The sequence below is a fragment of the Hydractinia symbiolongicarpus genome, chromosome 8 (assembly GCF_029227915.1).
Source record: "Hydractinia symbiolongicarpus strain clone_291-10 chromosome 8, HSymV2.1, whole genome shotgun sequence".
NCBI lineage: Eukaryota > Metazoa > Cnidaria > Hydrozoa > Anthoathecata > Hydractiniidae > Hydractinia > Hydractinia symbiolongicarpus.
Genome location: NC_079882.1, coordinates 5,452,026 through 5,523,758, shown reverse-complemented (window position 1 = coordinate 5,523,758; position 71,733 = coordinate 5,452,026). Strand labels below are relative to the sequence as shown.

Genomic DNA, 71,733 nt, shown 5'->3' with positions numbered 1-71,733 from the left:
CTTCCAGAGGCGACAGAATAAATACAGAATAAAGACTGAAGATTCCGAATCACTGTAAGCTGGCCATGAGATGAAATTTACTTTTTCTTTTTTCAATGTAATCTTCAAATCACGAATACATATTTTTTCAACATTTATGCCACACGAAAATAAAATAATTAAGTAAATATAAAAAGGGGAAAAGCGGGGATTTTGAGAACGACAATAGTTTCCGACATACGTCATATTCTAAAAGTCTCATTATGAAAAACCTAAACCAATGAGTTTGCTTGTATCCCAGTGCGCCTATTACCAGAAATAAGATTTCGCAAATGATTTAATGTGTTTTCAACTGAGTGCATTTCAATCCATCATTTTACTTTGTTTTACTTTCAATTAGAATATTTTTATACATCCTAACCTGTTTTAAAATATATGTTTTCAAACGCAGACAATACTTGCGTCGCTTCAATGCAAGTCTGCAAAAGAACGTTAAAAGATAAATGGATAAGAGAAAACCAGCTGTTCCCATATTTATTGTTTTGTACAGAGCAATTAGTAGACAGGAGCGTAAATGGGTAGATGAATGATATTTGGGACAAAAGTAAAAATAATAGCCAAATATAAATCGAACTAACTTGACATTCGGCTCTTTTTATGCAGAGAAAAAAATGCTATTAAATCATGTTTCTACTATCGTTCTGATAAACCCTTTTAATGTTACCTAACCTTTTTTGTATAGAAGGTGAATGGGAGTATAAATTCTGACTAATATGTTTCAGGATTGAGAGGCTGCGGAGGTGGCCACTTAAAATTTAGAATTCAATACCTAGAATTTCTAGAAAGAAATTTTTGAATTGTACGATTTGCATGTATATTTTAGAAAAACAAATTGTCGAAACATGAAGTACCTGTATGGAAAACAAAATTCGATTTTGACAAGTTCAAATCTGTTTGTGTTTATTTTCTTTGTTATAAATTATTTACCCACAAGAAAGGGAATCGACAATCAAAAAAAAAATAAACACATTTTTTATACCTTGTCGGTCAGTCAGCACCACTAGCAATGAAAAAAACAACAACAATGAAGAAAGATAACAACAACAAAAACAACAAAAACAACAAAAACAACAACAACAACAACAACAATAAAAACAATAAAAACAACAAAAACAACAAAAACAACAACAACAATAAAAACAACAAAAACAACAAAATCAACAACAAAAACAAAAACAACAACAACAGAAACAAAAACATCGAAAACAACAATAATGATAACAAAAACAAAAACAGCGAAGAAAAAACAATGAACAACAAAATGAAACAACAACAAAAACAAACCTAACCTTAAAATAAGTTACATCAGCATGTCCCGCAATCTTTCTTATTTTACCAGCATAGAAAATGGGGGATATGTTTTTTATGTGTTCTTATGTTAGCATTTCACAGCTAGGAGTAGCCAATCTTAAAGAACGCTATGTTTTTCCACCTTGTCAAAATATTTATTCAAAAGGATCATACAGCCTACAAATGGTATTTTTGTTTACATAATTTGATGTTTGTTTTGGACGTGCTTTATATTGTCACGTTTTTCTGGACGTGGTCCTATGTATAGCAATAAAATTTGCTCAATACAAATAATACTGTATTAAAAAAGAATACAAAGCGTGATTGTAAAGCACTTTCTTTTTTCTGTTTTCCACATAGCACTTCCTTGCGAAACAATTTGAAAGAAAATTATTCAAAGAAAACTATGCCATTGTTCTAAACTCTTAGCTGAAATTTGAAAGGATTGCAAAATAAAGAATGAGTGTTGTGTGATTCATACTTCTGTAAGTGTGGTTTATCTGATTTAGGGATTGGTTTTACTAGAATTATTGTCAGTTATATTTAACAGTCATTTAGTATTGACTATTCAACTGTCTTTGTTTATCTAATGTCTACGCAGATTCAATAGCTGTTTAGGTTAATAAGGCGATTTAAATTCTAACGGATTTGTAACGGATCTAAATTCCCTGTTTGTTTTTCTTTCACTAACCATTCTTATTTGGGGACAGTTCCAGCACCAACAAAATTGTGTGCTTCGAGCAAAAATAAAAAGAAACACCACAATAATATTTTGAGCCATTTTCCTTATATAAAACACCTTTTATGGGTGTCAACAAGGAGACCTGGCGTTACAAACTGGTTGTCTGGCTGTTTAATTGTACAATCTCTTTTCAAATTGTACAGATTCTTTTCAGCGTTTTATATTCATGTAAACCAAAATGTGAGTGCGTGAATATGGTGTTGCATGGCGCGAATCTGTTCCCTTTAAAGGATCCACAAAAAACCTTTCCTTTGAATGGTGTTTTGCACTACACAAGCAAAAACACTTTATTGTGTTTGCGAGATTATTAGGAGATTTTGCATTATAGTAAGCTCTTTTAAACATGCGCATCACGTGACTGCAACAGAACATACAAACAGCCGTACAAGACAATAACTAACAAAGACTAATTGAGAAACACGTAGTATTGTTGCTTTTTGTCTGCATCATATAATCAGTGTTCCTTTAACCTTTCTCCTATTTATTATTGACAGTTTTCCTTTGTTTAAATAAATGTTAAGAATTTTTTGACTGCATCCATATAGGAAAGTTTATGACAGTATTCTGTAGCTAATAAAGTGACATTTTATCTTTTAGCGACATTCCGTCATGTAATGATATTCCGTCATTTAGTGACATTTTGTATTGACGTGAGCACATACAGTTGTTTTGTGTTCGTGTATAAAATTTTTTTGTGCTTTTTCACTTACACATATATGTTGTACAAGAAGTTTTTATTTTTCCGATACGAATGCTCCAGATCGCTTTTTGGTAGCTAACGAAACAAAATTTATCTATCTGGTTAAAATAAAATTAGGGTGTATTATAGTTCATACAACATAAAAAAATGATAAAATCTATTAAAAGTTATCATGCATTACCACAGATTTCTCCTGTTCAGAGGATTTCTAAAACATGACTGCAACTCGTGTGGATGGCTAGGCTAGAGAATAGGAAGCTCTTTTCTTCTGTATAACACAAAGCCGTATCTAGGGTAATAGATCTTTGAAAGAATGAATAAATAATTTTTGGTTTGTTTTTAAACTGCATGATTGATCTTTTAAGGTTTTTTCCCCAATGATGTATTCTAGACGTATCGTTCGTCACGCAATGTTAATTAATGGGCCAAATAACAACACAGTATAATTCTTGTGATTTTGTATTGTTTTACAAAAAAAAACAGTACAAGTAAAAAAATTCGTAATATATTGTAAAAATAAAAAAAGTTTAATAAACAAATTGCTAGCATACAGAAAATGTCATGCTAAGAAATAATTGTAATGCTATGACCAATATGAAACTTCAATACACTAAGCGCATGTTTTTTTTTACAAAATCGTAACCTTTTTTATGTGGTTTGAGTGCATAAGACGAAGAGAAATATTTTCAGTGGTATATTGTGCTTTTTTGTACCTTTTTTGTTTGGGAAGGTTTGACAAGACAAGTCAAAAATCTCAAAAACAGAAGAATGCAACTATCACAATACATCAACAAGAAAAACCGACGGAGAATACTATGATTAAAGAACTACTTGAGACTGCAATGTGACACGTGCATTCCTGTTTTGTAAGCCTGTAAACAGGAACAGTGTTCTTTCAGAAAAACCGAAAGTAAACACATGCATATATTCAGTCCACTACAAGTTCTTATTTATCTCTTTTTTTCCTGTTAGATTTATTAATTTTATTACTATTTCAGCTCCCTTTATCACAAACCTTTTCGGTTTTTCTTTCTATATAATCTTTTCTCTCAAACTTTTTTCCTTCGAGCAAACTTTTCACTCCTTTGCGTGGTAGGAATTAATTCCGCTCTTCTATATTTAAAAAGAAAACAACATATTCTTATCATCCAAACAGGGAGTGACAAAACTTACATAATTTTATTTCTGTCAAGTTGCGTATAATAACAACTATCGTCGAATTACACAGTTAAATACTATGTTGGTCTTAATTATGCTATGTCGGGACCAGCCCGTTTTACGCCGACTGATTTGACGTCGGTTTGACGGTAAACTCTTACTGATACACACAACCTCATTCCCAGGGCTTGTAAGGTGTTTTTCCTAATATGAAAAAGTAGTAAGTCCTGGGAAAGAGGTTGGAAAGTGAATATTTACCGTATGACGAAGGCGTAATACGGGACAAAAAATATTTTATCATTTATTTGACATTCCGTAGTAGAAATACAACCATTTGATTCTTAAAATCGGTTGGTTCGACAGGTTTATGTGTTCATCAGATATACATCTTTTTCTTTTTCTGGTAAACCTTTATAAAATTTTTTATTCGCAAACCATTTAGTCTGATTTCCAGATCTTTTTAACTTTGGCACGCAATGTTTTAACGAAGGAAGTCATCTTATTGCGATCGCATTTTGACAAAATACATAACTGTTGGGCTTGAAAGCATACTAGTCCATCTTGCTCATCCTCCGCGATTGATAAACATATTTTAGTGTTGTCCCTGCATTTTGTTTTACACTCAATTGAGATTGGAGCCTGTGATGATATCCTTGCGAGAAAAATTAAAATACATATGTTTGCAAGAAACGTTTTGTTATCCATTGTAACGTCTTGAAAGTTGAAATGCTATCTACTTGATAGAAACTGACGTCTTTGGCGTGTGTTGATTTCGTGTTTGATGAGAAATTTTGCATGTCAATCGAATATATGCACGCAAATATTTATTTTTTATCGACGGTATACATAAATAATCTTTTGTATTGCTTATCAGCTTCTTGTCAGCTATGCAGAAATTATCTCTCTCTTATTAATTATACGCTGATTAAAATACACTTGACAGATGTCAATTTTAAATTAATTTTTAATCTGATTTTAGTTTTTTAGTTCATCATTTTCCCACGTTTTTGTGTCGTGAAGTTTGAAGTTTACTATTTTGCCATTACTGTGAAAAACTATATGGGTTTATCATATACGATGGAGCACAGTGGCTCGTGCAACACACTTTCTGAAAGGGCTGCCATATAGACCTGCCTATTGCGCTCCACCCCCATGCTCCTTCAAGCAGTTGTGACTCTCAATCAAATAAACACGTATGTCGATATGTTTTGTGCTTATTAAATTTTTAAAAGTCAATCATCGTTATTTTTATTGTTACACAAACCGCTATAATATTTTAGCACGAAGTATAGTCACGCAAACTGCAGATATTTTTATGAGAAACCATATCAACGATATTTTCTGTGGTGACAGCATAATTTTCCCCGCTCTGTCCAGCCCTGGATAATTTCCCCCTGGACAATTCCCACCTGAATAACTCTCCCTGGATGATTGCCCCCTCAATAGCTCCCGCCTAGGACAATCTCTCCCCCTAAATAACCCCCCTGATTTCCACTAATTACATGCATATTTTTATTTTACAACTAGGTGCTAAAGCATCAAAATAATTAACAAACTTTCGGTACTGAACTTTTCAGCTTCAGAAAATGGAACTTATACCATTACTAAATTTTTTTGCTGTTCTTTGAACACGATAATTGTCATTTCGAACGATTGAATCTCAATTTAAACAAGAAGCCCTGGGGGCTCTAAGAACTTCCGCTCGCTACCAAAATATTTGATGACAACCTGCTAATTCGTTGTTATCGTGCCAAACATTCGAAGAGGTTTGGTGCTTGAAGCTCTGAAGATAAAACACACAAGTGACATTACACCTTACAACAAACGCAAACAAAACGAAACGTGTCATAATAAACTCACACTTTAAAAGAAATTGCGAACAAAAATTATAGCCTATCATTCATGGTTGAAAGTCTTCGATTGAAACGTTTATGGTCTTAAACGGCATTTAGTTGACAAAAAAACAAAATTTTGATGCCACCATCATGTTCAGCATCCTTTTTTTATTAACTGTGCCAAATTTTGTCGAAAATAAAGCAGTTTTAATTTTTGGACCAATTTTTGCCTAAAATGAGATTTAGGTGGCCAAAAATTTGAAATTTTGATGTCACCATCATGTTCAGCATACTTTTTTTGTTAACTGTGCCAAATTTTGTGGAAAATAAAGTAGTTTTAATTTTTGGACCAATTTTGGCCTAAAATGACATTTAAGGTGGCCAAAAATAGAAATTTTGATGTCACCATCATGTTCAGTATACTTTTTTTGTTAACTGTGCCAAGTATTGTGGAAAATAAAATAGTTTTAATTTTTGAACCAATTTTGGCGTAAAATGACATTTAGGTAACAAAAAATCAGAGGAACGTGAAATCCCAGGGTCGATTTTTTCTCAAAAAATGCTCCAAAAGAAAAAACGACGGTTTTAAAGAATTTCCTACGCCTTCGGGCGCGGAAATTCAATTAATTTGAAATCGAATCGAACCGCAAAATTAAAGATCCGTGTCTTAACAGTAAAAATTAGAAACCCAATAAGAAACTTTCAGTACGGAAAACACAAAAAAATCTAATTAAGAAACATGAAGTACTAGGTTTTTTCACTGGTTTCATATAAAAGTTTTATTCCCTTCATAACTTGTGTTTTAATATTAATCAACTCTGGATAACTACCACTGAGGACAATTCCTCTTCAAAAATTGTTGTCTACCCCACTCAGATAATTCTCGTCTAGGATACTTTGCTCTGGATAAGCATTCCATTATGTTTTCATTTCTCAAGGAGTTCGTTGTTTGTGTTCAACTTTAGATAACATTGATTGACGTGTTTGCGACAGATTAAAGATTTCTTATCTTCATGCGAGGATAGTAGTAGTGATAAAGAAGATAAGTGCTGAAATGAACAACAACAAAACAACTAATTATCTCGGACGTCAAGCAGCTTATTTGGGTAATTTTTAACTACTAAGATCTTTCCAATACTTTTTGATCATAAATTGGAATAATGGTGAAAGTTACACACGTTTTTTTTAAAAGAATCATTTTATAAGAAACATGAGGCTCACTGGTGAGCACCAGCGCGCCTAGAGTAGGTTCTTAAAAAAAGTCAACCATAGTTTACAAGAAACAATTTGTTCTAAAACGTCATTTAACCTAATGTTTAACGTCAATTTGCGTACTACCCTGATAGATGTGCTAACAGATAAATGTTCCCCTCCTCAGTGGATAGGCAACAAGCCCGCAACTATGGAGCCTGGAGACAAACTTTAGAAACATCCTTATTCAAAGTTTTGTGTTGTTTATAAAAAAACATGCATAGCAAAATCTTCAAAAATTGAATTTAGCTTAAATGTGTTATGTATTTAAATTATTTACTACAACTTATATTCAAATAAAAATAGGCAAAATTTGGTACGTAAAAAGCTTCTTTAAAATATTGAACCTTGATTCATATTTTATCATAGAGACTTATTTTTGTATTGGCATAAAAAAATATTTTTAATATTTCCAAGTGTCAGCTAAAGATTAATATTCACCTATGTATACACACCATCCGGATAAACTATCTGAGTTCATCACTAACATATAGCCGCACGTAGCGTAGTGGGTTCGTCTGCGGCTCCCAATTCTGGGGACCACGGATCGAATCCCGGTTACTGCCAGGCAGTATGTTAGTGATGAACAAAGTAGTTCTTCTATAATATGACTTACACGCATTATACTCGCCCGTCATGATCAGAGGTCTGATCGGGGTGAAACATTCTCTGTTGAGAATGAAATACGGATGTGCTGTGACATATATTCACCTATGTATATACATTTTGCTCTGAAAAACGCTGAAATTCGTATATAAACGCTTTTTGGCCATGCCATTTTGGAGTCAAATCAAAGGTTGTTTCGGGTTGACGGCCTTTTGTTCCTGACTGGTTGCTTAACAAAATTTGACTGTGTACTGGAATAGTAAACACTACCCTGCCACTTTTAATCATGATTTTTATGATGCATCCTCACAAAATATCGATACCTTCACGATATTTTGAATTTCAAGACAATTACTTCCAACAAAACAGCTATCAATCAGCACAAAAAAAGATTGATGGGTGCAGAAGGAAGTGTTCAGGGAATGGATAAGAGGTTGAGAAAGTTAATTTAATAATTGACCCAATTTGAGGTGTAGTGATTGATTTTAGAAAATGCGCAATTGAGAAAAGAGGCAAATAGTCAATGGAAACTAAATACCTATTTATTTCAGCTAGTTTTATCCATCTGATGAAAATATCTAAAATATTTATTGTTAGTTACAATTTTTTTTGTTTTTTCACAAATAAAAAAATCTTACTAAAGAGAAAATGTTTTTATGAAAAAAAGGTTCTCTTGAAAAACAGGTTTAGTTTAGTCATTTGATATATTGACGTCAATAAACAATATTTGATCACAAAACTAACTATCGACGCAAAGCTATTTGCCTTGACTAACTTGTTTATGGTAAGAGATATGATGAGGAAATGCGAAAGTCCTAAAAGTTCGTCTTTATCATATGCGAAAATTGGCGAAATATTGAGGAGAAAAGTGATAGCAACATGTATTCTAGCCAAGTTTTTCATGGTGTTCATCAGTTGAGTTGCGGCTGAGATGTTAAACGGTTTATCTCGGGTGCCTTCTTGAAAAATAGAAGCTGAAGGTTTGCATTTCTTTAATGTATAAATATTCCTTATCATTAACAAACCTGCTATTTTAAAATCGAGTTTTATAAAATGATACTGCGAAATATTAAAATTGAAATATTTGTATTATTTTTCTGTTTTTAGTCAACTTATTTATAGTAACATAGTTTTTATTGTAGTTTGTTGAGGCAGTCAATACTTAAAACGTACTTCAATGAAATGAGTTTCTCGCTCCAATTTTTAAAAATTACATATGCGCCCCGGGATTTTCTCCAAATAAAACCATGAAGGCATTTTAAGAAATGTATGTCTCTCGTTTTTATTTTTATTTTTATAAATGTTTTTGGTTGTCCATGTTAAGTCCTTCATAATTTACCTACGTAATGTAAACCCAGTTAAGAATAATATTGATTAAAAGCTCAAACATACACATTCTTGGTCAACAGAAGTTTGTCATTTTGGGAAATTGTTTTCGTCTTTTGTCTTAGTTTGTGTACCTTTGCACAATTTAAATTTTATCTGAAACCAATATATTTTTGACATAACTTATCAAACTTATCTTTTTATTAGTGCTGATAAGAAGTGGTTTATCTACAGTAGGCTAAACACCATTTTTTAATAGGCGTACGAACGAAAACAAACGAAAATGCAAAAGATGGTTTTCCATTTTTGTGATGTTGCTCAAGACAACCCGTAATAAGGAGCATCCCTACGGTAAATTGCCATCTTTAAATGAAGAATTCCTGATAATCAACCACAAGTTTACAAATAAAGCGCAGTCACTTTCTATTTTAAACGGGGTAAGAAGAAATTTGTGTCTTTAATTTTCATCTTTATCTTACAAAACTGAAAAACCAGAATCTGATAATTGGTAGAAAATTGGGCAAGTTCACAGTTTTTAGAGTTCCATCCTATCCATCTAATTTTTAAATTGTAAATTGTGGAGCTCTTCCATCAGTGCTTAACGTCAAGTTACAATCTTTTTACATGCACCACCTGCCGTACAACAATTACTATACGCTTTTTGTTTTATAAGAACATGATTTATAAGAACAACAGGCTGGGGTTTGAAAACAATAGGTCTATTGTTTAGAACAATAGAGAAATAAAAATAATGATCAGAATCATTAGCCTGGTTGAATTTTGATATTCTTATAAAAACAAAAGTGTGTAAACGCCCACTTCTAAAAATAGTATCTTATTCTAAAGTAAAAACTTGGAGTATATCTAAAATTAAGGAGCGTGAGGCCCATGGGCGCTTAATTTAAGGATATAAACAAAAAACTCAAAACCAATAAAAACTGTAGTTAGTAACTGCTTATATTTCTCAATATTGTACAATTTTTCAATAAAATTATCCTGCGAAAAGTGTTTGTGCGTAGTTTTCTTGAATAACAACCTAATTTCAGAAAAGTACCCAACATAGCCTTTTAAAGCGCCTCCTTAGAATAAACACCTCTTCCAAAAAAACGTTCGAGGGTAAAATCTTTTTCAAGAAACACTCAGGGCAATTATTCGATCATTTACGGAATTTGGGTTTGTTTGCGCAAAAGACTTACCGGCTCATTTACACGTCTAACTAATCGTTAGAATCAAGGTCATGGCAACACAGAAAGAATTTTGTTCAATGACAACAAATAAACTAAAAAAACTAATTCTTGTGTGATATTTCTCGTCCTAGCGTCGAAGTTTCCAGACAGTTGAGCGAAAGCGACAAATTTTCTAAGAAAAGAATTTCTACATTGCGCTGTATTTAACATTTGCGGAAAAACTCCTTAAATTGTCATTATGAAGTCTGACATTTTTGTCTTTTATTACCCACAATGGATAAGATAACAAACAAACAACAATATCTTGCCGACTTTTCTTTTTTTTGCAATTTTCATTTTTTGTCCATTTTTCAATTCAGTAACTATGAAAATATACCGGTAGTAAAAGAATACAAAAAAACAGCCAGAAGAAGAAAATAGCTAAGAAGAAAAGAACAAAGCAAAAAAGTTCAAGACAAAAGCAGAGAAAACGAAGTTTCAAACTTCAAACTTTTATAATCATTTTCGATCTGCAAATTAGAAAAAGTGACTAATCAGTTATCTCTCTGCTACAGTTTGGTATTCTGTATACTACATGAAGACATAGAAAATGTTAGTTCGTAATTTTAATATCAACTCTGTTCGGAAATTGTATTAGCAACCATCGTGGATAATGGGTTGAAATACTTGTTTTGATATTAATGTTGTTCTTTGGTGTTTGCGCGAAGAAAAAAGTCATTAGAAATATTGTATAAAGTTTAGCATACCGGTCATCGCTGCCGTGCAACACAGAAAAGAAAGTGTGAACTATGACTTAGTTTTCTTTGTAACCTTCCAAACACTACTGACAATAGAGGGTCATTGTATAGCCGCCAAGAAATTCTTTCGAGCAGTTTTAAAGAAAACATTTTCTGTTACGCAGGTAATTTTTTAAGGGAGGTACTTAACATAAAAGAACAGATAAGGACAGAACTCAGAATGTTCTAATAAAGTATGCTTTTTTATCACGTAAGAAGTTAGATACGAAACGCGATGAGTTAGATTAGAAATTATACCTCCCATATAGACCGCGGGTCAAGAAGCTAATTACAATCTTAAATTTTACTTAAGTACAAAACCCACAGTTTTGACAAAAATATCACTTTTTTACTTTCTTATCGTTCACTTCAAAAACATGTTTTTAGAGATTCACCAATACAAGTAACAACATATATCCATCGACGGCGTGTTGTTGGAAGCAATCAAAATAAAAATTAACTTTATTAGCGCAAAAGTTGTCGGAAATTGCCTGTACTGAAACTCACGCTGCATATTCTGCTTTTGTTCATGCTGACATTTCAGCTTTACTTAAACCACTTGACGAAGCCATAAACAGTTTTATCAAAGTACTTCTGCAGGGATACATCTTCAATGATACAGAACGATTGCTGTTTTCATTTTCGGCGAAACTACGTGGTTAAGGTATCATCATTTCATCAAAAAATCTCAGATGTTGAATACCAAAACTTCAAAACATTTACCAAAGATATAACAGAAAATGTGATAAATAAGAAACACATTGTGGAGACAAAAAAGATCTGCAGTAAAATCAAGATTAAGAGCTGCTAAATAGAAACAACATGTAACTGTCCTGGATGAATTAAAAAACACCATGTCATCAAAAACACTCCTCTTGTTTCTTTCATGTTTTGGTGGAATGAGTCGAGGGTGTAGTCGTTTTTTTTTACACGCACGTGATCATGCATCCGAGAAACGTTAAGTTAGCAAAAAGTTTAGTGAGGGGGCTTATCAAAGCAAGGTTGAACTTTTTACTGCTCAGATCATGTCTGCTTTGTATACGTGGTTAAAGAACTTTAGTGTCACTGACTTGAACCTTACAGTGCAAGAAGGCAATATTTTTTTAAAGGCTTATACGAAATTATATTATGATAGCACCGGCGGCTTTTTGGTATACAAACCGAGCCGTCCATTTATGTCCCCTGAAATATATAATATCTGGTCCGTCAACCGAGAAACGGCACCGATGTTGAGTATTTTTTAAATATATTGCAATGGCTTCATTAATTTGAAGTCAAACTATAGTAACATTGTCATACTAAAAAAATTTTTGCGTATAGAAAAAGCCTATTTAGTTGAGAGAAATGCAAAATAACAAAGATATTTTGTCAACAAGCGACTACTATGATCGAAAGTGGTTATAACAATTATAATCAAATACGGATATATTTCCTGTATTTGTAAAGAAAAAAAATTACTCTCTTTTTTTAAAATATATCAGGAAAAAATTTATAATGCTTTTTTCCAGTTTTTCGCGTGCAATTCACTCCAATCAAACACAAAACAAATTTACTAACGAGCGCAATATGGCCTCAAAGAAGGTATTTTGTTTGGATTTCATACAAATTAGATTAATTAAATGATTTTAGAGGTATACTATGTATACCTTTCTGTCTACAGTTTCTTCTTAATTTAGCGCAAAATTAGGTATGTCTTTTTTGCTTCAAGGTACGCTTTTAAAAGATAAAGCATTCCACCTGATATTCTCCAATTAGGTTATCGTTTATCAGCTTGGATATCATTTCTTTCATACAAAGCCAGTAAGAGGAGTATTGATATTTGTTGCTCACATCATTGCCGCATGAAGTAACTTGGTTTATCTCAGAGAGCTTTTCAACCTCTTCTTCAGATTCTTGTGGCCTCTGAGCCGTTAAGGCCACACTCTGGAAGAACAGCTGTGATAGGAGGAGCTGGAAATGCATTGTGCCAGGGTGTCTGTTTATTTTATTCCAGTTAGTCAAATAAAGAAACACAGACAACATAAAATATATCTAAATGCTTTTCACTGGACAAACTCGCGTAGTGCTTATTTTTAGAAGATCTAAATTCGCTTATTTTAAATTCGCGCACTCAAATTAGATGTATTCGATCGAACTTATATTCGTTTAACTCGTGGGAGCTAAAAATCATTTGATTATTCACAGAAAAGGTATTGAGGGAGTGTATAAGAATAACTTTGTCCCTTCTTTTCTCTACTTTATCATAAATTTTAATTACTCAACGACGATTTCCAATTGAGTGTTGCATCAAGCTTAAATAGTTCAGTATCCCTACTTGATGCTTGATATCAACCTTTTTTCACAATAGACTTCTCGTTTTGCATGTTGTCATAGTATAATCTACTAGACATGAACAATAGCGAATATTTTGATGCTTTAACAGTTGAAGAGTTCGTATGCTCATTATACGAAAAAGTGCAAAAACGTTGTAACGAAGCTCGAGAAATACTACTACCGGCATTCCGTGCGCTACAAAAACATAAAAAACGCGCCAGCTTACAGGTTTATATTTAAAAATGTCCGTGTCTTTTAGTATCAATAGACCCTATTTAAGAAATCGTGACTAAAAACTAAAACTTGACCAAAGTAAAGTTTCTATAGATTGGATGGTTACGGATTGTGCTATAGATATGCGGAAGGAATGAATCAGCTAAGGATGTAAAAGTAAATGTCAAAAACGTGCAATGATTGAAAAGCGGTCTCATGCACAAATATTTGTAAATGTATGAAATGCGAGAATGGAAAAGTTGATAACTGAGAAACAAGCGAAGAAGATTGCGATAATGCCAACTTTTGTGATATCTGCTTTTTAATTGATGAATCGGAAATAACGCGTCAGGCGTTAACAGGCGACTATTTTAAATGTTCCTCTTAACAGAATATCGATAATACACGATACGCTCTTTGCGATAGCTCATTTTACTTATAATTATGTTACTTGTTGACTTATTTGTGCTGTTTAGTCGAAATACATGAAAATAATACTAACTGCAAAAACAATAACAGAATATTAGAATAAAGAATATAAATTCATCGAAAGTTCTCGATACGACTCGATAATCAAGTATTTTACGAAAGTTCTTGATACGCCTCGATAACCAAGTATTTACCTAGTTCTTCTTAGTTTTTTAACGTTGTGCAAATTGTGTCAGTTAATATTTATATTGTGTTCATATGCATGAAATAAAAAAATTAAATTATGTGTTACAAAGAAAGAGTTCAGAAAGCACTTAACACAATAAAACACGAAACACATCAATGTTCTATTTTTGCAGGGCTGGTAACCCCTCAGTTTTTGGTAAAATTTATTTTTGAAGTTAGCATGGTTAAAATTGCTAATTTATATGGAGATACCTTTGTTTGGAGATTTGGGTTACGAAAATATTTTTAAGAGCTTTTATGACGCATTGGCCGACGCCATAATATTACAGAAAACCATATAAAGTTAAAATAGGCAATTTTTCACCACCGAAAAATTTGTTGTCTAAATTTTTTCCTATCGGAAATATGCAGGGTTTTTAAGAGGGGTTGAGTGAACTATTTTTCTGAAAGAATAAGCAATAACGGAATCAAAAATGTGTAACTTCATTTGTTTGTTGGTTAGAAATGTTAGAACTAAATTGCTGACTTCTTCAAAAAACCACCCCTGAAATTTGGACTCGATTGTCAAAAATTTTGACATCTGAGTTATTAACATTTTTTGCAGCCTCTTTCAAAGAATTTTTCGTCTTTTTATTGCCATCATCAGGACGATATGAAAATTTAAAGGAGGTCAAATGTAAATATAAAAAGACTAACAAGTCCTAGGGTCGAGGTAAATTACAAACACACACGTGAATATGTATTTTCAGACTGTACGTATTCCAACACAATTTTAAAAATTCAGTACTTGATGATTTAAATTGTTAATTATATTTATTGCACTGTCTTGATTAAGGGGACAAGAGAATTTCTCCTGAAAAATTTCTCTTCCACGTATATTTCTCACGAAATAGTTTAGGTATCTTCCACCTAATTCTGCATGAATAATTTACCCAATTCCGCATGAATAATGGACTCCAAAAGCTCTCAACTAGGAAAATGCGCCCCTGAATAAGTCCGTTCTCCCCTTGATAACTCCCCTCTAAGCTATCTGCACGCTGGAAAGTTGCATTTTCAATTTCAGACGATGTGCCAATTTTAATTACTTTTTAAGGTATTCATTTTTCACTAACACCTTTTTCACAAACGTCCGCAAAAATATCTGCTCGCGAAAATCAGCATCATTGTAGTTGTCAACAACGATGATCGTCTACTGATTTACTCAAATATTCCTGCAGCGAGATTAGCGTTTCAACCAAGGGCGGGTTTACTGGAGGTGGAATTATTTTTCCAAAACATCGAAATTTGGTATAATTTAGAACGAGATAAATTCATTAAGTTTTTACAAATGTCACAGAAGTATGATGCGTAAAAACGCACAAATAAATTTTGGACATGTTGTAAGATGCTACTTATGCCCCGAGAACGAAGATACGGTAGAATCGATAAAAATTACACTTATTTCGCATGCGGGATTATTATTTTCAATCTGTGCCAGAAGATGAGTTTAGGTGAGCACAGATGCGGCTTAAACACTTATCGTAAAGCGGCATAGTGAGAGAAAACATCAACTTAAAGAATGTCTATGTATTACTAACCATCTGAAAAAAGCATACAAAAATTAGTTATAAACCAACACCTTTTCGGTTTCAAGCTCTAACTTATTATTCGCTTGCACGTAGATCGGAACGGAAAGTAAATATAGGTAATTCTTCTTCACTCAAAAAATGACATCTAAATTTGTGAAAAGAATTCTAAAAAATTTCAAATTGAGTCTATTCAGTTGCGGTAAAAGCTTACAGAGACGCTAACAAAGCATCGATTTCTTCTCCCAACTTTTCTCGCTTGTTTTGAGCCGTTTCCTCGCTCTCCATGTATTGTTGACGCCCAAGTTTACCAGCAACCACTTTTGTAGCTAACGTGACAAGCTGGTCCAGTATAACTTTGCGCTCGTGTTCTTTCTTCTGTAACTCTGCCAACTAAAAAAAACATAAAAATGCAGATTAAAATCAAATAAAAAATTCAGTTTACTAAAAGAGTAACCCTGATGTTCATTCTACTGACCCTACGAATGGAAGTTTCTTGACAAAAAAATAAAATTATTGTTCGGGAAATTCGCAGTTATCGGGCGTTAAATATACAAATTAGACAAAACACTAACAAGTGCCATGTAGCCCAAAAAATTAAATTCCGATCACACATACCCATGCATGACGTTAGTTAAATAACCTCATACAAACACGCTGTTGGTGGAACAACTCTGTGCAAAGCAATCGTTCACATTATATTGAATTTCCGGGTTGGAGAGTTCAGCGAAGACGAAAATAAAGTACCTTTTCTCCTGCTTCGGAATCTTCTTTGATCAAAGACGAACACAAGTCATTGATGGTGTGAGTGACGGTGTTGTAGTCATGTGCAGATTTCTTCTGTGCGGCGGCAAAAGCTGTCTGATCACGAGCCTGCTTAAATTTATCAATAGCTGCGTCCATTGTGGCGTACAAGCCTGTGCGACGATCACAAGCGCCCAATAACTCTTCTACAAAGCTAGCAATCTTCATACGAGACTCTTTAGCAGCATCCTAAAGTTGATTGCCAGTAATAAATTTGAGGGTAACAACAAAAAATGATATAAAGAAACAAAAGTTGATCTTTACATACCTTAGTAATGGAAAAATCTAATCGAACGATAAAAATGACAGTTATGAAGAGAATATAGAAGGCTGCAACGCACAACATGGGTTCTTGTAATAACTGAATCTTCTGGAATGTGTAATGAACCTTAACGAAAAAAAAAAATTAATATTTTAACTTATTACGAACACGGCCAAAAATTTCACGGGCACAACAACAACAATAAAAATAATAAAACAGTAAGCAACCTCGAAGTCTTGAATATGACTTTCAACAACATTTTCTTTGTTCAACACGACAACTGGACGTCCTGCAGTATCCAAATAGGTCTTGTGGACTTCTCTTTTGCCCTCAGTAACGTGGTAGGGTAGCTTTAATTTGATGTTGCTTGCACCTTCTGGCAAAACAATTTTCACCTTGAGGTTGTCTATCACAAAATCATCAAAAACATGATCAACTAATCTCATTTTCAAAATGTACTTTTCACCCTTGCTGTACAAGTACTGATAGGCAGGAACATTATATCCCATGTAGTATCTTGTTTGCCAACCACCAAACAAAGGAAATCTTGGTCGCAGTTCGAGTTCGACAGCATCATCTTGTGTAAGCATGTTGCTGGTTGAAATATTGCCAATCTCATCACGATAGTAGACATCTTTTGCAGCTGCAGGTAGAACAGTTTTGAATGACTTTATAGCAGCGTGGGTGGGTGTTCGCTGGTAATCATATCTCGAAAAATGACCCTAAAGAAAAAGGAGTACATAATGAAATAAAAGGTTCTACATCCAATAAATCATTTAAGATCTTTCACACCCCAGGTCCTAAAATGTTATTATTCAAAGGAAATGGAACTTCTTTCAACAAAATTTTTCAATGGGTAACCATGAACAATTTTTTCGTTTTCCTTGTTTCATCACCAGAGTAATAGGGGACGATCTTCAAATAGGGTAACAATTACTGAAAATACTGAATGTAAATAAATACGTATTCAAAAAATTCTTTACTTATATTACATAAATGTTGGATTCTCCATTATGACAAAGGTATAGTAGCAAACTCGTCTTTAGGGTACAGTATTTTCGTCATGTTAAATTATCTCAATTACTATTATTAACACAAATGTAGTCCTTTGATGAGAATCTTCTATTATTTGTGTAAAAAATCACTGTTAAGTAAATCGTAAAATTTATTCATGAAATATTAATACCTTTTGCTAACGACAAATCATTCACGCTTTGTAAAAGTTAGGGTAGCAATGGGGTAACGAAACAATTGTTATCCTCAAATTTTGGTAGCCTGCCTATCTACCACACATTAGGCAATTCTACACACCTTTAGTTTTGCTCCTTCATGTGAAACATGATACGTCTCTTCAACTGCAATATTACCCCAATGTGAAAGCTCGATCCATCTGGTCATCTCATTGACAGTAAGAAAGGGTGAGTTGTTCTCAAAATGGATTTTCATCAGGTGTGTTCGGAATGGCTTAGAATCCTTGTAAGGTCCATAGGTAATGGTGTTATCACTAGAGCTAGATGGCTTTAGACGAGTATAACTTTCAATTGTCGAAGATGGGAGCTTTACTGTGGTTTTTTGTTCCTTGACTTCATATGGTGAATAAAGGACTGTATTACACTTGAATAACACTAACTGCTTATCTGACTGTCCAATTTTTTCTGGGAAAGGTGTAAGTGCATGGCTAAACACAGCTTCAACAGTTACACTTATTGCTTGGTCTTGTGCAAGTGACGATGGTAATGAAACTTTGAAAAATTTCCCACTAAAATTAAATATGTTGCAAAAATAAAAAAATACAAAGTATATATGAGCAGATGCATTTACTCTTTAAGTTAAACATTTATTTTTAATTTGGGTGTCTACTTGAAAAAAAGAAGAGGGTGGTTGGATAGAAATGACATGTTAGAAAAGTAACTCAGTGCGAGGAGAAGGGTACCATAACAGGTACAGTACAGTCTGAATGTAATCTACCGTGGACACGAAACTTGCATGAATAGTTACACAGAACAATGACATTGCGATAGCTTTTGTTCTTTTACGAAAATAAATGCCATGCTAATAAACAATGACCCCACGTGATCGATTGTTTAATCACAATAGGTTGCAAGATTAATTTTAGCAATCTATTTGCGTGAACTCTTTGCAGCAATTAAGCGTTTTTTTAGATTGCATTTTAAAAGTTTATAAACGAAAAGCGGCGATAGAAATGCTTTTTTAAGTCGCAATTTAAAAGTTTAAAAACAAAAAGCGTCGATAAAAAGTGTTTTTTAGATCGCATTATAAAAGTTTATAAGCGAAAAGCGACGATAGAAATGTTTTTTTAGATCGCATTTTAAAAGTTTATAAACGTAAAGCGGTGACAGAAATGTTTTTTAGGAACCCATTTTAAAAGTTCATAAACGAAAAGCAATTAATGGTTGTGAACAATGCTTCTCGTATGTTTCTTAAATTAAACGCGCTGGTATCTTTTTAAGTAATTAAATCAACAATACATTCTCGCGCAATGTATTATAAAACTTAGCAAAAGATTTTTATTACTTAATTACTTCACGCTAATACTTAAGGGAATAGCTTATCAATACATTTACACAATGCATCTTGCTATTACAAGAAATATAATTGCTCCGATATTTCTTCGCGACTGCATTGTTTTTTAACACGCAAATATAAACTTGGAAAACCCTTAAGGGATTTAATTATAACCCCAAACAAACGACTGCCTTTCTCCACGCAAAGATGTGATATTAGCGTGTACGCGGTAGATTACATTCGGACTGTACTGTAGGGTTTATGGTCTGAAAAAATAATGTAAAAGCAAAAATCTCAAAAGGGTTGGATTGATTTTGAGCAAGTAACCTTAAAGGTGAACTTGGTTTGTATACCTAAAAGAGAAATACCAAGGTTCATCATTAAACAAGAAATGAAATACAATTCCAAACTACCTTTGTCCACCCACAGTAGTTGCAGTGAAAGGCAATTTTGCTTCATTGTCTTGCTTTTCCTGAAGTTAAAAAAGTAAAATTTTCTTAACAATTTATTCTGCTTATAACATTTTTTTTAAAAAAGTAAAATAATTAGCAGAACTAGTTATTAGCCTGTGGAAAAATGCACGGGTTCGCCCGTCCTTTTTATACGGCATGATGTGTGTCTTGCTACTTGCACAGCTAAGCTACCATTTTGCGTGATAGACAGATGTATACAGGTTTTATAATAAAGATAAAGAGAAATACTTTTACAAATAATCATTTCAATGCTTTTTCACAAGAACATACTTTTGCAGTATGTTTTGATGGAAATAACTTTGTTTCAGGTCTCAAATAGAATTATCAGGGTTCCACTCATTTGCAAGTAGCCTTTTTTAGGATATTTGGAGGATTTTAGCTTTTTTTTAGGAGATTTTTTTGATAAGAAGGGAAAAGACATACAAAAATTTAGATTATAGGAGAATTTGATTTAGGATAACTGATGCAGAATATATATATTTGGGATTTATATTCCACCAGAAAATCCATTATACAAGTAGAGTTTCATAAATATTTGTTCTCTAAAAAATTTAGATCTTTTAGAGTATTTGCAAAAAATCAGGAAATTTTAGGATTTTAGAAAGGATTTTATTTTTTAAGGATTTTTTGAAGGCGTGGGAACCCTGATTACATACAATTAAAAAACAGCAACAACAACAAAAACAGCAACAACAAAAAAACATGATTTTTTGAAATTGTTTGTCTAATGGGCAAGAGAAATAGCTTTGGTTCCACCAACTGCATGTATTTGACCACCAACATAAAATTCCATTTTTTTAAAGTTATGCCAGTCCCTTTTTCGTTATTGTTTTGACATTTAGGGAGGGAAGAGGATGTACTGATCCTGTGGCAAAATGTAAAATGGTAGACTTAATTAACAACTGAAGTGTGCTGTCGCCAGTTAAAAGTTTCTGTTTTTACTTTATTTTGCTCTTTTTATTGAACTTATTATTAGTTGCAACCCTGCTCCCCCTGCACATAAAATAAGAAATAGTTTTAGGGCAGTGGTCCATATTTTCATCATTTTATCAAGCAAAACAAAACAAGTATGGAACTGCTTGATAAGACTGTTAAAAATTTAAACAAAGAATTTTAATTTTTATCCTGATTATGGTGATGATACTGCATTCAAGTATATTAAGGCTATAATACACTATATTATTAAGTTCACATGATTTGTTTTACACACTATATGATTAATAATATGACTTTTCATGGCAAGAAGAAATGAAAAACGAAAAGTGGCTAAGCCTTAGCTATAAAGGGAAGGTATTTTGTGTGTGTTTAGATAAAAACACATATGCAATAAAAGCAACAATAATTTTTACTTGTCAATTATGCAAAATATATAAAAATATAATACAAGTTTCATTTTTCGCGAATTAGTTTTCTGATTTCTGGTGGGGTAAAAACATTATAGCAATTTAAAGTTAAACATGAGTTATACATGATTTGTAATGTATGACAAATCATTTAGTTATTATAGCTTTCAATCGTATTCAATGGTATACCTAATTGGTGGCTTGATAGTTTTAAATAAAAATTTGTTTTTATTTGCTAACTGACTAACCAACTTTATTTTCAGGGCTCAAAAAATGACTCAACACTAGATATTCGTTACGTCCACCTATTACAACCTACAACCAGGGATGGTGTGATCCAGCAATTCTTGCCATCTAGGTTTTAGTGGTCAGGGAATGTTCAAATAAGAAAAATATATAATAAATGTAAAGAAGGTGCTATTTTATCTTTGTACTCCTAGTTTATTATTTGTGGGATTCTATTACAGCTATTTATGGAATAAATGATGTAAAAAAACAGTTTTTTCAGAGGTCTTTCACTACCACTGCTCAACATTAAAAGAATGAATTATATTTGACAATAAATGTTTAAAAACAATGTTGATTCGGTTTTCTCCAGCGAAATTTTGAGTTTTTTTTTAAACGCCGAAAGTCGTCTGAAAGCCCCGTGGATTTTGCGGCGTGTCCGGCACCCTCGTTATTAGGGCAGTATACATTCAATCTACGAAGATACTTTAGTTGATCTGAACTAAACAAATCAAGAAGCTGAAGTGTCATCAAAAGCTAAACCTTAACATCCCTAGTTTTTGGGGGATCTGCATCCACAGGATTTCTAATTTGACAATGACAAATGTTTGATAACAAAATATAAAATTCTTACTGAAACATCTAAAAATGAGATATGCGATGCAACTTCCTCTTCAATAGCTAACACAAAGTCGCGTATTGGCGAACCTCCTTTGTTCTCAATAGAAATTTGACTAGTAATTTTTGTTAACTGAGAAGTTAGATCGATGGTTCTGTCTACTTTCGTGAGTATTAGCTCTGCATTTAAAAAAGGCTGATACAAAATAACAGCTCCAAAAATAAACCAAATCATGTTAGTATTAAGTTTTCCCATAACTAGTCCTAAATGTCCATTTAACGTATGATTAATCCAGATAAATTTGGACGGTGGGAGACACACAAATGACCGCCAGTGGATGATGGACGTCGTGGAGCATCTACGTGTACTAAGTTTACCTCTATCATTCAATTTTTTGACTTGTTTACCTACCCCTGGATACAAATGTGGTCAGACGTTATTAAAGTAATTTTAAAGATAACCTCTTTATATTAATTATGGTAAGTAAAAACACGGAAATCAAAATAAACAAAGTTTCTTTAATAAATGGTATCGAAGAAGCGTGATCGAACGAGTGCTCACTTGAATGATGTGATGGATGCTGACGTTTGTGCATACCTTAGCTTACCTAGCTAGCTAGCTAGCTGTATTGACCATTTGATTTTTCGCCATCTATATTTACGTAGGTTACATAGAAATGCTTTAGTTAGGGGAAAGCGATCATACTCAACTTGTTCACAACGTGAGACGGAGAAAATACTTTAATAATCTATTATAGCTAGCTAGATATAGCTAGCTCCCGTATATAAGTCCATCCATACCATAAGTGAGCAAGTAAGTGAAATATATTTTACTCTTAATAAAGTGAAATAAAACTTTTTTTAGAGAATTAATGGTGTTTGACCAGGGTGATTCACCAGAAAGTTGCACAAAATTATTGAAGTTTTTCCAGTGGAAGTTTGCTGTTTTGAAAACCTCAAAATTTCACCCGACAGAAAATTAGATCATGTATTTTGTTGATCGCTTTGCTAAGAAAAAAACACAGAAGATGCCCAACTGCTTAACTGAAACTGTGAAATTATTGTACTGTAAACTCATTTTAAATGAACTTATTTAGAAAATTATCATAGTGTACAAGCTGTCTAAGGAAACAGTACATACTATATTAAGCCGAATTACTACCAGAAACTTTTTTAATTTTAAAGAAATATGGTATTGATTTTTGAGATGTAACATGAAATGAAGTTTTAAGTTCCCTGAACCTTTAAAACACAATATCAGGCTTTTTTATTGTTTGATTACTTTATTTTGCAATTGTTTGCTGAATAATTGTTTTTGACTTCGTCATAAATTTTCTTGAGAAAGATATTTTCAGGTCAGCTAACGTGGATGTATCTGGTGATTTTGCAGTGCCAATCAGTTGGTGTCAATCCAAAGTTACAGTGCTGTGTGGTAAAGGACTTCATACTAGTTAAATTTGAACCCGCATAAATTTTATGAAAAACAACAGAAGCTAACTTGTTTAAGAGCATTTTTTTATTGCCAAAAACTATAAGTTCTAGATTTTACATCCCAAAGACTTAAAGAGTAGCATTTCTAAAGAAAGTGAAATAAATCAAAAATGGGGACTTAATCTTTTGACATATATATACATTTATTAAGATTTTAAAGATCATGGAATGAATAGTTTTTGTAAAGGCAAGGCGTATCAATAATGTCTCTGTGTTTGTCACAACTTTTATAAAAATTTTTATGAAAATGCTTTATAATGATGTATGCAACAATAAATTTATATATATCGCTAAAAAAGGTGGTTTAAAAAATCATGCTCAAAAGGTATGCTGTATCGTTAGCATTAACTAAATTTGATACAATTTTTTATAAGAAAAATTTTTGTAAGAAAATGAGCTTTAAAAAATCTCAAAATCCTCAGCCTCAGTGTGTTAAGATCCAATTTTTTTAGGCCTTTGCAGCACCGTAGTTTTGTTTGTGGTACTGCAATTTAGTGGTTAGCGATTCAATATGGGCAATTAAATATTACCATAGCCCTGGGTTAACCCAAGCCATTTGAGGGAAATTGGGGAAATGGTGCACTGTGTGGGCTGTTAGATGTTGCAGGGAGTTGTCTGACAGAGCAAAGAGCCTAATTTAATACTCCAGGACTCCCCATAAAGCCATGTTCCCCATCTTGGAAATAATAGACAGGGTATCCTTCTATATTTGCGAGGCTAGCCATGTAAAATATACACATCTACAGTACAGTCCAGATGTAAGCGGACCATACGCGCAAGTTTCACACCTTTTTCTCGGAGGCGGTAGTTGTTTGTCTTTTGTTCTTATTAATTATCTTGCGAGTCTTGTAAGTCATTAACTTGCGCCTAATAAACAAAAGATTATTGAAGAAAAAATAGCTTATTATAACTGCACGTAACTATTGTTAAATAGTGTTAACATAACTATTCCCGATAGCATAATTGCAAATGTTATCAACTCTATCAATGTGACACGAAGTGCCATTGTTTAATATTTTTATTAAACAAATGTTTTGCGTGGAAACTAAATAAACTAGCGAGAAGGCATTGTTGGTTGCGCGGGTGAAATAAAGCTTTTAAGCGATAGAAATTATTATATTTTAACAAAGATTGAAACTTTAATTTTAATAGAAATGTTTTTTTAGATTGCATTTTAAAACTTTAAAAACGAAAAACGGCGATAGAAATGTTTTTTTAGATCGCATTTTAAAAGTTTAAAAACGAAAAACGGTGATAGAAATGTTTTTTTTTAGATATCATTTTAAAAGTTTAAAAACGAAAAACGACGATAGAAATGTTTTTTTAGATCGCATTTTAAAAGTTTAAAAACGAAAAACGGTGATAGAAATGTTTTTTTAGATCGCATTTTAAAAGTTTAAAAACGAAAAACGGCGTTATGTTTTTTTAGATCGCATTTTAAAAGTTTAAAAACGAAAAACGGCGATAGAAATGTTTTTTTTAGATCGCATTTTAAAAGTTTAAAAACAAAAAAACGGCGATAGAAATGTTTTTTTTAGATCGCATTTTAAAAGTTTAAAAACGAAAAACGGCGATAGAAATGTTTTTTTTAGATCGCATTTTAATAGTTTTAAAACGAAAAACGCCGATAGAAATGTTTTTTTAGATCGGATTTTAAAAGTTTAAAAACGAAAAACGGCGATAGAAATGTTTTTTTAGATCGCATTTTAAAAGTTTAAAAACGAAAAACGACGATAGAAAAGATTCGTTATATCACATGCGTGATACTATAAAACGTCAAAAGTTATATTTTTAGATTTTTTCTTTCTTCGGTATTAAAATTTAATTTGTTTTCGAAATCTTATCGCAAAGGGAAAAGTCCCGAACGTAGGGTTTTTCCGTTTGCGTTGCTAAGCGTTGCTTTTTATAAAAAGAACTTTTAAAAGCTTCGCATGTTAAAAAATATATTTCGACGATAAAGAAATATTACTAAAAGTTTTAAAAGTAGCATTAGTTTTTTTAAAATATTTAGATCATTGGATTTGTTGTTTTTTAAAAGAGCTTATATCAGATTAAAATCGCGTAATTATAATTAGTTTCGTTGTTTAAAAAAAATTAAAATTCAATGGCCTTCGCGTTTAATTTTTTCTCGCGCAGAATATTGTTTTTAAACAATGGTTCTTGCTATGCTTTTGTTTTTAACACGAAGCAATTATTTTCGTGCAATTTGAAAGGAACTCCCTATCCTATTGTTTTTTTTAATGAAAGCAATTATTTTTGCAAGTTGAGCGTACGCGTACGCTTACATCTGGACTGTACTGTATCTATCTATCTTGATATTTACATTTACAGTTACTAAATTCCCATAACAGGTCTATCAATAAGGGGAGAGCAATTGCTCTTGCTCACACAAATGCTTGTTCAATTCTGAGAAATGATAAACTAGCTGAGCCATTAATTGCTCCCCCAATTCCAAAAAACATTTTTCCGGCTGAGCAATATTAATTTAACTCCTATGGAAATTAATTCTCTTTCTTATTACCGTAAAAAAGAATTAAAATATGTAAAAAAAGATAAAATAGAATAGATAAAAAAGATAAAATATATGTGTTTATAAACTAACTCTATTTATTCAGATGCTCTCCCAGCTTAAATTATTGTAACGTTGGGGGAGCAATTTTTTGCTCTGGTGTTATTTTCTTATTGATAGGCCTGCCATAATTTCAAACACAACGCAATCGAGTCAAATATACATTAAATATAACAAAATGTTATCCTAAAAATAACAAGTCTCTTTATCTCAATAAAATAAAATATTTTAAATAAAATAAAAAAAAATATATATAATGTTATTCACAGCTGTCAATAATAATTTATAAAGAAAGCTAAGAAAGGAGAAAAATAAAAATTAAGAAAATTTCAACCACTATATATTTGAGCATTTTGCTAAGAAAATTGGGAGTTCGGTCAAAAAATGGTTTTCCTATAAAAACAACAACCTGTATTGAATTTTTTCTTTATACTCTGTCTGTTGAGTTAACGGATTAATTCTTTTTCTCTTTTAAATTGCGGAAACAAATTTAAAAAAAGGAAAAAGGATTATGTTAATCAATCGTATAATTCAAAGTACCTTAAGTTGATTAATTTTTGCTAATCTCGCAAAAATTTGTTTGAACTCTTGATATGTAGATCTTAGAAAGTTCTTGAAAAATCTTAAGAGTTCTTACTAAGACCTTTCTACCATGGAAAGTTTAGCCAGTATATTTCTGTGAGAATAGACTTTCGCATAAAAAAATCAAATTTTTACAAGAATAAACTTTCTTGATTGACTAATGTTATCATACTTTAAGGAGAAAACTTTTTCAGAAATCAAGGTTAATTTACAATAAATACTTTACAGTGTACTTATGATGAAATACACTTGTTTAGGGAGCACTAACTAAATATGATTCATTCATCTCTGCCCTCCTTTTTTACTAGCCCCAAAATGTTTTATCTTAGATCTTTAACTTGTTTATATTGTCAACGGAGAGAAGATCTCAAAAAATTGCTGACACCTTTTTGATTGTTTCTTATATAGGAGCTCATGGGTGTTTTAACAAATGACTTATTATCGGAAAGGACTTTTTGCATATATTTTCATAGTTGTTAAATAGCATCATGTGCAAAAGCTCCCTCTTGTTTTTGTTTTTTCCATTAAAAGACATCACTCCAAGGCCTGGAACTCTGGCAGAAACCATCGTTTCGTTTCCGTGACGTTTCCGCAAATCAAAAAAGACGATAACGATAAATTGTTTCCCTTGTACAATATTTCAAATTAAAATAATTTTATATTATAATATTTATATATTCATAAATATAATAAATTACTAGTATGGAGTAGGTCTTGTTACTAACTAGGGCAATTATGAAATAATTCTTTACTTATTTATCCGTTTAAAGCTAATCGTTACTGTCGTTGACGTATCGTTTCTGCAAGGTCTACTTTGCGGAAACGAAAAACCGTTTTGATCGTTTCCGTCAGCTTCAAATCACGGTAATGATGGATCGTTACCCTAGACTCCACAAATTTCCAGGCCTGACTCCATGTATATGCATTTTAGACATTAAGGGAAAGAAAAGGGCTAAGTTGATGGTTTTGCATGACACACTATAGTTATAAATATATATTAAAAATTTATACAATTGTGTAATATGCGAACCTAAAATGGTGCTGCTTGAATTGCATACAATCAAAGAACTTGAAAAAAACTGGTCAATTTGTGTTGCAAGATATTTAAAGTAATAATAGTGAGAGTGTAAAATATTGGTTCTTGTTTTAATTCGTTTTTTTTAAAACATAAAACTAGATTAAAATGACTGATATGCATTATTCGTGTTGTCGGTTTACACATTTATTGTGTTGTTATAGGTGTAGATTTAATGTTATTCGGGCCTATTTGAAAGACATATAGGTTTTAATCATAGGATTATAGGCTGTCGGGTATAGACACTGCATTAAAAATAAGCCAAAGCTACAAGGGACTACAAAAAATGTAAATATTCAATAAGGTGTATAGCAGTAGTAGTTAGCTAATTTCTTTTGGAAAAACAATATAGCCCACTTCTAAATAACCACCCACACTTAAATACACTTATATATTTCTATATACTTTTATAAATTCAGCTCTATGATCACTTAGAATATACTATTTTCTGTGTTTTATTTCAGAAAAATGGCAAGTACAGATGAAGATGAAGTAATCAGTGAATCTGAAACACAACATCCTAATGATGTTATATATATATACCCAATTGCACCAAAGTTAAAAAAAGAAGTTTCTGGTGAAGTAGATGCTAATACTATGCCAGCATTTCAATGCCTGGATGAGGTTTATTTTTGTTTTTCACTCTTATATATATATCAAGTTTTTAAACTTGTAGATAGATTTCCTTGTTAAGTTTCTATGTAAATTTTTAAAAGTCTCAGAATGTTAATAAAAGGAAAAGTTTAATCTTATCTAACGTTTATATTAAAGTTTCCATTATAATAGTTGTTCAACGTGTGTTTTAGGGTAAACAATTTTAGATGTAAAATATAATTTAAATTCATACTCTTCTAGCTCATAACTGAGGGGAAAATACCAGGAGCTAAGGCTGCCAGACTTAAAGCAAAATACCAAGACCTTGTTGATCATTTAAAGAGAATTAGAGAAGCTGAATCAAAGTATTTGCATGAAGGAAAAGAGCTTATGCAAATTGTGCAAAAACAACGTCATGATTTGGAACGTGGTGAAATGTTTCCATCTGTTGAAGATAATGAAGTAAATCGGTTAAGATCAATATTGTTAAAACATGGAAATGAGCTTGCAGCTTGTAATGAAAGATTATATCAACTTGACTTTAAGTTAGAAGGGCTTCAAGAAGAGAAAAGGTTAGTTGAAAAGGAGTTTGAAAAATTACCAAAGAAAGAAGAAATTGAGAAACAAGTAAAAGACACCACACAAGATGTAGATGATTTGAAAGTAGAAATTGCTCAACGAACTCATGAAATTGCCAGTCTGGAAGAAGAGGGTTTGTCAAGACAAGATCAAATGGAAATATTATCAAAGGAAATGGAAAAGTTAGAAATGGAGGAACAACTGTTGAAGGTCTATATGAATTAATAAGGGTTGTTTACTGTGGTTAGACTGTGGTTAACTAATTTTTCAATTATCCAATTTTTGCGTGCTCAGCAATAGGAAATTGTATCCAATAAAACACACACCCATCATCTTAATCTTCTAATTTTTATTCTTCAACAAATAATTTTTTTTTAAATCTGGTTTTTATTTTTCAACCAGGTCTTTTTATTGCGTTGAATTTCTTAAAACATTTTAAAAGAATTTTGGTCTATTTATCAGTCACTTTTAAAATATTTGTTTTTTATAAACAAAAAGCTGTTTGTTTCACTTCAAATATATTAAAATGCGGTCTCAAACACAGATGGTATTTGCATCACTATGAAATATATTCCTGCATTTTAAAGAGGACTTTGTGCGAGGGTTGATTATAATTAAAAAATTCTAGATTATGCACCTATTTTATTTATAGCTTCATGCGTAGGCTTTTTTTTTAATATCATGTCAGCAAGAGGAACACCAATATAAATTTTTTATGGCATAATGTTTTTAGTTATTTATTCTTTTTTAAGTTGTAAATGAAGCAAGGTTACCAAAACTTCACTTTAAACACTAAATTTAATCAATATGCTTTGACAGATTTTTCTGAGAAAAGTCTCATTACATATTCTTGCTTATGTTATATTGCTGAAATTGCTAAAGCCCCTGGACTTCTTGTTATATTTTCACAAAGCATAACCCTAAGCACTCTTATTTTAAAGCAACAACAACAAGGGTTTTTATTTAAAATTAACCTATCTCATTTTATTAGGCTAAAAAATAAGATAGGTCAATATTAATGTTTAAGGTTTGGGTAACCTCTGTTATCTATTTCGAAGGAAGCACTCAAATGTCAATAGGAAAACATTTACCATAGTATTGTCTACACCACTAGTTACAAGGTTTGAAAAAATGGCAGCAGTGTTTAAGCTTCATACAATTTATTTTTGACAGTGTTGTGACAATGCATGGTATCTACTTTTTTGATGAATATTGCTGTTATTAAGTATATATTTCTAATTTTATCATCTTTTAGTGAAATAGGCTAAGTATATTTTAGGTTTTAATATAAGTTTGGTCACACATGAGCCATTGTATGTTGATAGGTCTGAATAACATAAGGTTAAATAACATAAGGTTTTTTCACTGGGAGAAACTCTGTAATGAAAATATTTTTTTAATATTTTTGCTAGACGTTACATATTAAATAATACTTCAACTTTTTTACATAGGAGGAATTGGTGAAAATACATGCAGAACCTGCCCATTTAATGAAACAAACAGAATTGATAGCACGACAACAAAGGTAACACATGGTATACAATATAAAACTGATTCAAGCGGTTAATAAGAAATCTGTAGCGTTTTTTGTCTAAAAGGCTTAGCAACAGGATTTATACATCACGTTGTTAACAAATAGCTAAATCCGCTGCACTGATTGGCTAAAAAGCCACTATAAGCTTAATAAAACACAGTATAACTTTTAATCTCATGGCAACCAGGATAGTTGCTCAAAATGTAAACAAACAACTTTGGTAGAGAATTGTTAACATAGCTAGCTACATACAGACTCAAAAATCAACGTACAGTAAATCAAAAACCAAATGGCGTATGTACAATGGCGTATAATTTGAGACTCTTCTTATGACAAACTTTGGTTCAAAAAACGTTTAAAAGAATTCTATACATGGATATTTGAATGTTATGTTTTGTTTTTGTATTTAAAAAATTGATGCAATGAAATGTGAATGGAACATTTTCTTTCTTTGTCAAAACCTGGTTTATACAACCTTTTCACAAGTAAATCTTTAGAAAATAATCCTGGTTTCTACAAAACCAAGCAAAATAGCTATCAGGAAATAAAAACAAGATAAACTGTTTTATCTATCTCTTCCAAGAAATATTACCCTCAGTCAGAATATCGACCTCGCTAGCTCGGTCTATACATTTGGCCTCTGGTAATATCTCTCGGTATAGATAGACAAACCATTTTATGTTGTATTGGTGTAACTTTTAACCTTGTAGCAACCGTAATATGGTAGTTATAAATGTAAACAAGTAACAATGCCAGAAAATCATAAGAACCAACGTGCATATAAACTTTCAACACAAAATTACTGTGTTTGTAAAAAAACAGCTTTTTAAACAAAAAAATGAGCAATTTCAACTCTCTAACGACATTTATCAATTAACACTTCTAACTTCTTAAAAAGTTTAAAATCATATCCTGTACAACTAACGAAATAGATGCATTGTTTGTGCCATAGACCCTGACAAAGAATAAACTTTTGTTTAAAAAACTTCTTTGGTTGTTGGATTTTTTTCTCACTTTTCCTTGATAACTGATTAAACCAAAGTTTTCTTTTTAACAAAACCTGTTTTTGGCACAAGAAAAATCCTTAGAAAAAATATAGTCCTGGTTTTCTCACAACCATGAAGCAGAAGTGCAGTTCAGGTGTTTATGAAATTGTTCCGTATATGTATACCTCTACAATGAAATTTTAGTACTCCAACACAAACAGAATAAGACGTTTTAAATTTTGCCCTCAGCATAGAACCTTTATAATGATGTTTTAACGAATGTTTGTTAAACCATGTGATTTTACCTTAAGGTTTAGCCCTTGTATTGAAAAATAAAGAACTATGATGGCAACTTCATGTATTTAATATTTTTTTGTATTTCAGAGATGTCTTAAATACACACAAGCAGTATGAAAACAAAATTGCAGAAGTTAATAATGAAGTATGCAAATATTATGTATAAGAGATCTATTCATTGGAAAGCTTTTTTGATGCCCTAAATGGCTGAACAAGCAGTGTAAGAAATATTAAGGGTATAGGTCTTCACTAATAAAATTAAAGAAAGTGATCGTGCAAAATAAAAAATGATCTTCTTAAAATTTCGGTTTTCTTAAATTCATTAGCAATTTTTAGAATATGTGCATTTATTCTAGATTTCAAAGATATCCGACAAAAAAGCTTTTTTTCTGGAGGAGAAAGAAAGTGTATCGAACGATATACAGAAGCAACGAAGTGCATATGAAGAGAATGTAAATACTGTATTTTTGTTGGGTTATGATGTAAAGAAAGTAACTGCAGCCACTGTGAATTTCTTTGTTTCATACTGTTACAGGAGAAAGAAGTCAGCTTATTAATGAAAGAATGTGATTTAGCTAAAGAACGGCAAGCAGAGTTGCTAGGTGACAGGTGATAGAATAATCTTTATTGTTTATTAAAATATTAAATTCAATCCACATTTCTAGTCTAGTCCTTAAAAAATATTTACTCCCCCTGCATAATGAAAATATGAGAGTCCACTTTTAGCACGCTTCTTCAGAGCACGAATTAAGATGCTATACTAGTTATAAGGTTTTCCTTTCTTAAAATTAAGAGTCAGTCTAAAATGTTTACTTTACGTCTATTACCCTGTATATTGCAAATATGCTTTTGCCTTTAAACATAGTTTTTCTTTTTTATTAAAACCCAGATAAACTGACTGAAGGTGTGCTTAAAATGCATTCAATCACAATGGGTCAAATTGATAAAACGTTTTTATCCGAGACAACAAAGAGAAAGCCACATGCCAAGATAGAAGCTATGAATTTCTAGTTTAGTATAGAAGTTACGTAAGGATTTAATCTGTTATTACATTTTCAGAACAAGTTTGGATTTGAATATCAAGCATGCACATATGAATAAAAGATCTGAGCATGATATCCATGCTCGAAAAATTCGTGAAAAAGATCGTGATTTAAAGTAAGTTCATTTTGCCAGGTTTAACTGCTATTATTAGCACCATAATTCTCTAAAAATCTTTCTATAATTTGGCCCATATTGCTGAAAGTCACCAAAATTTCTATTAAGCTTAGCCCTACTTTTGTTCGACTTATTGCTGATCTTTCTGTGTATTTCTTCTGTTTTAATTACAATCCAATCGTCACCCATTTCAAACACAAAAAAATTAGAACCCTTCCCCGCCCTAAAAACGAAATAAAAGATTCTTTGAGAAATTCCATGGACTTAAAAGAGTTTTATTTGCAAAAAATTGCATGTTTACCCGTGTAATAACTTATTAAAATCACTTTGATCAATGAAGCCTTGGACTATATGGCAGGCCTGGACTGTTCGGAGCAATAATGACTATATTACCCCTCCTGCCTTGCCGATTTTTTTTCTTCATTTTTTCCACCTTTTGTTTACAGAAGTTTAAAGAAAGCGGAAATAAATTATAACATCATCAAAGATAGTTATAATCACACGAAAGGTATGTACGATAAGATTAAAGCTCAAGTGGATTCACAGCCTAAAGATGATGGATCTCTTTTCGAAAAGAGAAGAGAATTGCAGAAAGAAGTTGACAATGCCAAAAGGGCGTACACGCAGCAGGTATGATTATGGTCACAACGTTGGTATATTTGCCTCTTTAAACCTCCTTGATTTAATACACAATACATGGTTTTACCAAACCAAATATATAATATATAGTATACTATATCATATATACCATACTATCATATACCATACTATCATATATACCATACTATCATATATACCATACTATCATATATACCATACTATCATATATACCATACTATCATATATACCATACTATCATATACCATACTATCATATATACCATACTATCATATATCATACTATCATATATCATGCTATATCATATATACCATACTATCATATATACCATACTATCATATATCATACTATCATATATCATACTATCATATATCATGCTATCATATATCATATTATCATATTATCATATTATCATATATCATACTATATCATACTATACCATACTGCCATATACCACGTACAGATTTCATCTCTACTTAAGAGGAAAATGGAATGATAAAAATGAAAAAGTGTTTAGGAACCAGGTAAATTTTGATAAATTTTTCTGCCTTTTTTTAATTTAAGGAAAACATATTTTCTGGCAGATTACGAAAAACTTTACCGCGTCTGAAAAACTCTTTTTTTTCTCATTTTAAACAACATTATGTGAATTTTTAGTTAGAAGTTATAATAACTCGTACATATAAATGCAACCATTAAGTGAGTTAAATAACGAAAGTTGTAAGTCATTAGAGTTTGCATCCTCCTACTTGTGTAGCCTAGTAAGTATGCTCTAAACAGGTACTTTTTGTTTCTGAATGGTTTTACAAATTTCCATTTTATCTATTACTCAGAACGCATTAACTGTGCACGAAAAGCAGCGTGTCGAGAGAGGCATCCACGATGAAGAAAGACTGCTCACAGAGCAGAGCCAACTTCGCATTGATGTGGTAGATTTAACAAGACTTGCACAAATTAAAGCTGACGAGAGAGAACAAAAAGCTAGAGATTATTTAAAAGCAGAAGTACGATACCATAAGGCGCTGGAAGACTTAAAAACAAAAGATCTAGCCATACAAGATAATACGAAAAAGTTTGCGGAAGTACAGAAACGGTAAAGCTTCTTCTGTTTTTACTTTTACCTTGATTCAGTGTTCGCTAGAAGCATGTTATTTACGTAATTTTAACCAACAAGAGGAAAAGGATTTTAAGAAATTAAAAAAGATTCTAAAATTTTGGAGAACGTGGAGCAGATATATTTATTATAAAAAGATAAAAAGAAGAGGATTTTTTAATTTTTCACTGTTTTATGTTTCTTGTCTCATTTTATTGAACGAAATTTGCAGCACTTGCAGATTTACGACTTTTTTTTGAAAAAATAAGGGTAACAAAGGCTCACGATATTTCGCGAATTTTTCAAAAATACTGAATATAAGTCCTATAAAAAAATTCTTGAACCCAACTGCTAAAATGAGTCCCAGTGAAAATTAAATTTTTACTTTCAACTAAGACAGGAAAATGATGCAGGTACAATCTATTTTGTTTCAAAGTGATATGTAGATAAAATATACTATTAACGTTATAGGGAAAAAATAGATAGCAGTGCAACCATTTCTCGCAATTATCTCTGAACAGTCTCAATTTCGCTGCATCAAATAACTTAAGTGAAGAAAATTCGACATATCACTTTTAAAATGAAATTAACCAAGTGCATTATAATGGTTGTGTTTCTGTTCGGTATTTCTTCGGTCATCTGATAATGCTGGGAATTAATGATATACTTTAGAGAAGGAAACAATTTAATAATCAACAAGTTGACGAAGTTATGCATTACCATTACTATTATCATCATTATTATGCACATTTTCATTTTCGTTTCACACTTGCTATAAATTGTGCAGGTAAACGATCTCCTTAATATTTTTGTCTGGTTATTTGTTTAACATTGCACTTCAGGTTGGACGATTTTGCAAAATTGTACGACATCATCAAAAATGAGCGCAATAAATGCGTTAATTTGATCCAGATGAGTACGCAAAAAGCTGCAGAAATGCAGGAGAAGATCAAAATTCTACAGAATGAGATTGAAATATTAAGAACAGCTGCTGCATCGAAAGAAAGGTAAATGAAGAAAATTAACTTCTCTTAGTCTGTCAGTTTTCCGTGCTGCAATTTGTTTTTTTCAACACTTCAATGAAATTACTAACTTTAAAGATTTCTGACTGATTTTTAGACAGTTCCAAAAATCTAAGCTGAAGCACGCGAACGGTGTAGTGATAAGAGATAGCTTACGTAATGAAGTGAGTAAACAACAAATGACTTCAGAAGAATTGAAAGAACAGATGGAGCAACAGGTGAACTCTTTTTTTCGCTTGTTTTTCTTGATAGTACACAATGAAGGACAAAATAAATGTGTTATGATACGTGAACTAATTTGAAATCATTAATGATTGAACAGATAATTACTTGCATGTAAAAAACCTGAAAGCTAAGCTGAAGTTGGTGTAAAAGTAACACCATCTTTGCCCAATTAACCGGATTGGTTATATAAAACTTTTTGGAAAACTTCTCGTCATGTTTTTACTTCTGATAGAAAGAAACACGAGCAAGCTTGTTGTTAGTAAGCCATTCATAGTTTTTATACTTTGTTTTCTTTAGAGGTTAGCTATCTCCAAACTCAACGAACTTATCAACAAAGCTGAAGAAAATATGGTTGAATTGCGTCGCAGATATGAAAGCTCAGTGCAGGAAAGAAATCGCAGGGGGATTCAGTTGATTGAAAGAAACGAAGAAGTGTGCGTGCTTTATGAGAAAGTTAATGTTCAGGGTTCCATCATACGGAATGGGGATATGGAATTGCAGAGTCGTGAAGAAGAAATCAGATTCCTAAAAATGGAAACTGCTGACTTAAAGCGCTCTATTGACTTATTAAAAAGTTCGCTACCTAACAAAAAGGCTTTAGATAATGAAGTCACAACGCTTCAAATTCAACTTGCGCAATGTCAGGAATATATTTTGGATTTAGAACACAATCTAGAAGACGCCACTAATGCTGATCGCATTCGTTTACTACCAGGTAGCGACCCTTCAATGGAAGAATTGGAATGCAAATGTGTAGAGGTAAGTTGTTAGAATGTGAACTATACGTGTTCACCACCCCTGCATGATTATTCGAAGATTTGTGATCATTTCGGACATTTTTTTGTTCTTCAAAAATGTAAAAAGGTATATACCTTAGTTCTTCGTTTCTGCATAGACTGATATTTTTACGATCACAGATAAACATTCCAGTGTTAAGAATTAACTGTTGAAAGTGACTATAGCTTGATAAATGTTCGCGATGAAAACAAAATTGTACATTTATGCATTTCAACGTTAACTGGTCAGACTGTCATAAACCTCCTTCAACCAAACGAGATACAGTTTTCCATTTATGTTACAACAGTTGTTTCATGCGATCTGCCATGGAAAAGTGGTGTATGAGTACGTGTAACATTATAAATCTTTGTTACTATCATGACGTGCTGTTGTCGAGCTAAAGATCTGAGATTTTGAAAGGCGCAAACTGTGCTGAAATTCTGTATTTTTTACCAAACACGCAAAACTAATCAACTATTATATCCTTACAAACTTTACGAATGTTTAAGGAAATATTGCTCATCCAGGAATCATTCCGGCTCCAATAGATTCCAATAGACTTGATAACTAGATGTAAACTTTATGTTGTTGCAGATTTTATAGAGTCAAATTAAATTCACCAGATGTTAAAGGACACCTGGTCATTGTTGTTGTTTTTGTTGTAGAATTTGATGAATGTTACTTGTTATAATTTCAGCTGGAAAAAAAACTGACCTGCAAAGAGGAGCAGTTATTGGAGAAAGAATTGATACATGAACAAGTTAATCGCCTTTCCGAAAAATTAAAAGCTCGATCGGACACCGGAAAAACGGATACTTTAGCATTGGCTAAAAAGGTTAGTACATGAAGTTCTGATTGTGCTTACACGTGGCCGGAATGAAACTTCAACGGCGTGAAGTTTTTGAGAGTTTACATGGTACTTTTACTCCGGTGTAAAATGATATTCAATTCCGGTGTGAACGAACATTTCCGGAGTAAAACTTTATTCATTTCCGGATAGAAATAATGGTCATTTGTAGAGTATTTGATGTTAACCTTTAAGGAATGTTAAAAATAACCCAAATTTGAAATTTGACCTCAGTGTTAAAGACAAATTAGACCGGTGTAAAATTTAACCCTTCCGCAGCGAAAAATTGGCAATTTTGAAAAAAAGTAATCCACAAGTTTGCTGCATTTGGGTTACGTTGGAATAATTGACACCTTTAATGTTGTGAAACAGTAGTTTCTTTTGTGCTTTTTATGTTGTGTCTGATTTCGAGTTATAGTACTAATCTAAACTTCACTTCGCAATTGCTTATATTTCAAGATTAGCTAAACTAAACAACGTCATTCCGTATAAGATGTTAAATTTTCGCGAGATTAAAACGTATTTTAAATTATGGAGGGCGGTTATTGAAGGGCGGTTATTGGAAGACGGTTATTGGAGGGCAATATATATTTTAGAGAAAATCTAACATAAAAACAATCTGTTGTGATGTCTACACAATCTTTTGATGATTTATTTAAATGTCTTTGACTCCAAGTTTTTTTTTAATGATAAACATAGTCACTTAATGTCTTTTTGAAAAAACGCGTCAGGGCTGTGTCTCATGGTGGACTGCGTTTCATGGAGGGTGTCTTAAAACATAACCTAATTACTAGTAGTTCTTAGTTTTAATAGGGTAAATCTCGCCAGTATTCATCAATTTTCCGAAATCTGTGTATGAGAATTTTAATTGTTTTTGATTTTGGGTATTTTTGTGTTGTGTCAATTGCGGCAAATTTTCTTTCCAGGACATTTTCTCCCGGTTAAATTTCTTCTGTTGTAGTGCACCACAGACAAAAGTAGAAACCAAGCATTAAAAAACAGAACATCGAACGAGAACGCGCACAACTTCAAACAGTTGCAATTCTAAATTCGAAGTTCACCTTTCGAAATTAATCATCAACATGATATCGGAAGTACTGCCTTGTCAGATTTTCATGATGCCATTCTTGTTTTAGATAAACGAAGTTCAAGCAAAGATCAAGGAAACTACAAGAAAGATGATGGCGATGGTTTCTGAATTGTCGATGAATCAGGTAAAAAACCCAAAACATAAATAAAATAGACAAATCCTCCTCCTCCTTCCTCCTACTTCTACGGCGCTGTGTTATCATGGATCTGACGTTCTACTTCGCTTGTAGTGGAATTCTAAGTGTTGATTTTCGTCAGACGTATCCATCTCTTTTTATTCTGATTTAGGCTTTAGCTATGAAGCTTGGGCAAGAAATTCGCTCAAAAGAGGAACACGTACAGCAATGCTATGTACGAATGGAGAGAGGTGAAGCTCCATCGCAGGAGATAGAACATGAGTGGTTACGTTATCTTCGAGAAGAAGTTCGAAAAATAAAAGAACAAAATGAGCGAGCTAGGGTATAACTAATACAGTCATTTTCTGTTTGTATTAATATCCGAAACGACAAATTTTTGTGCTTACAAACTAAATATCGGACTAACAATCGGATACAACTTATTTACAATCGGATTAAAAATTGTTCAACGATCCTAAAAAATCTAATTTTCGATTGCATAATCTGAGCAGGAAATTGAGAAGTGTTATTGGCTGGAATTATTGCAAACAGGAACGGATAAAACTATCAACTAATTATTTTTACTGCCATTTTAATTTCCTTTCAAAATGTAATTTTTAAAATAGCTGAAGTTAAACTTGCGTAAAAAAATAACCGAAAATAATAATACATCAAATATTTTTGAAAAAACAATTTATATTTCCATCCCAAACTTTTGCTACTGTCGTGCTTCGTGTATTTTCCCTCATAAGAAATCTTTCAACAGTTAGCCTTTCAATTTTTTTGTTTTTATTATTTTCTTGTTTTCTGCTTTGCTAATTAAAAAAAAGCAGGCACGGAGTATTAAATCAGCCAAAACATTTTTTTCTTTTTACAGGCAGAAGAAGAATTGGAACATTACACAATTCCAGGTGGAATCACCACAACAGCTGAACCACGCCCAAACGCCTACATACCTGATGATGGCAATGATTTACCTCTTCCCAGACCTTACGGAGGTAATGCACCGTTTAAACCAACTGAACCAGGTAGCAACATGAGACATATACGAAAACCCGTGGTCAAACCTATTGAAATATAAACTATATTTTAATTTTAACTGTTCATAATATGTACGTAAACATAAATTGTAAATATTTTTTGAGATTGTAATTTTGTATAAAGCAAAATATATTTTCTTTATATTGAGGCACATGATTAGTGTCTTTTAACAACTTAGACAATCTATTATCAGAATTTAGTCAAAGCAAGCCCGGACGTTGTCGACATCTACCATTTTAAAACGTGAATTTACTAACACCCGCCTAAAATAAATATGATTTTAACCAACTTTCCTTAAAACGTATTGCCTGTTTAGTGTCTTCAAAAAAATTCAGGCGCTCTGTACTTAAATAGAATCTGCGTCACGTGCTTGTCAAGAAACGCTTGATAAGGTTATCTAAAGTCGAAACGGAACAATGATGGAAAGGTGAACAAAACAACAGAATGGTTCTTTGTCGTTTTGTTTTTTCCTTAAAATTTTTACTCATCGTGTAAAAACTCCATTTTTAAAAACTTATTTTTTATTTTTTTCTCCACCTTACACGTTTTAACAACTTTACGTCCAAATTATGTTGCTTCTCTGGAACATCTCGTTCCCAAGTCTTTTCCTTGGTTTTCTGATACCGCGGCTTGGATCAATATTGCTTGATTATCCGATTTTTTGACGCATTGTGATTAAGCAATTCTGTAACAGTCTTTTCACTTGTTAACATTTTTTGCGAACAAAACCGAGAGAATCGTAAAAGAGAACCTTCACAGCGTCTGAAGACAATTAACGTTAATTACAGACCGGAAAGTATGTTTCATTACACCACAATTCTCTCATTAACTCAGATCGTTTTTAATTTATGATTAGTTTCTATTGCCTCACTCTTCTGAATGTCATCATTTGTTTATTTGCCGCAACATCCGCTTCAAAACATAACTTCGAAGAAGTTCTTTTCATGCTTTAAGTGTTGTACATTTTAGATGGTAAAGATGACAATTTTTTTAGAGATGTTAACAATATAATGTGATGTCTTTTTTGTATATTTGTGGATATATATTTTTGGGTTACTTTGTCAAACCTCATGGTAGGTTTGTCTTTTATATTCACCACCATATTAAAGATTTGCGTCATCAAAGGTTTTAATTATTTAAGGTTCGTGTTTAAAGATTATTTTTCTTTTGAAAGTTGCTAAGAATATAATACACTACAGCCTAAATCCACCAAAAAAGTGTAACAGTCAGACTCGATATCACCTGGTTCATATAAAAATGCGTGTAAAATAAAGATTAACATCTGATCACGTTTTCTGTTAGTCAAGATCTTCAGCCGCTTTTTGCGCTATCGTTAAAACAAAATGGCCACTTTAGCCTCAAGTGCTGTTCTGACGAGGAGGGGCGATGAAGCTTTTATTGTCTAAAGACACATGCTTAAATGAGAACGTCCAGAGCAGTATAAAGTTCAAAGGCTTTCCATCACACATTTAAACGTTAAACTTTTTAAATTTAGAAAATATTTCTTATTATTCTTTTATTGGTTTGTTTGCAAGTTAACTAAGTGCTAAAAGTGACATATAGACGTCGATATATTATAACATTTGTGTCTTGCTATGATAAGATTTATCTTCTCTCCTATGTTTTTAAATTTGTTGAAATAATGTTTGTACAGTGTACATAAGATATTAATAAATCCGGCAGGGACACCGTAGGGAAATTCTATTATTGTCAATAAAAAATATCGTCTAAAATAAGGTGTTTGTTTGGTTTTTTTACGGAGAATGTTTGTTCTTATATTTTGAGCATGTTTAACAAATATTTGTAATATAAAATAAAACCGCTTGTTAGCATTTTCAATCCCAGAGCTCTTTGAGATAAACCTCAGCATCTACTACTATCGAGGTTTTAATCTCAAAGAGCTTTGGGGACGAGGATGCCTTGTCTGTGCACTTCTCTAACAATTTTTTAAGATTGAAATGTAAAATAAATATAAAATATAAAAACAAAAGCCTTCGAAAATAAATTTCTACCTGTAACAACTGCAGGGCAGTTAAATGTTGTGCACGTTGTGATGTCATTGTTTACATTACACCCCAAAAAACTAGAATGGAACCCAGTCCTAAATTAAATTGCGCCTGCCAGTTTATTATAAGGATTAGGTCTATTGCTTCAAATAATAATAAAAATAAGAATAGTGACCAGCTTGGTTAGAAATTTGTAAAAAACGCGTGTATTTCTTCTTTCACCGCCCCCTACAGGATCATGCCTTGTCCCCAGGGCTTTTTTTCTTTTTCTGATCAGAAGAGAAAAAAGCCGTGGAGACAAGGTTGCGGTTGGACATCATCAATGCTGGAAAGATATTGACCAGTATTGAGTTAATTTTTTCACAGTAGTGTGGGTCAGGTAAACAAATTTCTGATGTGTTCCGATCTGACGATGAAGTCGTGACTAAAAAAAGGACAAAACATTCCAGCTAGCTATGGGTAACTGCTTTGTTAGCTAGTTTTCGGAGATACGTATGTGCGCTGATGATGGATATATTATATATAGCTAGCAAGATTTGTTTGAATAAAAATACTCATAAATTTTTAAAATATTTTTAAAGTGATAGCTAGCTATAGCTAACAATTTTAATTTTTTATGACACTAAAGATAAATATCTTTTTAAAATGTATGTAACAAGCTGGTTACACTGAGCATAATCTCTATTTAAAAGTCTATTTAAAAGTCTTGACTAGCGAACTACAATTTGCATCTGTTATTTTCATCATTATCTATATAGCTAGCTACCACCATTATGATCATACACAAAAGTGATTTTGCTATACCCTGTAATTATTTATTTAGACTTCTTAGATACTCTAGCCAGCTAGCTATATTAGTTTCTGTGTTACATTACTTACTTGAGTTTATTCTGTGCGGCCCCTAATTGGGTCTGCGTAGCTCAAAATGAGCATTAAATACTCTCTAGGACTCTCCATCTAAGCCATGGCCCCTCCTGGAAATAATAGACAGGGTATATCCCTGGATATTTGTGAGGCTAGCTATTTAAAATATGCACATCTATCTATCTATCTATCTATCTATCTATCTATCTATCTATCTATCTATCTATCTATCTATCTATCTATCTATCTATCTGTGGTTTTCTCATGACCATTTCCATGATGATGTTTGACGCTGTTCTCCTAAATGAAAGGTAACTTTGGAGCAGTGGTTGGTCATGTATATTATGTAGAAATTGGTCTAATCTTCGTTTAAAGCATGTTTTGGCATAGTTACTGATGTCCCTTACTGATGTGTTTTAGGGGCCTTCCAAAAATTTTTTTGGGCTCCATTAACCTAAAGTTGGCCCCTTTAAGGATCCTCCTTAAAGGGGTCAACTTTAGGTTTGATTTTGCTATAAATATTTTTTTGATTTTTGATGTAGCATTGATTTCGTTCTCCTTATGCTCTCTTTTATAGGATTCTTAAAGATTTAATTCAATATTGATAAGTTTTGTTCATTCCTATTCTTTCGAAGTTGCCTTGTAAGTTTTCTACGTTTTCTCAGTGAGATGTATCAATCCCTTGAAATAGCTGAGTGTATTTTGGGTGGTTTTATTGACAGTGAATTGATAGCAATAACATGTAAACATTTCTTTAAAAGATTTGTATCGTTATTATGGAGTTGATTGATGTTTGTCTAAAAGTTCTTGCCAATTGATGTCAACCAATTTATTGTCCACACTTTCCCAGTCAATTTTGTCACTATGGATGTTAGATCAGTCAAACTTTTGAATTCTTCTCATTTGCTTTAATGACTGTTTTCTTGAATGCTTTGTGAGTGGCAACATCAATGATAATGTGATCTGAGTTAATGGTTGGGGTACATGTCTAATTAAAAATTTTGTTTGTTAGTAAAAAGTTGAGAATGTTCCCACTACTTTGGATTTGTGAATGATTTAGTTTTTAGATGTGTGATAAAATCAGATAGAACGATAAAAAGTTGTTCGTTGCAGCGCCTTTAGTTGTATCTTCTGACAGCGTATATATGATATATATTAAAGTCACCATGGATAGCATGGAAAACGGACGTTAAGCCGAGAATGATGATGAATGATGATCACCATATGTACATGTCAGGGGTGCAGCCTCTGAAGGAATTAATCTTCTCTTGGATGAAAGGGGTAAGCTCCATAAATTTGGGAGCAAATTTTCTGGGTAAGCTTTTATAGGCCCTTACTTACAAATTTGATTGTGAACGGACATGCAGATCCCAAGTTATGGGGTCATCAGCAAACAATTAAAAGGCCTGGTACGAGCAATCGAGTATCATGTTGGCAAAAATTTTTATGTTAATTCAATTTATAATATCTATACATTGATAAAGTTTAAATGCTCTATAATATAAGTCCAACATCATTTTATACCTCTAGTTCCCTCTAAGAAAACCATTAATCTCCATTGATATACCATTCGGAAACAAAAAGGATGCTAGTCAGGAATAAACAGACACCTCCACTGTTCTTTCTAAAAAATTGTAATTTTGTCTCTCTAATTCTAACACATATAGTGTTATAAGTTTGCATTTAGAACAATAGAAATATGTGCTCTTAAGTCTTGGGAACTGCAATAAACATCAGCTAAACTTCATTAAGAGAAAGATATCTAGATTAGAAAAAAAAAATTAAAAGGGTTACTGCAACCTTAAGAAGCATTGTAAAACTTTGGATTTGTACTGCTTTCATTGAATTTTCCCCTGAATATTTAGATAAAACATGTTAAATGTACCCTGATACAATCTTACTTAAAGGGAGCAAAAGCACCACTTCATCATGCTAAGAAAGTTAAAATTGGTTAATAGCAGGAGTTTGTCTTCAGAATATGGCTTTTTTACTACTTTTTTTCAACTTTACGATATGATAAGTGTATATATACTGCACAAAACAAGAAGAATGATTGGAATATTTTTCATATGCTTATCACTTTTGATTAACTCATTTCCCATTTTCTCTTTTTGTATGGTACTTTTGAATAAGTTTTGCTTTCTTTTTTAGTATATCAGAATTTCTTTTATGTGCAAATTTTGTCTTGTTGATGAAGGGGTAAAGTAAATAAACAGAATTGGAAAAGAAAACATTTATTATTGTGGGCACATATCAACAGTTTAATTCCGAAAGCAAACAAAATAGTAAGTATAATTATATATCTGTGTACATATAGGTTTTTATAATAACTATAGGTAGTGTAAAGATGATAAATAAAGTTTATGAAAAGTAAGTTTATGGGTTCTGATAATATAAGGTTATATTTTAAAAAAGTCATGATTTTGAAGCTAAATGCATCAATGCTATACTTTTTTATGACCTTATGGTACTTGGATCTTGTTTCTGTCTGCTTATCTTATAGAACAGTAAAACCATTGAATTTGAAAATTTGGCAACTCTTTACAGTATTGAGTCATTGTACTATTTATCATTCTGACTTTTTAGTATCATAATTAAGGTAAATTATGTTTTACTGAACTTGCAAGCAGTTAAGCATTATTAAATTTTATAAATTTTTAATTAGGCTGGTAATTAATGTATTATGTTTTGTACGACAAACAAAAGAATGTTAGAGCATGTTATTTCCTTTATTTTTAATAAACCTATCCAACCTGGTTTATACACTTCTGTGTACTGTATTTAAAAGAATTTCTTTATATATTTGGAATGCTGTAGTACGCTAAACTTCATTAAAATGCTATTAAATAGGTTATTAATCTGATTAAAATGGTGATGACAGATTTAATGCTGCTCTTTGATTGGTAATTTTTTTTTCATTTTAAAGACTGATTTTTATAATGAATTTGATGTTAATTAGTTTAACTGAGCTTGTAAGTGCTGTTGAATTTGAAAACTCACATATGCAGTATAGTACCAAGATTTGTTTGTAGTTATGGCAAAAATGTTTTTTAAAATGTGAAGGTGTATATAATTTATCTCTTATAGAAAGAAGGTTGGTAGCCAGGAATTGTTTGCTCTTTATTTATGTTAAAAAGATTATGGCATGAAAACAAACTTATCCATCATAAACATTTCTATTTTTTGTTTTTGTAAATGCATATTGTTATATATTTTTTATGTTTCAAACTCAAAGGTTTAAAACTTATAAATAAATATTTATAAGAAGGAACAATGAATTTAACTTAAGGACATATAAAGTTGATAAAGAGTTGCTTAACATAGCAATCTACTAAAAGCATATATCTAATCTAAAATGATTGACATTCAACTTGTGCCAGATGCTAACTTAACTCAAGATCTAACAGATATGACACAAAGTTAAACATAAATTTATCTGTAAATGTTGGTTTGTCATGGCTTATCTGATTTTCTCAACCACAATCTAACATTAAAACCTGCTCACCGCTAGCTAATATAAATCCATCCATTAAAGCGTGAGTTACAAATCTAGTTGTTCGCATATAATTTCAAAATAGCATTAAAATTTTACACCTCTCTTTACTAAGTTAAAACATAATATACAATAACATTAATCATTGAAATTGCAACTACACAATACTGTCCTGCCAGCACTATTTTGCTACTGGAAGTATTTATTCAGCCCCTACTTCCCTGTGCAGATCTTGGTTAGGACTTTGTATTATATTTAATTCTTTACCCTTAACATTTAACCCTAATATGTTTAAAAGAAACTCGACCAATCAGAATCATCCATGTATTGTTGTTCAAGTAAAATTTCTAAACTAAATAAATCAGCCTTAAAAATATTTGCATAAAACAGTTCTGTACAATGTCATAAGTGTTTTTAGGTCATCAGTCTTGGTCATGAATATTTGCACTCGCGTGCAGTGGTACGTAAGCCTACACTAATACAGGCGTGCGATCAGTTTCGCACACCTAGCTTATGATTTTGGCGGGCAAATATTACATTCAGAAGAATGGCAGCGCAGAGTTTTTGAAGCATAGTAGTTGGCAAAAAAATTGCGACGTAATTTTGTTGTGAAATTTAAATGAATGGTGTTATTATGAAAAATATAAGGTATAGAGAACATTAAAGTCGGCCCCTTCCCTTCATGCTGACACTCTTATGCTTGGCTGGTGCATTACACTGAGACTCGAACGAAGGACGGAAGACCATTTGGAACCATACCACAAGTTAGTCCGACCTTCATTGCACAGAGAATACTGCGAGAAGAGTGCGCACCCATGCAAGTTAAATATAATTAGAACACAGGAGAGGTTAGGTGTCCTGTACCTTAATACAGCTTTTGGACGAATGTTCTCGTGATGTAATAATACCAAAGAAAAAACATGTTCAATAAAGTTTAAAAAATCTTTTTAAAAGGGGAAAGAGAAATCAAATATGTTTGTAATAATAATCGAAGAAATTGTATATCGTATTAAAAAGAAGTCCAGAAGTTCTCTCTCCCACACCACACAGCAGGCAATAAGTCAGCTCTGCCCTTGGTTTTGTGGAAGACATGTTCTGCGAAGACTCTAACAATTGAGTCTCCTGTACAGTTTTGCGTTGCATTGAACTGTGCCTGTAACAAGCATTTTTGAAGCATGTCACCGGCGATTTCTGCGATATTTAACTTAATAATGCCCTGACCCTCAGTTCGTAATTAGCCTGTGTACAACTTACTTCCTAATCAGTTTATCTTCAAACATAGAGAGCTAGCTGGGACAGAACTATTAACTGAAGAAGTACACCATCGAGAAGGTAGGTCAATAGGGCTTGTACTTTATTTCCATTTGTCATCGTTTTAAGAAGATCAATACAAGGTTAAATTTTTTGCCAGCTGAAAAACAAAAAAGATATTATTGAGGCAATACCAACGCAAAACATTTGAAATGTATTCTTGTCAGCAATTTTAATGAAGGTGGGTATTTAATAGAAATACATTTTAGAGATACATTTTAACGTGGAAGAAAAATTATGTATTGGGTAAGTTTGAGTAAGGGATTAGTCTAAAATAGCTCAGTTCTGCTTGGCGTGTGTACGAAGTAGAACAAGGCGTGTGATAAAGAGCACGCCCAAGTTTCGTATGGCGTGTGCGGAGGCGTGCGGGTGAGATCGCACTCCATTCATGACCAAAACTGGGTCATGTAACTCCTGCATTATTTTTGTATTTCTTTTCATGATGAACCTTCTTTTCTCACCATATGCAGAAGTTTGAGCATTGAGTTGTGTAAAGTTTGTCTAAATCAAGTCCAAACTATGTCTAAGATAAATACATATGTTAAAACATTTCGACAGTAACATTGTTTAAATTACCTTCTATTTTCAAACCTTACAGGATCTTCCCACATATTATTGGTTTATTGTTTAATGTGCATTAATATGTTCCTGACCCCAGAATTAGTTACTTTTGTACCTAGAAAGGCATGTCATGTGACAAGACATGTGTGAAGTCATTATTTGGTAGCAATTCAGGGAAGATATTAAAACTTTGTTTTTAATAGGTTACGTTGAAAGTGACTTTTTGTTTTATTTTCATTATGTATGTTACTAATTAATCTTTTGTTGACTGTTTTAATTGTGGAGATGTTTTATATTTTGTAGGTAAACTATGTAAGTAATTAAACAATAAAGTTATATTCATGATCTATGTATATCAAAATGAGAATAGAGGCTGCAATTTTGTTGGTAGTTCTATCAACTGGAGTATATTCCAAAGGTAAGAATTTGACTTTCACCTTTCCATGAAAAAAAAAGTTATGTTTGTGAAAAATCTTGATTGATACTTAAAGGTTTAAACTTAGAAGTTTCACTAATTGCATGGCATTATCAAATAGCTCTGAGTGAGGTGTTTTTTAAACAGTTTTACCAAAGTGTAAATGGTTAAAATAAGATTTAATTAATCCATAATAATACGCTGCGTCTGTCTGTTAAGGCAAACTAACTTGTGACAGGATGGTGACGTCAGTTATTGGGTAACTAAGGACTACTTGGGACTAAATGGGACCAATTTTCTCAAGATGAGTCAACCCACCTGTTTCAGAAAGAAGTCACCAACACAATTTAAATTGAATATTTCTGTTAAATTTATTTTTGAATATTTTTGTTAAAAAGCACACAATTCTATACATTTTATTGATAAGCGTTTAAGCTATGGTTTTTGTCAGAACATTAACAACACCATCAAATATTATTTTCAGAAATGTATGCTCTCCTTATGAAGGAGATACATTCACCAGCTGATCAACTAGTTTTGTTATAATTATGCTTGATACCAGTGATTAGTTGAGATATTATAATTTTGTCTACAGAACTAATAAAACACGTAGACCTATAAAAAAATCCTGGACAATTTTTTTAAGTTTTTTTTTATCACTTCAACTTGTTTTTTTGCAGAAGGTAATCTACATATAGGCATAGACTTTCGGTATTTTTCAGCATTCCTAATTCATTGGGTAATTCTGATGCATAAATAATTCCAAGTTTTTTTGGCACAACTTGATTTTGAGATCAAGTGAAAGTTATACAGACTACATTTCCTCTGTATTGGTAAAGGCATCACTACATTATGTTTAGTATCTCTTTTCTTATTGGTGTTTGTAATTCATTTAGACCATTTTTTAATTTAATTTTGTGTAATTTTTAGACCCATTAGCTTTCGTAGCATCACCATTTCCACAAAATCGTCTATTCGTTTACAAGAGAGGCCGAATAAACATATCGTGTCAAAGCAATGATAAATTAGCAAATGTAACATTAACTATGAACCCTAAATTAGATAAGTACAATTTTAAACAATATGGTCAAGACTTTGTTTTGGAAGAAGCTACTATTCATGATATATCAGAATACTCATGCCATGCTACAAATGGCAATGAAAGCATATCTATGACACTTGGTGATTTACTTGTAAGCAGACTTGCTTGTAGAGAGAATTTGTTCCTACGTGAGAAATTGAAAATTATAAAACAAAAGATATTAATGTTTGAAAAAAATGAAAATATTTCCATTAATTGCTTGGCAGAAGGTGTTTCTGGTCAACGCTCTCACCCTCTTTCATGGTGGAGGGAAAACAAGAAATTTCCCTCTAACAAACAGCGCCATCAATTAAAAAATAATACATTGCACGATGTTGAAAAGTTAAATATTCCTTCCGCACAGAGCAAAGATGCTGGATTGTATAGCTGTGTTCGTAATGTATCAGGATGCAAAGACTCTGATGTAACAAAAGTATCTGTTGAATTGAAATGGATAGGTAATTTGGTTTTACTTGAATTTTAAATATTCTAAATATACAGTGTTTTTTTATACATCAAGTTATTTTACTGTTGATTCTTAGAGACTGCATGTAACTGTGGATATTGCAGGGTGCCTAGAGGAGTTGCAATATGTTGCAATTACATTTTCAGGTTTCTGTGTTGATATTTTCCTGCCATAATAGGGCTCATTTTTATGCAGATTAGAAAACTTTCCGGAACATAATAAATCATAAATAGGATTTTATTGTAAATTGAAATATAAGTATTTTTAAAAGTTTTTTTTTTGCTTTGACCATTTAAATCTAATGTCCGATTTCTTGTCACAATTAGTTTATTCGGGTTTAATTTTATTTTGCTCTTTTTCAAATTGTTGTATGGACCCAGATTAAGGTGTACAATATTCTTAAACTCTGGCACTTTATAAGTTTTTTATTCAAAGCAGTAGGGCAAAATAAAGTGCATTTTCTAAATTAAAACATGATATTTCAATTAGTCTTTAAAGGGTCTCGCAGAAAACTATTGATGTGAATACAGGGCTTATTATTCTTGTTGCTATTTTTTTTTAAATTATATAGTAATGTTAATGACTGCTTTAAACTTTCTGAATGCACAATGTTTTCTTGCGTGTTTATAAACCAAATGTACGTTATAACCTGTGATACACTTGAATTCCAAAGAAAAGCTTAGTTTAAAAGTCCAGCATTTTCAACTCCTTTCTGTGCTACAACATGAAGGAATTAAAAAAAGGAAAGAAACGGTTATGAATTAAGTTGGCGTCTAACTTTGAAAAAGTGAAATCCTGATGAAAAGATTTTGTGAAGACTATTTACAGTCCTTTCCATAAAAAACTAAGCATTCATATTGTGAAGCTAATTATTTCTTAAGAAAATGTATATACTGTATTTATTCCAATATTCCCACATTTCTATCTTGCCTCTCAAACTTGCATGTCGAATTTCTGTACCTTTTCTTCGTTTTCCATTATTTCTGTCATACATACCAGTGTAGGTATGTTAGAATTTCAATTAAAAATTGTAAAAGCTGCGTTGCACAGAACAGATTTTTCCTAAATTTATTTATATTTTTATCTTTTTTACGCATCATAATTCTCTGGATATGTTAAAAATTGCTGAATTTTTTTGTTATTTCCTACTCTCTAATATTTCCGCCTCTGTATTAAAGCTGGCTTTATTTCTAACGTTGAAACACTAATCAGTATGTGGTGAGACACAATTAGGGAAAGGTAATATTGGTGATTAAATGCATTTCCAAATTGAGCATGACATACATCATTTTTTTTAGAACCATTTAAGGCGAAATTTCTTAACTTTTCTACAACTGGCAGAGCAACAGTTGGTTCAAATTACACCCTTTCATGCATTGTAAATGCTTCTCCCACTCCAAATATGTTCTGGTCTGTTGGAAATAAAGTCATCAATTCCTGCAATTACCAGAGATCGTGTTTTCTAAGGTTAACCCATGTCACCAAGAAAGATGAAGCAACATATTCATGTACTGCTAAAAATACTGAAGGGATTGTAAAAGATGTTCATAAATTGAGCATCTTAGGTAAGTTTTTTTTTACTCAAACTGTTTTTTAAAATTCATTAATAACTACCTTGTTAATGTGTTAATTATAGAAACAAATGTAAAAAACGAAATTTAACATTTCGTCAAGACAATGTGTCCAATAAATATGCCAACTAGGTGATTTTGGTAAGGTTTTGTAAGGTTTGGAAGTCTGAAACAAATGAACAAAAAACACTTAATATTCCAAACATTTTGCTTATTTCTGGAATTTTCCGACGATATATTACCCTTCTAAATGTACTAAAATGACTAAAGCAGGCTTAGAAGTTTAAAGGTTGTAAAAGTGCGGATTAATACACCCTTTATTTGTGTATGGTGCTCTTTACCAATTTTAAAAATGCATTTCTGCAGTTGTCCTATTTCTACAGAATAGACTTGTAGCATTTATTTTAAATACATTCTGCTTCCAAGTATCTGCATGGTTGTGTGTATTATATTAAGGTGTGAATTCAGTAATCACATATATCTCTATAATTTCCATTCCATAATTTTTCTGTTTTCGTACTTTGGTAATACAATGACATCTTGATGTTGATAGGACTGTTTTTGCAAAATCACAACATGTCAATGCGATGTGTCAGTATCCTCTACAACCAGTGTGACAAGTAGAATTGATATTGGTTTCTGATAAACTTAATTCTTTTCTTTAGTTTTGCCTGTTATTAAAGAAAGCGAATACAATGCTAGCAAAGGAAGAATTTTAACTTGCAAAGTTATAAAAGGTGACCCTAAGCCATTTGTGTATTGGGAAAAAAGTGTGGCATGTCCTCCGAATGAAAACTGCAAGACAAAGTGGGCAAATTTATCAGCTGACACGTCCTATGAAGTAAGAATTGTTTTGTCTAATAAACTAATATACATGTTATTTCAAGCCAGCTTAAATATTTAGAGAGCAATTTATGCTAGTTTAATTAGTTTTCATATTTGCAATTTCCAAAAACAATATGTAGATCTTGTAGCAAACAGTAAAAGAACACCTATGTCGTTCCACCCCAATCGTGAACGCCCAAAGCGTTTACTTGGCCTTGAAAATATAATAAAGCTTGTAAGGAATTGAAAATACAGAATAGCCACTAAAAAAAAAATCGTGAGTTAGCAAAAAAACAGGTTGAACCAAGAAAATATTAAACTGCTGCAAAGCACACCTATCCATTGTGTTGTGATATTCATCGACATTTCTACAACTCTTTTTAGATGGTGAACAACAACGTGAAGGGAACATACGAGTTAAAATCGCTAGACATTAGTGACCACGGTACATTTCGTTGTGTTGCTGTGAATGTTGCTGGCAAAAATTATGCTCAATTGATTCTACGTAAAGGTCTAGCAAATAGTAAGTAGCCATTTTGTATGTACTAGCTAAGAACCTGTCACAGAAATTTCATTATGACCGAGAAAGGTTTCCCTCTCCTTCTCATGGATTTCTTTTGTTTTTTTAGGTGCTAGCAACGAATCAAAAAGTCCTGTTGTAGGGATAGTGCTTGGCCTGCTTTTTATATTTCTTTTCTTTTTTGTTATATTTTTGTGCTACCGAAAGTACATGTTGAAGAAATACGCCTTATATATGGCTCCTGATCCAAAATTTCATGTAAGTTGTACTAAATTGCGTTGACAAACTTTTCCAAAGTAATGCAAATTTCAAAAGAGCAGTAATATTGTTATAATTTAATCAAAGGGCCTACATTCTGAATAATTGTTATGAGATATATTTACATTTTATTTTAACCAACCACACATTTTATTTATTCATGCTAGTTACAGGTATACACTTCTGAGATGAAACTAACCATGTTCGTCCTATCTCAGAACTATTTTCACATTTATCTGTAGATTGATCCTGATCGCACGTTATTTGAACAAAGCATTGAACTCCCCTATGACCCTGAATGGGAATTCCCCAGAGAACGTTTGGAGTTGATCCGCAATTTAGGATCTGGTGCTTTTGGTCAAGTTTGGTTAGCACATGCGAAAGGTATATTAGCACTGAGCCCGAGAGATAAAGACACCATGGCTATACGGAGGAGAACAAGATTGAGATTAAATAAGAAAGTTCCGAAGACATTGTTGAACTGTTTCCTTGACGACGACCTTTGCGAGCAAAGTGTATTTGTTGCAGTCAAGACTTTAAAAGGTATTATTTTTACATATATTTATATATATTTGCGCTATATCTTTAGTAACGATTTATTTAACAATCTTTAAGTTTTTTTTCTTTGGGTTAGGTACATTTATAAGATGATAATTCTCCATTATTCAATGACGTTTGGTTAGCTTCTTTAGAAGAACGTCGGAATTATTTCCAAAATACTACAATAAGTGCTATTAAACCACGCCTATCAAATAGTTCGCTAGCCCGTAAATTATAAAATGCTTAATGTTAGCTAAAAGGAAAAGTTAAGGGGTAAACATAGAATTTGTTATTTAAAATCCTCTTTTTGACTGTTAAACGTTAATTATGCGTAATCTTGCCAATTATATGCTTTTATGTTGTCGATACCTTCGGTACCTTTTGCACTTAGCGCTCTGAACCAGAATTTTGATTGGTTACTACAAAAAATGCTGCAAACACTCATCTCATTTTTTTAAAGTTGACAGATTACAACCGCCGCGGAAATTTTTTTCTTAAAGCTTTTACCTGGGAGCTGCGACCAATTATGCTTTAGTACATGCTGGCGTGAATGCAAACCATTTGACACATTCTTCGAGGACGCGTAAGGAACACGATTGCTTTTAACCATGAATTTCTTTTAACAATGAATTTCCTTTAACCATGAAATTTTTTTTTAGCGAATCCTTCTGATGTGGAATACAAGGATCTCGCATCCGAAATCAAAGTTTTGATTCATCTTGGTAACCATGACAACATTGTAAATATTCTCGGCGCATGTACGCGGGGCGGTAATCTCGGTGCTATTATGGATTTTTGTCCCCATGGAAACTTGGTGCACTTCTTAAGAGATAGAAGAGATATATTTTCGTTGCAATGGGCGAAACAGGCTGATAGTTATGAAGAAGACTTTTGTTTTTTTGATGCTGCTCATGTAGCCCTACAAATCGCGAGAGGGATGGCTTTTCTATCAGAAAAGAAGGTAGGAGTTAGCAAGCGAACAGTGAAATTTATCAACGCTTTTTAAACTTTGTCATGTGTATGTTCATCTAGGCGAAACCCATTTATGTTTAAGCCCACTCAAGTTGGCCTTGTAAGCACTTGTACCCGTGGTTATATGTTAGTTTACTGTGTATAAAAAAAGGAACCGAATCTCGCGAAATATCATGGTCACAGTTTTTCATTTTTGACAAAACTGGTCTTACTTCTAAAAAATCTTAGTCATAACAAAATTCTTAGAGTTGTTTGTAAACTGTCTGTTTTAGACCTACGTCAAAAAAGCAAATAAATTTTGTGGTAAAATAGAATATAGATCAGCATAATAGAAATTAGCTTGTAGGCTTAGAAAAGGCCTAAATTTAGTAGAAAAAGTAGTCGTCGCAAAATTAGTGAAAAATCTGTATATCTTGATGTTTTATACATAATTTCTTTATTTCTTTTTTGTCACTTTCACCCTAAATCTGACCATCTTCTTGTAAGCATAAATCCCTCCCGCTGCAGGTTATAACCATAAACACCTCCCTCTACAGGTTGTTCATCGAGATTTAGCTGCTCGAAACGTCCTGGTTGGATCGGATTACGTCATCAAGATAGCGGATTTCGGACTAGCTCGAGATATATATTTAACAGATTTTTATTTAAAAGAAAGCAGCGGAATGCTACCTGTTAAATGGATGGCTCCAGAATCATTGTTTGATAAATTGTACACAGTAAAAAGTGATGTGTAAGTTCTCAGTTTTTTGAAGACCTGGTTCACACTTTCTTTATTGTTAACTTTTAAAAATTGGTTTTACAGAGAGGAAAATTAGCAGAGTGATTTTTAGAAGGTCGTCACTTTCAACATCATTAAGGGCATTCCATTCTTTTGAAGCGATATTTCAATGAAAAATCAACATACGTTCCTATTTTTTTAATATGCGTAATTCGACTGATACCCTTGTGGTAGAGCGTTCGCTTCCAATCGGAAAGTCTTGGATTTAAACCCCTATTAAGTCATCCAAAGACTATAAAAGTATGAGTCGATCCTTTCTGCTTAGTGTTTAGCACGAAAAATTGATTCCTGTGCTTGCACAACTTTCGTAGCTCAAATGAGAGATGATATGTACCCTCGCTGATTCCCTAGAAAATAGCAGTTGTTCTTTTCTTCAAAAAAGCATTATTGTTTTGGTTAGTGTGGATTTGATTTCATTTCAGATGGTCTTTTGGCATCGTTTTATGGGAAATCTGCACCATGGGTGGTTCTCCGTACCCTGGGTTACCAATGGAGAATCTATTTGAATATTTACAAGCTGGACACAGAATGGAAAAACCGGCAACATGTCCGGATGAACTCTACAATATTATGATCCAATGCTGGAAAGAGAATCGATGCGAGAGACCGTTTTTTCATGAACTCACTTCGCAACTGGAAAATATCATCCAAAGCAAAATCGTGGTATGTGCTGATAACATTGTAGACATTTCCCTCCTTATTTGCTATGAGAGTCAATCCTACCCTAAAGCTTGTATCTCGAGTATTTCGTATCTTGTCTTTTTCAACGTTGAGAGGCTGTTATTTGTTTTAACTTACATAATTTTTTGTTTTTTCTTGCGTGATATATTTTATTTGCGAAGGTTATGAACTGCTGTTTGCCCTTTCATTATGCGCAAACGTTGTGACGTCACTGTAATGTTTGAAACAGCTCTTGACCTGTTGCGTGATATGTTCTTTGTGTAATTAATCCTAAAGACTCAAAACGGAGACAAAATATAAGTATCGTGAACTCTCCATCTCTCATTGATTAACTTTGATAAATAACACTTACTTGGTTATCTGAAGATAAATATTTCTTTTTATGTTACAATTTTCAGATTACGAACAATCTGGCAACTTTTGAAAGGTTAAAGAGCTGTTCTGATGAAACTGATTATTTAGTTCCAAAATCACCTGCAAAAAAGAAAAAAGGGTCCTTAGATACAATGCTTAATATGAAAGGGTAAGAAGAGTCTTTGTCTTGCCTTCTCTTTATTTCTTTGTAAGATTTATTGTTTATAATTAATAACTTTTTAAAGTTTTTTTTGTCGAATTCAGTGCTATGTTTCAAAACAGTTGCTTGTAGCTTCGACTACTGGCAATGGAAAATAAATATTTATGATCTGCTATCCTTTCTTTCTTGATTAAAGGTTATGCGTGTGCAGCAATGTGTTTGACATCCATTAACCATCATTGTCGCTAGCTCCTAGTAATTCACCATGCCTTTTACCAATAGAACCTCGTAGCTAAGATCAATTCGAATTCTCTTTAGGTTATTCCCAGTGGCAATGTATCGTAAGAAGTCTGCCGGTAACATCGTCAATTTCCCTCCTATGGAAGAAACAGTGAAAAAAGAAGAGGAAGAACAAAGTGATCCTGTTTGTGAAAATAGATATGTTGATCTTCGTACACCTACGCAAGATGAAAATAAAAACGACAACCTAGCAGACTGGATGAAACCTTTTAGTACCTGACAAATCAAAAGACTGGTTGTATATGCACCAATTAGGGATTGAATGGATGCGTATGGGACTTTTGGAAGTTCAGTTAAAAACAAAATCTATAATCGAGGACCCGTCTTGATACGACAGAATTGAGAATGTTTTTACACACAATTTATTTAACACGACAGAATCCCGACAAGCTGGAAAGCTTGATTACAACAGAGATTCCTGTCCGTTAAAAAGAAAACAGATGTTTACTCGTGTCCTAATGACAGGTGTGGCTACACCCCTGTGTGCAACTTGTACACTAAGTGTTCTTGCAATAGGTGTTTTATACCTCTTTTCTAAAGCTTTTTCTATTGTCGCTCAAAATTATGACCGCTAAAAAATTTAGGTATTTCTTGTAACTATGGTGATAAAACTCCGTGTGAATAAGACTATCACGTGTTACCCAACATGCAGCATCGTGTTGCACAGTGGAATCTGTCTAAAGCTTATCTTATTGGTGCAAAAAAATGACCGTCCCATACAGGTGTGCGCCTTACAGAGATTTTATTAAATGTTTGATCTGAAATGAAGTAATCTGTTCCAACTGTTGGTGACCGCTATATGTACCCGCTGTAGACAGATTTCACGGCATATCTTTCTTGTTAGATCAGTTTTTGTATCGTTTTTGTACTTTCAAAATGATAGCTTTTTTAAAATGGTAGCTTTGTTGACAGTATTCTTGTACGTACATACTTTCTTATTTATCGGTTCAGTTCTTATGTTCTAAATTTTTAGGACAATGTAAATATAGTTTTATGTCAACCGAGAATTGTTGTTTCTTTTTTAATTATTTTTTATACTTTTTTACTCGTGTAAATATTACTTTATTATTTTTAACATGATTGTAATTACTTGATTCTAAATTTTTCACTTGGCTTTTATTGTAGATTTTGTACTTGTTGCAAGAATTTCTAAACCTTAAATGTTAAAAATTTAATTTCTATTTATCACAGGTTGTTCAAAAAAGTTTCTGTTCATTCTTCAGTCAATTACCTGTGATAGAGTTTGGCTACTCCTTAAGTTGGATTTCCACTTAAAATGCAACGGATTTTTTTGTTTTTTTCTAGAAGCCTCAAATACTGATTGTCTTTAAGTATATGTCTAATTTTTAATAATTTTAAAATGATTCTTTGTACTGTTTTTATGTTTTATAGCATGTAATAATTTTTGTCTGTACCTGTGAATAGGTGAATCGTTACATACACATATATGAAATATTGAATGATTTCTATAAATATTATTTCTTTTTTGCTTTTGAATATGTGGCTGGCGTGAAAATAGCGCAGGTACTGGCTGTCAAGATACACGTCTTTTGTCGGTATTTTTGAAAAAGTCGTTTGTTCCTGTGATTGAAATTGATAAGTAAAATTACCAAAAGCTAATTAAGAAATTTATATTTTATATTTCGAAAATATTTAGCTAGCAGAGCAGTTAATAACATTCTTAGTTTTTGTTTGTATTGTCAGTAACTGTCTTGTTTAAAAAGAGGGTCAAGATTTCAAAGACAAAAATGCTGAGAGGAATTTAAGTTCTAAAGGAATTTCCGTTGAAAAAATTTGCTGCAACATCACATCTCTCTCACGCTAACAGCGATAGAAACAAAACTTAAAATAAAAAAACCCGGCAAATAATCAGGAGGCTGATGGACCACGTCTTCCTTGAGAGGTGGCCGGCAATATATCCTTTTTATTGTTGTTCTTGATCGCCATCTTGCTTTATTGAAAATGACATTTATTGCTGTCATGTGTTGGATCACTGTGTGCTTGACGGTTTCCGTCAGTATTGTCAAAATATTGTCGTGTTGAAGCATTTTTGTCAGTATCGTCGAAATATTGTCGTGTTGAAGCATTTTTGTCACTATCGTCAAAATACTGTCATGTTGAATCATTTTTGCCAGTATCGTCAAAATATTGTCGTGTTGAAGTATTTTTGTCAGTATCGTCGAAATATTTTCGTGTTGAAGCATTTCGTCAGTATCGTCAAAATACTGTCATGTTGAAGCATTTTCGTCAGTATTGTCAAAATATTGTTGTGTTGAAGCATTTTTGTCAGTATCGTCGAAATATTGTCGTGTTGAAGCATTTTTGTCAGTATCGTCAAAATACTTTCGTGTTGAAGCATTTTTGTCAGTATCGTCGAAATATTGTCGTGTTGAAGCATTTTTACCAGTATCGTCAAAATATTGTCGTGTTGAAGTATTTTTGTCAGTATCGTCGAAATATTTTCGTGTTAAAGCATTTTCGTCAGTATTGTCAAAATATTGTCGTGTTGAAGCATTTTTTTCAGTATCGTCGAAATATTGTCGTGTTGAAGCATTTTTGTCAGTATTGTCAAAATACTGTCGTGTTGAAGCATTTTTGTCAGTATCGTCGAAATATTGTCGTGTTGAAGCATTTTTACCAGTATCGTCAAAATACTGTCGTGTTGAAGCATTTTTGTCAGTATCGTCGAAATATTGTCGTGTTGAAGCATTTTCGTCAGTATCGTCAAAATATTGTCGTGTTGAAGCATTTCACAAATACGTCTCATAGACGGCTTTAGCGAGACCGCAATAAACCATGTCAAATAATTACGTCTCAAAAACGTCTGAAAATGGTCTTGTAAAAAAACGTCTGCAGAAAGACTTATATAGTACGTCTTGATTAGGTCAGAAGGCGTCCGTACCTGAAAAATACCAATTTTAGACGTCTTAAAGACGTCTGGTGGTCACTCAATCCTATTTTAATAATATTTCCATTCTTCCCTTGCAAAACTTATGAATGTCTTGCAACAACATTTTAAAATAGAGATTGAAGTATGCGTAGAAACAGAGCAGGAAAATGTAAGGGAAACAGGAAAATTAATCTTCAGCTAATTGCACATAAAGGTTCTCATTTCGTGGGTTCTAACTTTCATGCTTTTCATCAAAAATCTTGAAAGAGCGCAAGTTCACCCAACATCTCTCATTGAACACACATTGAATCATTGTACGCACAACAAATCAACTTGAACGCACATCAAATCATTGAATGCACATCAAATCATTGAACGCACAACAAATCAATTTGAACGCGCAACAAATCAATTTGAACGCATATTTTGAGGGAAGAATGTATGGCTTCATGTGCTTTTCTGCAATAAATACTCCCTAAAGGAGTCACGTCAAAGAGTCCGCCGAAGGGGGTCATTTTGCTCAAAATATAAAAGCTCAAAAGTAAAAAAAATTCTATAAGGGAGTCATTTTATAAGCAATTTTACGCCTAAGGGAGTCAAATATAAATGAAGTCCTAAAGAGTGTCGCAATGACTCCCCTATTATTTTCAGTGTGGAGGTAATAACTCCACTTCAAGTTACCTGTTGTGATTTAAGCAATTACCAGCAGGTCTTCATTCGTTGAGAATGGTCTGCAAAGTTTGCATTCTGTTAGCCATGAACGACTGAATATTTTAGCTATCGGCAGTTGTGTTAACTGTGATCCACTCCACCATTAGTTACAGTGGTGAATTGTAGTCTCTTTTCACATCTTCCTAACAATAAATTAGAACAGAAAAACAACAGTATTGGAGTAGCTGGTTATATTGGTAGGTAATTTGCTGTGTAAGATAATTTTGAATTGATCAAATAAACTCTTTTGAACGACACAAAGCCATATTCAAGTAGGGGAAAAGTAATTTCGTGTTACGTTAATATATCTTGACTTATATACCTGGACTTTTACCTAAACGCTTTTATATTTACTTTTGTGTATTTACTCATTCTTTTTGTCTCTCTTGTAAACCCGCCGTTATTTCTGAGGTTGAAACGCTAATTCAGCAACGGAAATAATAGAGTAAACACGGCATAATTCATCCTCGGTAACTGAGTAATGGTTGGATGGTTCAGAGATATTTAACTAACATACTTTTAGTACCTGGCAGTGTGATGTCTTCTTTATATCTAAGCTTTTATTGTCTCATATCAGTCACGTGAGCGGGAGCAATATTTCTGTAGCGACCGGCTAAAATGTACACACAAAAAGTAAATAAACTTTCGTGAAATTGGAACGACGTCAAACGTCCAAAAAAGATCCAAGCTTTGAACTAATTTATTCAAGCTTTTGAGAGTACGATGAAACAGTCTCTAAAAATGAAGTATGTAAAATATGGAAGCAATACCTGCAATACTTGCTGTAACGTCATGCACCTCACTGCGTTCGGTCCATGACGTTACAGCCTCAGTCGCTATTTTCCCGCAGCGCCCGGCTAAAGTAAACGGTTTATAAGCCATCAAAATTGATCGATCCGTCTTGTTATAAGAAAGGTGTGACACATTTATACCTGTAAAGTATTTTGTGTAGCGTCGGTCAATTAAAGATTTTTTTGGTTAAAAAATTTATCTCCAGGAAGAGTCTTCTTCGTTTGAGGCAAAGCGACAAATAACATTAAAATCCTACATGTTCTCTTTGCTTTTTAAAAGTTTCTGTCAAAAGACGTTTAGCCGCAATCTTTTAACTTCGCCAATTTGTATAAAACGAGTTTAAGTAATTCTTTCGGTTACGTCAAAAGTACAGTGGTGTGAGAGATGGAAGCCTGCGGTTTCGCCATCCTGACACAGTATCAACATTTGTGACGTTCAAAGCATTTATTTCGCATGTCTAGAGTTGACTGTCTGAAGTTTTCGAAGCCTCCTTAAAAACTTCCTCAGTATCAGAAAGTTATATCAAGGAGGTATACAGTACTCTCTGTAATTAGCAGACCCCAGTTCAAAAAAGTGCAAAAAAACCTTTCAGATTTTTTACTCTGGCGTCATTTCCATTAATAATAGCGTTCGTGCTTCGAGGCTCGTTACTGCGTGCTAAGACGACTTCAGTTGCTCACATGATGAAAGTAAAGTACAATCTTTCCAAGTAAGTCCCATGGCGATTAAATGAAGTGCGTGAAAATAAAAAATAATAAACTGTGTTAAACATCCTAACATTTAATGATATACAATTGTAGTTAACTTTCCAGCAAAATGAAAGATCGAGGAATATAGCATGTCGAGCATGGCTTATATATGAGAGTTATTGCGCATGTGCGCATGCTGCAAACTGCGCATGCGTAGCGAAAGCGATAAACATTCGTGCAGAATCGTCAAGAAACTCGATTTCCTACAATCCCCCATTCTAGTAAAAACATTAAGTTTTTGTTATTTTTTCTTTGTAGAAAACAATTTCAAGAGCAGTTGCATGATTTTCTGCAAATATCCGCTAATTAGAAAGATTTCGTGTGTAAAAATGTTAGTTCATTTATTGTCCGCTTTTTAGAAAGTTTTCTATGAATTCATGCGATCTAATGAATTCGTTCGTCAGTGTGTTTTAAATACAGAATTCTATATTTGTCTGTCCTCACCTTTCCTCTCATTTCAGTATTTGGTTACCGATCAAAGACGTGCCAAGATAGGCGATAAATCTCTCAAAAGAGGCTCTTCTTTTTGGTACTTCTTGTATGCGTTGTTACCGAAAACGGAAGGTTCAAAGTCCAACTTACAACACTTGCGGGAAAATTAAATATGGCTGCGCCCAAAAAGGCGTATTAATTCTATACTACAGTTTTATGAATGCGGCTGATCCGCCATGTTTGTTTATATCCATTTTCCTGCCCTTATAAAATAGGATTTTTCAGAGAAGAGAGCTTACCACATAAAACGTGTTCTTTTTTATCATTATATCAATATATCGTCCTTCATTTAAATATATCTATATACAATATTTAGTTCCATAATTACAAATTTACGGAAAGAAAGGTTTCTTAACGTATAAATAACCACAAAAAACTTTTAAAATTTACAAAATCGATTCCAAAAGATCTTCTTCAAAATATAAATTTAAATAACATTTTAAATTTATTGCTAAAATATCTTTCATAGATAATAGACTTTTATCTAATGTCACGTCTACCTTGCTGCGTTTTCTGGAAGAGCATGTCTCAAACGCGGTTAGTATTGTTTGAAATGAATCTAAAGTCAGCAAATGACATTTATATAGTGACAATCCTGACAGGTATGGACAACAATGTGACAAAACTTTGACATGCTCGTCAGTTAGATGCGAAAAACCCAAACCAGTTGAACGAAGATCGTTATAATTTTCGGCTCGGTCAACTAATTCATCTGAAATTTGTTTAAAGGCACCTGCAGTCATATCAGTATTACCATACAAAACAAGCTCTTTGATATGATGTAAACAGCCTTGAAGTTGTCTAACATGAATGTCTGTCAACCCACAAGAAATAATGCTTAAATATAATCGACTACTCCGTGGCGTATTTTTTAAAGAAGCAGACAATTTTTGCATCGATTTTGTTGAAATACTGTTAAGGGCTATCGCGAAGTCCTTCAGGTATGGGATAGCGCGTGTAAATTCATCGAATGCTTCGTTCGAGAGATTGCACCTCCAGAAATAAACATCGCTGAGTTTTGCAATTCTTTGGTTAATTGCAATAAGTATATTTCCCGCCAAAAGTTTGGTTTCGTCTTTAGTGAAGTTAATATTAGCAACCATGAAGGAGGAGAGCAATGGAATGTACTGCAACAGATACGATTTATCAACTTGGTTCAGCTCACAACCATTTAAAACGAGTGTTTTTAAGGAGAAAAACGTAACGTTAGAACTAAGCACAATTTTTAAGAATAACTGCCAATTTAATGTTGTATTCCAAATTCTTATTTTTTCGCATTTAATTAACAAGCAACTGATAAATTCCAGCTCTCCATCTGAGAGACTATTTGAAGTCATGTTGATGTCACAACAACGAATATGGTCAACATCTAATAAGTTGAATAAGTGCGCAACGAATCGTATCTGGTAATGAAATTTAATAGATAAATTTATGCATGTTTTGTTTTCAACAAAGTTTTTTAATGATTCTGGTAGAGCACTTTGATACTCATACACCAAACGAAGTATAGGTATCCATGATTCATTGATGACTAAATTCTTGCTTGTATCACCGAATGAATACATGGCTTTTGATATGATGAAATTGAAGGCATCTTTCTCGTTCACAGATAACTGTCTCTGTGTGTATTCTTTCGGATGTATAAACACCTTTAAAAATTGTTTTAACTTGCAGAAACTCTTGATTAAATTGCTAAGCAACGTGTGCAAAAACGGCTTCGTTTTTTGATGTTGTCGAAATATTCCATATAATCCGGCCACTGTTGGTAACACATTCCAAATGGATGATCCTAAGTCAATCTTCCCCAGGATGTTTAAGCCATCTGCACCCATCAGAAAGATATACAGGGCGCAGAAAAAATCGCTTAAAGGCAAATCCTTGAATCTGTAATATCCATCGTTTGTATCAAATTTCAAAAACAGTCCACCATCAACGACCTGAACATGATTCTTTCCCAATTCTTTTTCTGAAAAGTAATTTCTTCCTTCTTTCATTATAAGGAATGATAAATTGGCGAGGCACAAAATTGCCTTGATTACCATTTTATTAGAACAAAGTGAAGTCATAGGAAGGTTAGCTAAATCTTGTATTTCGTTGTAATCCTGAATAAATATCAAAATTGCGGTTAAACATAATGAGGTGCAAGTATTTAAGCCTGCCATGCTATCTAATGTATTTGCAAGGTTGCACAGGATGCGTAAAAATGCGGGTACCGAAGACATTGATCGCAGGTCGCTGTTTTCATTGATCATATGTTTAACTGCATTACATTTGTTCTCATTGTGACTGTAATATGAGTTGATAAAACGGTCAATATTAGTTTTATCAAAGCCGATTACATCGACGATTTTCACATTTATTTTTTCTTGCAATATTGCGTCAAATAATTGACTTGTTAAACCAAACCGACTTGCGATGCATAATTTGTCACGATTTAATCCACTTTTTAAATGCTCATGAACAATCCTGTACATATCTCTACTGGTCTCACTCTTAGTGAGTTCAGTTAATCCATCTATGAATATAAGAATTCCGCCGGAAAATTCATGTATATTTTCAAACGATATTTTGCTGAATAAATTCCGATGCTTTCTTTCGATTAACGTATATAGATTATCTGATGCCTGTATCTCGTTCAGTTCTTGGCAGGATAAATAAAATAAAAACTTCACGTTGGCGTCATTATCTTTCCCGGTGTAAACATTATTTTGCGCCCACTCTTGTGACAGCTTATTTATAAAAGTTGTTTTTCCTGACCCACCAGCCCCTCGTAAAAGAATGACGGAATCGTTTTTGTTGATAAAGTCCTTTGTTTCCATATCTTCAGAAACGATTACTGGCGAAGCATTTTGTTTTAAAATACCCTTTCTTCTTCTTGTTGTGTGGCGAAGCATTAAATTACAGTGGAAATTTTCTTTTAAATTATTTTGACTGTTGTAGTGATCTTTGAGTAGGTTTGCCGCTTCTTGTAATTCTAAAAATTAGAAGAAGACAGGTATTGCGACGATATTTCGTGCATCGTAACACAACTTGACGAACGGACAGACAGACAAAATATGGGCCGTATCCTTCTACGTGTGTCCGCAAAACGAGACGATGGCTATTATTATAGAAATTAAGCTTTAATTCATCGGTATCATCAACCTCGATCCCAGGGCCTGTAGCGTTTTTTGATATGAGGAAGAAGTACGCGTTTAATCCTCATATCACAAAAACGCTACAGGCCCTGGGTTCGAGGTTGCGGTGTCATTATCACAATTATGCTAGTTGCATATTTAATTATCAGTTATTCACACAAACATTAAAATGAGCCTGAGAATCTTAAAAATAAGCTATATAACAACGGGTAACGAAAAGCAAAACATTTTATAAACAATGCATCAACTTCTTAGGGTTCTGGGCACGAGGTTTGAAAACATACCTGTCGTAAGATAAGTAGAAGCACATAACATTTTCACAACATCCTCTCTGTTTATTTTAATCAGCTGATTTTTCAGTTCTTTCCACGAGATATTGTTAAACTTAGCTTCAAAGCAACGTTTCATTTTCTCTTCTGTGGTGGAGAGCGATTTATCATAGTCTAATATGAGATTGGGGCGTACTTTTAATGATGTAGCTAGAACTTTCCAGTCATCGTGTATCTCCTTAGCAACAATGTCCAGTACTGGTTGTAACACGAGGTCAGCAACAGTTGCTATAGAGGATATAGATTTTTATTATGCTAATTAATGCATGATGAAAAAAATAATTTGGTGTTTTAAGAATTTATTAAATTATGGGGTGATGTAAATATTCTTTCCGCTAATTAATTTGATATTGTAAACATATTTACCTAAATATTAATATTTATAGTTATCCTGATTATCATTCATATCAGCAATTGTTTCTCAGCATCTAACTTACAATGTCATAATTCAACATAATTAGCTAAACTTGTATCGGGGAAATCAATAAAGGTTTTACCAAAAGGTAAAAAGATTCATAGATAAATATTGAAGCTCTTTTGTCCGAAACCAACTAGATTTTCTCAGGGGGGTAGTTTTAATACGTAATGCTTCCTGATAAAGTTTGATTAATTTTGAAAATAAGCTGCAACAAGAAACATTCGGAATGACGCATTATCCTTGCTATTCTAAGCTTTAAAGGCTAATCCAAAAAATGTACCTTTTTCTTCGTCTTTTAACTGTTGCATCAAATCTTTTATAGCTTCCAATTTTTTTGAATCGTTAAAATCTAAATTTGCCGTCTTAAAATACTCAACTTCTTCATTTGTTGCGCCAAGAGTAATCAAGTTGGCCTTTAATACTGAAAATTTTTGAAGGAATAACGATTCAGGTATAGTACTGTTACTGCCTTGATGAGCCAACCAGTTTCTAAACTCTTGTAGCTTCTTCAGTTCTCTTAGTTGTGGATCTGACGTCTGCTGTAAAATTTTGATTAGCAAAGACAAGTCCAAATCATCTAACCAAGTTTCTTGACTCGCAGATCCAAATAAAATATTTCTTTGGTACGGAAGCAATACTCTATTGAGAGTTGCCTGATAATGTGACATTTGCTGATAAAGATGTCTACCTTGTAATGCTTTGTCTTGATGTTTAGGAAAATGTTGATTAAAAATCCGCAGGACGTACTTTAAACCGAGTTTTTTGGTTGTAATAAACAGTCTGAGAAGATATTCGTCAGTTGCTGCTACGAACCAGTCTGGCTGTTTGGAAGCCATGTTGGTTGCTTCAGCACGAAGCCACAACAATGCTTTAAACTCTTCTACTGTACTTATATGTAAGCTTAGATAGATTTTATTTTATTTCACTCTCCATGGTAGAGAAACTAGCTTTTTTTGACCACGCAGTATAAAAAAAAGCAAGGTGGTAGTTACAGCTAGTTTTACCAACTAAGCATTTGACAATTTTAAAATATTAGCATCTCTGGAGGAGGGAGTTATAAATAACATGTAATTATTGACAATACATTGCATATCCGGAAGAATTTCATTCAAAGTTAGGGAAATTCTATCAAGCAATGTTCTAACTTCATTCCGTTCTGTTTATGTTATTTTCAAGAACAAACAGTCCGACAAGAAGCGCGACGTGAAGTAAAATTATTTTTAGCAATGAAGTTCCTGAGCGCTAACCCTATATTGCTTGCTTTGATGTGCCGCTCAAAATATAAATAAATAAAAATATTTTTTCGAGACCTAACAAATCTCTAAATATATATGGTTGATGATTGAAATATTCAAATAAAGAAAAAAGTTTGTTAGTGACAAACTGAACCTCGTTCCTAGAGACACTCGACTTCTGCTTTTATTAAGGGATGACCGTTATTAAAGCTTTTTATTTCCCTTTTAAAAACCCTATGGAAGAAAATTTTCGTTACTTGAAGGCCTTTTTCTCACTTTTGTTTGGCAAAAAAATATGTACAGCTACAATCTTTGCCTAGGTGTTGAAAAACTTTTCAAAATTCCAATTATTCACATACTTTTACCCCCGCACCGCCACATACAATGTTTGACTCAGGTTTTTTAAAAACAAAAGTCTGACTCTCTGACATTGTGCAAAGGGGAAGGGGATTAAAAAAGTCATTCTGTATTTATCGCCTTTTCTGTCACTGATTGTCAGTTTTTGTATTTCTCTTACTACGTGTGGCAAATATGTGGGTTTTCTCTATGTTTTTTGAGCGTAGAGAAAAAAGAGAAGAATTGCGAAATTAATTTTTTAATTATACATAATTGGTCAGTAACTGCTCTAAGTAAATAAGTAAACGTAATTCCGTCTGTCCGGATCTGTCATGTGATGCAATGTTGTTTCCCAAAAAAAATCGGTCACGATAGAGATGCTGTAAGTGTGTAGGTATGTCCTGACCTGCACTATTTTTATGTGGGATGAAAAAGTAGAGACATCACAAGTTAATGAATCATCCGGCGAAAAAAAAAAACAACTTAACGAAGCAGTTTTTTCAAGTTTAAGTGAGTCACACCCTACCTTCGTATGTTGTTAATCCTTACCTTCCTGGTCAGCTAAAAAGGAGCTTTTGTGTTGAGTGACGGGAGTAAGAAAAGTTAAGTAAAAAAATTATGTGCCTAATAGTCATGTGTCGAAATAGCTTAATCTCTCAATTCACGTGAAATAACATAGCTACAGGCGATTGCAATTTAGTATATGACGTCATAAGCTATAACACCAAAATTATCAAATTATTGGTCTGGTTGGACATTTAAAATGCTCAACGATAGAAAATACTAGCCCAACCGATTAATTACCGTCTCTTTTTTGTACCCATGTAAATGAAGTATACGTCATGACATACCCACACTCGCAACATTTCTATCGTGTTAGTAAGCATCATTTTGCGTCATATGATAGGTCGGGTTTATTGTGTGCTTGTATATTATTCTCATGATTGAATATTTGCCCGCGTCGTAAAAAAAAAGTAATTACGGACACGTTTCCCCTTTTATAAAAGATGAAATTATAATCTGTAACGGCTCACTACGCTTAATTTTGCTGACTAACTTTTTTTATTCTTCTTTTGTCTCCTGTGAAGTCAGGGACAAAATTTTGAGATACACGTATTTTTATAAGGTACACAATTTCAAGTCCAGTATTTACATAATTTATGCTTATGCAAAATAATTAAAAGCCACGTGCGTTCAGTGTAAAGAAACTTTGTCTTTTGAACTTGTTGCACCTCGTTTGACCACGGCTTAAGAAAGTTTAAATAATGCTGATGTTTTTACACTATTTCAGTCTCGAATTTCAACCTTAGCCCTTTGAATGTTCTTATTTGTGTTCTTCCAAAAAGGTTGCAAAATTTGATAACTAGATAGGGAAATATGCAACCTAGTTCCCAGCACCTGCTTCCTCTCTTTTCTCGAGACAGCGAGAAAAGATACAAGACGGCCTGGGGACGAGGTAGGAAAAATACCTTAAAAAATTGTGATTTGTATAATATTTAAAGCTTAAAAATAATGAAAAAAAAATTTAAAAAATTTCACTTAATTTAAAAAATTGGTTGTCATGGCAACACATGATATATTTTAAAAAAAATCCACAAAATTAAAGTTTATATGCTTTACCGTATGGGATAAAGACAACACAAATATTTACTTTTTTTGCTAACAAATCTCTGCATACCTTCTTCTTCTTCTTCTTCTTCAAGAAGAAGAAGAAGAAGAAGAAGAAGAAGAAGACTGTAAGGAGATCAGCATTATTAGCCCACGGCTGTGACAAGATGCTAGCCACCCTTAATATACAAAAACAAAACAACAAAACAACAAACAAACAAATAAACAAAACATATGCAAAACGCAGTAACATATTGAAAGAAAAACAAATGATGACAAACTCAGCAGTACAATGAGAAAAAGAACTGGATCAGAGAAGAAGTTAGTCTATGAGAGGTGAGAGAGACTAGTTGAGTTGAAGGAAAGGAGTTTTGTACAAAATTCCACGAATAAATGGACTGACATAGAGTTCGAGCCGAAGGATTTAGTTGACACAGTGGGGGATTTATCAAACCAAGAATAGATCCACGAGTCCGGTAAGAGTGGGAAAAGTCAACTTTGTAAGTATCAAGAAGTGCCTCTGTTTTTCCCGTGATGTAAATTGCACAGAAAAATTTTTCAAAAATTTTTTATGTGAACGAAATTAGCAAGTTTTAAAATATTAAGATTAGAGAAAAGAGGGGTAGAAGTCATTCTGCATTGCGCAAAAGAAATTAGTCTAACTGCACAACGTTGTAAACAGTAAATACGATCAATATAGTGATGACCAGGTTGGCTCCAAATTTCATTGCAATAACGAAGATGGCTACCAAAGATAGCATGGCACACAGTTTTCAGAACACTTTGTGGAACAAGGTGTCGGAATTTAGCTATAGCTCCATTAGCCCTCTTGAGTTTAACCACAATCGCATTGATCTGAGATTTCCAGTTGAGATCAGAATCTAAGAAAATACCAAGGTACTTAATGCAGTTACTGGGGAAGAGTTTCTTGCCGTTGATGAATAATTTGAAGTTATAGTTTGTTGGTTTAACCTTGTACTTAAACAGGATATATTCATCTTTACTTGCATTCAGAGAGTTTTTGTTTGCGTTAAGCCATTGGAAAAGAAATTATACATCCATGTTGATTCTTTTAGAAAGAGATTTTAAAGATTTATCAGAACACATTAGGTTGGTATCATCAGCAAAGCGATAAACCATGGGAAATTTTATGGCACAATTTAAATCATTTATATAAATAAGAAAGAGAAGAGGGCCTAAAACAGATCCTTGTGGTACACCATGTCTAACAAGTTTGTACTCAGATTCAGTTCCATTAATTGATACAAATTGTTGTCTGCTAGATAAATAAGAACGAAACAGATTAAGAGGATTTCCTCTGCTACCATAATGAAAAAGTTTTTTCAGGAGAATTTCGTGATCAACAGTGTCAAAGGCCTTCTGGAGATCAACAAAAAATACCACAAGAGCTTGTGCAGTAGAGTGTTTTTATCTGAATCCAAATGTTGAAAGTACAAAATTCAGAGTTGTGATAAAAACTGATATACACGTTTGTAGATCAGTTTTTCAAAGGTTTTGTTAATATTAGATAGTAGAGTATAATTTGTACAGTCAAGTTTGGACCCTTTTTTAAAAACAGGAATAACTTTGGCAATTTTTAAGTTGGATGGAAATACACCCGAACAGAAAGAGAGATTGATCAAGAGTGATAGAGGTTTGGCAAATTCAGATTATGAATATTTACAAGGTTATTGTTGAAATAGGAAGCATAAAACATTTTCTTACTCCGCCTACACAAGAATACGATTAAGTTACGATACTGCTTATATTGATCATTGAGGGCAGATTCAAGGGCCCGTTCGAAAGACACAGTGGTCCCCCCACAATTCTGGTTTGAACAAGTGTTGTTAAATACGTTATTCTGAGAAATTCACTAAGCATAAATACCCCCTCATTAAAGTGTGTGACGTAAATATCCAGGATGTTAAAGAAGTTGCTAGTTAATTTAAGACCTGTAATTAAAGTATAGAAATTTATTTTTGTAGCAATCACAACACAAAGTTCAGCACACACACACGCACGCATATTTCGTTATCCTTACCAAATGTGAATAAGGCAAGCTGCAGACCATCTGATATTGCAAACGTTTTAAAGAAAACAAGAGAAACCGATTGCCAATGAACCCATTCTCGAAACATAGAGATAATAAAATTATATCTCTATGCTCAAAAAAATATTTCCCGATTCGCGTTATCTTAATGCTTGTTAATTAAATTCATTTTTATGTTATAAGCACCGCGTTTTAACTTCATGATCGATTTTATCACTGGATCAAAAGTTGCAAAATGAAAAAATAAACAGGATAGAATGTCGCCTACAA

The 71,733-nt window shown here is 32.7% G+C and overlaps 4 protein-coding genes, 1 long non-coding RNA gene and 1 pseudogene across 10 annotated transcripts in view; 2 read left to right on the top strand and 4 right to left on the bottom strand.

Moving 5' to 3' along the window:
- The window catches only part of LOC130655044 (uncharacterized), a 3,795-nt gene extending 2,173 nt beyond the window's left edge, over positions 1-1,622 (bottom strand). The window contains exon 1 of the long non-coding RNA XR_008984550.1: positions 1,329-1,622. This is a non-coding gene — a long non-coding RNA (uncharacterized LOC130655044). The remainder of the gene's footprint in view (positions 1-1,328) is intronic.
- Positions 1,623-15,602: 13,980 nt separating this feature from the next.
- On the bottom strand, positions 15,603-22,290 carry LOC130653930 (dolichyl-diphosphooligosaccharide--protein glycosyltransferase subunit 1-like). Its single transcript, XM_057456425.1, has 7 exons — positions 21,884-22,290; positions 19,622-19,680; positions 17,994-18,441; positions 16,910-17,404; positions 16,689-16,808; positions 16,364-16,609; positions 15,603-16,009 (listed from the first exon to the last, which is right to left on the bottom strand). Exons 1-7 carry the CDS (start codon positions 22,121-22,123, stop codon positions 15,827-15,829), a joined length of 1,791 nt encoding a protein of 596 aa, XP_057312408.1. The 5' UTR covers positions 22,124-22,290; the 3' UTR covers positions 15,603-15,826.
- A 113-nt stretch (positions 22,291-22,403) lies between these two features.
- On the top strand, positions 22,404-39,711 carry LOC130653928 (coiled-coil domain-containing protein 146-like). Of its 3 annotated transcripts, XM_057456423.1 has the most exons (18): positions 22,404-22,681; positions 23,223-23,299; positions 28,049-28,208; positions 28,440-28,967; positions 30,209-30,282; positions 31,662-31,719; positions 31,931-32,026; positions 32,110-32,183; positions 32,634-32,732; positions 33,179-33,362; positions 34,184-34,443; positions 35,286-35,450; positions 35,563-35,683; positions 35,988-36,449; positions 37,165-37,302; positions 38,451-38,528; positions 38,692-38,862; positions 39,397-39,711. In XM_057456423.1, exons 3-18 carry the CDS (start codon positions 28,053-28,055, stop codon positions 39,598-39,600), a joined length of 2,868 nt encoding a protein of 955 aa, XP_057312406.1. In that variant the 5' UTR covers positions 22,404-22,681; positions 23,223-23,299; positions 28,049-28,052; the 3' UTR covers positions 39,601-39,711. The 3 variants fall into 3 exon arrangements, with proteins under 3 accessions (XP_057312406.1, XP_057312407.1, XP_057312405.1); XM_057456424.1 differs by lacking the exon at positions 23,223-23,299; XM_057456422.1 differs by lacking the exon at positions 22,404-22,681 and having other exon boundaries at positions 22,696-23,299.
- Positions 39,712-47,491: 7,780 nt separating this feature from the next.
- LOC130654628 (platelet-derived growth factor receptor alpha-like) lies at positions 47,492-58,183 on the top strand. Of its 4 annotated transcripts, XM_057457242.1 has the most exons (13): positions 47,502-48,213; positions 49,141-49,403; positions 49,656-49,749; positions 51,056-51,322; positions 51,994-52,169; positions 52,538-52,676; positions 52,783-52,931; positions 53,174-53,474; positions 54,131-54,432; positions 54,980-55,173; positions 55,644-55,884; positions 56,301-56,425; positions 56,735-58,181. In XM_057457242.1, the coding sequence occupies exons 1-13, from the start codon at positions 48,144-48,146 to the stop codon at positions 56,934-56,936; spliced, it is 2,523 nt and encodes an 840-aa protein (XP_057313225.1). In that variant the 5' UTR covers positions 47,502-48,143; the 3' UTR covers positions 56,937-58,181. The 4 variants fall into 4 exon arrangements, with proteins under 4 accessions (XP_057313226.1, XP_057313223.1, XP_057313224.1 ...); XM_057457240.1 differs by having other exon boundaries at positions 47,498-48,213; positions 49,141-49,749; positions 56,735-58,183; XM_057457241.1 differs by having other exon boundaries at positions 47,499-48,213; positions 49,273-49,749; positions 56,735-58,183.
- A 668-nt stretch (positions 58,184-58,851) lies between these two features.
- LOC130653656 (uncharacterized) lies at positions 58,852-59,919 on the bottom strand (annotated as a pseudogene).
- Positions 59,920-61,036: 1,117 nt separating this feature from the next.
- On the bottom strand, positions 61,037-67,462 carry LOC130655282 (uncharacterized). Its single transcript, XM_057458019.1, has 3 exons — positions 66,515-67,462; positions 65,772-66,044; positions 61,037-65,324 (listed from the first exon to the last, which is right to left on the bottom strand). The coding sequence occupies exons 1-3, from the start codon at positions 67,068-67,070 to the stop codon at positions 62,737-62,739; spliced, it is 3,417 nt and encodes a 1,138-aa protein (XP_057314002.1). The 5' UTR covers positions 67,071-67,462; the 3' UTR covers positions 61,037-62,736.
- Between the last annotated feature and the right edge of the window lie 4,271 nt (positions 67,463-71,733).

Excerpts from the sequence above, each read along its gene's own strand:
- LOC130653930 (XM_057456425.1), bottom strand. The coding sequence starts at position 22,123 with ATGGGAAAACTTAATACTAACATGATTTGGTTTATTTTTGGAGCTGTT. Across the intron at positions 17,405-17,993 it reads ATGAAGGAGCAAAACTAAAG|GGTCATTTTTCGAGATATGA; the intron begins GTGTGTAGAATT and ends CTTTTTCTTTAG. Across the intron at positions 16,809-16,909 it reads GTCATATTCAAGACTTCGAG|GTTCATTACACATTCCAGAA; the intron begins GTTGCTTACTGT and ends TTTTTCGTTAAG.
- LOC130653928 (XM_057456424.1), top strand. The coding sequence starts at position 28,053 with ATGGCAAGTACAGATGAAGATGAAGTAATCAGTGAATCTGAAACACAA. Across the intron at positions 32,027-32,109 it reads GAAGTGCATATGAAGAGAAT|GAGAAAGAAGTCAGCTTATT; the intron begins GTAAATACTGTA and ends ATACTGTTACAG. Across the intron at positions 33,363-34,183 it reads AAAGGGCGTACACGCAGCAG|AACGCATTAACTGTGCACGA; the intron begins GTATGATTATGG and ends TCTATTACTCAG.
- LOC130654628 (XM_057457240.1), top strand. The coding sequence starts at position 48,144 with ATGTATATCAAAATGAGAATAGAGGCTGCAATTTTGTTGGTAGTTCTA. Across the intron at positions 48,214-49,140 it reads AACTGGAGTATATTCCAAAG|ACCCATTAGCTTTCGTAGCA; the intron begins GTAAGAATTTGA and ends TGTAATTTTTAG. Across the intron at positions 52,170-52,537 it reads CAGCTGACACGTCCTATGAA|ATGGTGAACAACAACGTGAA; the intron begins GTAAGAATTGTT and ends AACTCTTTTTAG.
- LOC130655282 (XM_057458019.1), bottom strand. The coding sequence starts at position 67,070 with ATGGCTTCCAAACAGCCAGACTGGTTCGTAGCAGCAACTGACGAATAT. Across the intron at positions 66,045-66,514 it reads GTTAAAAGACGAAGAAAAAG|CAACTGTTGCTGACCTCGTG; the intron begins GTACATTTTTTG and ends TATCCTCTATAG. Across the intron at positions 65,325-65,771 it reads TTCTACTTATCTTACGACAG|AATTACAAGAAGCGGCAAAC; the intron begins GTATGTTTTCAA and ends TCTAATTTTTAG.